At 43.4% G+C, this 72,089-nt stretch overlaps 1 protein-coding gene across 3 annotated transcripts; it reads left to right on the forward strand.

Moving 5' to 3' along the window:
• The first annotated feature begins 4,353 nt into the window (after positions 1–4,353).
• LG06H8orf33 (linkage group 06 C8orf33 homolog) lies at positions 4,354–57,413 on the forward strand. Of its 3 annotated transcripts, XM_073636644.1 has the most exons (8): positions 4,354–4,483; positions 18,229–18,306; positions 27,289–27,379; positions 32,471–32,608; positions 40,127–40,758; positions 44,860–44,950; positions 52,792–52,938; positions 56,215–57,413. In XM_073636644.1, the coding sequence occupies exons 2-8, from the start codon at positions 18,298–18,300 to the stop codon at positions 56,397–56,399; spliced, it is 1,293 nt and encodes a 430-aa protein (XP_073492745.1). In that variant the 5' UTR covers positions 4,354–4,483; positions 18,229–18,297; the 3' UTR covers positions 56,400–57,413. The 3 variants fall into 3 exon arrangements, with proteins under 3 accessions (XP_073492745.1, XP_073492743.1, XP_073492744.1); XM_073636642.1 differs by lacking the exon at positions 18,229–18,306 and having other exon boundaries at positions 4,380–4,483; XM_073636643.1 differs by lacking the exons at positions 4,354–4,483; positions 18,229–18,306 and adding an exon at positions 24,677–24,874.
• Positions 57,414–72,089: the final 14,676 nt, after the last annotated feature.

The following is a 72,089-nucleotide window of genomic DNA, read 5'->3' on the forward strand; positions in this document are numbered from 1 at the left end:
TGCAGCCTACGTGATGCATATGTGCAGTCAGTGATAAAAGGGTGGGCTTTAACGCTTACACGCCGCACATGTGCATTCCTGGGTGACTGATGTTTCTATGCTTATAGCGCACTCCCAGCACAAGACCAAGCTGTCAAAGACAGCTCTCGGTTTTGGTAGCTCTATATAGGATTGTACAGGCAGGCAGTAGGGGACCATATATGACCAGCTGTGCAGCCAAAAGATGATGCTGGTAAGCAAAAAGTAGGGAGGCAAATGGGAACAATCACAATGTATTATACAGTTTTTGGTCCTGGACTATCAACTATCCCTGTTTAAAGAGGAAGTAAACCCTGATGGGTGTTACTTCCTTCCTTTGCTACAAACGAAGCCCGCACCGTCCCTGCTGCAGGCCGCATCCATGTTCGCGCCTCTTCTTTCTGGCGCCGCAGAGTCCGACTCTGTGACTGGCCGGAGTCGGGTAATGTCACTCCCGAGTATGCACGCGGGAGCTGCCAGTCAAGCACTCGCTCATGAAGAAATGGCACAGGTGTCTGTGACAGACTCATCCGGGACAGAGGCTTTTGGAGGAGACTGAATGCTAGCCTCTTGCCTACCGACTATGGGCCCTGGCATTTGAGAGAGCTACAAGCATTTAGGAAGATATTCTGTTATGGAATGCAAAAGGACATTATTAAGGAGGCCATGAGGGTCTCTCCCAGCTTGGGACTGGACAGATGTATGTGAAAGGAATGCTGATTAATAAGATCTGGAAAGCCCGGGTCTTTCACCCAATAGTTTATTATGCTCATTAACACACCTTTGTCTCCTAGCAAACTATTGTGGGATGGGTTTATACATATGTGTATTGTAAGTTAAGTGAGGAGATGGCAAGTCTACCCTGAAAGGTCATATCTCCAGTCACCAAGTCTGGGTAAATGATTAGATAACTAGCTCATGTTAATTAGGTTTCTGGTTACAGTTATATTATTGGAGTAATATGAGCAGGAGGGGGGAACCTCCTCTTCAACTGTATATAAGACTGTATTCTTGTTCTAACAGTCCATGTTCAGCAACCAAACGAGTATTGTCTTGTTTTCTGGTTGTTAGAGGTTGGAATATCTGATATCTATATTCAGACTGGGAGGAAGCGGTATATGAGGAAAGCACTCAAGCGGAGTGTGGGACGTTTCGTTACAGGGACGTTTCTTCACAGCACATGCGCCGATGACATAATCAGTGCAAAACACAGTAAGTATCTCCTAAACAGTGCACGTTTAGGAGATGTTTACAGTACCTATGGGTAAGCCTTATTCTAGGCTTACCTATAGGTACAACTTCCACAGAGGGGTTTACAACCTCTTTAAGACCAACTCTCTGAATAAGTACCCATCCACCTTTCCAACCTTCGGTATCTGCTACCCCTCTAAGCCGTACCCTCACTTCTGCTCAACCAAGGAATAAAATTCATAATACTAACAATATGCAAAGCCATCCACAACTCTGCCCTGGGCTACCTCATCAAACTTGTCTCAAAATATCACCCAAACCATCTTCTTTGGTTCTCCCAAACCTCCTCATCTCTAGCTCTCACTCCCCAAAATAAAAAAGTATAAACTGTTTCCACAATTTGTGTTAGGTTTACTTTGTGTAAATTTGCAAATATATGTAAAGCTGCACTGCCACGTCAAGGCCCCTCTCTACTCTAACAACGTTTCTAAATTGTGACATACTATTCATAGCAAGAAATAAACTGAGAATCCAAACTAGTTAAAAGAAATTGATATAAAAAAGAGGTTTTGGTTGCATAGATTTGCAATCATATGTGAAGTCGCACAGAGCTCCCAACTTGGAACATTATTTCAGCCAATGTTTTTTTGCTGGTTCAACACACATCTAGTGCCAGATGACAAAAATAATACAAATACTGGCCTCCAACCTCCCCTCACGGCCAGTCCAACACACACCTAAACAAAAATACTGGCCTCCAACCTCTCCTAACAGCCAGTCCAACACATGGACTTACTTCCCTAGCCTCTAATTTCACCCAGTCTATGCTCATTAAAAATGGGTGGCTTCGCAGATTTTCACAAACCTCCCAACTTTTTGAGATGGGAATGAGGGACACCTATCAGCAAAAGTATGTAGGCATAGGACACACCCCCTGCCACGCAAAAGTAGAGAGTTTTACAACAAAAAAAAACAAGATTGGTTAAAACCACAATTGCTTTTTTTACCACTACTATTCCTTTATATTGGCTTTTGGAATTTACAAATGCAGCAATTTAGAAATCAGATGAAAGTTTTTTTTTTTTTCACTTTAAAACGACAGTTTATTGAGATACGACCAGATAAAACAAATGGGTATAACACAGCATGAAAATCACAATTCACATTGGCCATAGTAAACTTCATTAATAGTTTCATATATGCATACATCTTCAATGGTTAAGCAGAGTAAAACCTATACTGGAACAGTTTTCCCTAAAGTACATCACGTAGTGCAAGTTTAGAAATCAGATGAAAGGTTTAGTGCTGGAAAACACTTTTTGATAGATAACAAGTGCATTTCGTATACATCTATATAGATCAGACCAAAATGAGGGACAAATGAGGAGGAATGAGGGACAGAGGGACATTGCTCGAAATCTGGGACAGTTGGGAGCTATGTTGTTACCATACACTATGTGACGTACTCCTTCCACTGCTTTCTACAATGCATGTCTATCCAGGACCATGTGTGCTCTGGGGGTCCTTGATCCCACCCCTACCAGTCATTGTCCCTTGTACATACCTCCCAACTTTTTGAGATGGGAACGAGGGACACCTATTAGCAAACGTATGTAGGCATAGGTCACATCCCTGCCAGGCCCCCTTAACCACTTCAATACAGGGCACTTATACACCTTCCTGCCCAGAACAATTTTCAGCTTTCAGCGCTGTCACACTTTGAATGACAATTGCGCAGTCATACTACACTGTACCCAAACTAAATTTTTTATAATTTTGTTCCCACAAATAGAGCTTTCTTTTGGTGGTACTTGATCACCTCTGGGATTTTTATTTTCTACTAAAGCTAAACAAATAAAAAAAAGACAACATTTTGAAAAAAAAGGTTTTTTTTGTTTCTGTTACAAAACGTTGTAAATAAGTAAGTTTTCTCCTTCACTGATGGGCACTGATAAGGCGGCACTGATGGGCACCAATGAGGTGGCACTGATGATGGGCAATAATGCTTCACTGATGGGGCACTCATAGGCGGCACTGATGGGCACTGATAGGTGGCACTGATATGCAGCACTGATGGGTACACATAGGTGGCACTGATGGGCACTGATAGGTGGCACTGATATGCAGCACTGATGGGTACACATAGGTGGCACTGAAAGGCGGCACGAATGGGCACTGATAGGTGGCACAGATGGGCACTGATAGGTGGTACGGATGGGCGCTGATAGGTGGCATGGATGGGCACTGATAGGTGGCACTGATGTACTCTAATGGATGGTACCGATGGATGCCGATCAGTGCCAAACAGTAATGCCTGCCAATCAGTGATGCCAAATGTGGGCACTGATTGGCATCCCTGGTGGCCATGGGTGGCATACTTGGTGGTGACTAGTGGTGGGAATCCTTGGTGGCGTCCCTGGTGGTCCAGTGTGGGCATCCTCGGGGGGGCTGCGCTGATAATCAATTATCACAGACCCCCCTGTCAGAAGAGCAGCCGATTGGCTCTCCTCTACTCGCATCTGACAGACGCGAGTGAGGAAAAGCCGATCAACGGCTCTTCCTGTTTACATCGTGATCAGCCGTGATTGGACACGAGTGAGCACGTGGTAAAGAGTCTCCGTCAGAGACTCTTTATCTAGATCGGAGTTGCGGTGTGTCAGATTGACACACCGCAACAACGCTCGCCGTGATGAGCGCCCCCCGCTTGTTATCCTGAAAGACATCATATGACGTCTGGTCAGGATAACACAACCACTTTGCCGACGTCATTTTGCTATATGGTGGGCGGCAAGTGGTTAAAGGAGAATTATACAAAACAAACTGTGTTTTTTTTAGCACTACTATTCCTTTATATTGGCTTTTTAAATTTACAAATGCAGCAATTTAGAATTTGGATGAAAGGTTTAGCACTTAGATGTCATTCTTGCGTGGGCAAGAAAAGCAGAAGTACTTTTTTTTGCAGCACAATAGATGTTTAACGAAAAAAAAAAAAATCATAATAATAAAAGAAAAATCCAGATGAAGAGATGAAAGCTAGAAAAGGCAGGAGAGGACATTAGGTTTTAAAAAAGAAAACAGGAGATTCCATATAATAAATAGCATCATTACACTGCTTGCTGGGTGGGAACTTTTGTGTGGCAGAACCAAATCGTGCTGTCTCAGTTTTACACGGGGAAGTATGCTTGGTGCACCTAGAAGGGGAATGAATTCATCAGAGCACAGCAGGAAGCATACAGGAAGCTGCAGAAGGTGTAGTGTGTGTTTTGCAGAAATTGTAAGTTTCTTGTGACTGATTGCTGCCTCCAGATCTGATTTCCTGTATTATCTGTCTGTATTGTAGTTTTAGGTGTCTACTCCTAGAACTAGAGAGTGATAACTCATCATTACAGGAAGACCTGTGTATCCTCCTCGTGTTTTCCTCCATTCATGTGTTGGATAGACGTATAGCTCCTGCTATTAGTGTAGTCGGTGCGCCTACCAGCATCCCTTAGTACATGCTGACACTTGTAGTCCTACAAGGACTGTAGAAACACACACATATAGCTCATAGTGATCTGTCTTTTGCAGGGAATGGCCATCTTTTGGAAACAAAGCCTGGTTTCCCCTTCAAGTGTATAAATACGCTAACGCTGAGTTTAGACGTGCAGTTGGGAGGGGGGGTCAAAAATGCGCAGTTGAGTGTGTGTTTTTAGCGCCCCCAACCTCCCCCTCTTAAAGGAGAAGTCCAGCCTAAGCTACATTGGCTGCGGACAGGGCTATGTACATGCTTCAGTCGCAATGCTTTACTTTGCAGCCGTGGCATAAACCTATCATTATATTGTGATTCAAGTGAATAGCGAAGTGTTACGTCCATTTGCAATACACACGGTTGTGGTGTGTTTGTTTGGCAAACATAAGGTTAAGACGGGCATCACATCACCTCCTCACTGTCAGTGGATTGCTCTTCATTCATCTCTATGTCTTGGCTACAAATCTCTGAAGGAGAAGAGTGGCATGTGAGAAGACATGTCTCACAGAGCTCCCGTCCTAGATCCTGCTTTGATACTGCTCCCAGCCTGTGAAACCGTAGGATTTCGGTCCACAAACCTGCCGTACTCACCTCTGATACACCAAGTTATGCCGCTGGACAGTTTGGATGCCATGCAGACCCACAAACAGACGGAGACCGGGGGACCGTCTGAATTCCAATATGGCGCCACGGCCTCCCTCTCCCAGCGCTCACATGGAGCTGACAAGCTGAAGGATATGGATAAGCCTCCTAAAACTCCCAAAACAAACGGGAAAGTCCCCCCCCCCAGGGACGTTATACTATGCCCATAAACTGTCTGGGACCATGGGGCAGAGGGGGGGGGGGGACATGGAGGCCACCCCTGCTATATTCCATGAAGCACTGACGAGAGAGCAGCTCTCACTGATCCGCTTCTCCCTGAGGTTGAAGAGGAAAATGGGGGGGGGGGCATTGAGGATGCAGCGGCGACAAACTGCATACATTTTTAAAAGCCTTTACAGGTTACCACTTTAGTTTTACAGAGGAGTTCTACTGCTAAAATTACTGCCCTCGATCTGACATTCACGGTGATACCTCACATGCATGGTGCAATTGCTGTTTACATATGACAGGAGACTGACACTTGCGTTCGCCTTTGCGCGTGGGCACGAAGGGACAGGGATGATTCATTTATTTTTTGTGTTTTTTTTTTTTGCTTTTTTACTTTATATTTACACTGTTCCTTTCGATTTTTATTGTTATCACAGAGAATGTAAATATCCCCTATGATAGCAATAGGTAGTGACAGGTACTCTTTTTAAAAAAAAAATACAAATTGGGGTCTATTAGACTCTAGATCTCTTCTCTGCCCTCAGAGCATCTGACCACACCAAGATCGGTGTGATAAGATGCTTTCCCAATTTCCCAATGGCGCTTTTTATATACAGCGAAACCAAAGTCATGAAATGCTCGTAGCTTCCGGTTTCTTAGTCCATATAGATGATTGGAGCCATTCTGATCTTCGATCAGCTCTATAGTTAGCTGGCGGAACCACCGGCTGTATGATCAGGTTCCCCGGTGGGACAGGAGAGCCCGAGAAAGCCAAGGAAGTCGACAGGAGAGGGGGGGGGCATTCCCTCCCACTGCTTGTAAAAGCAGTCTATCGGCTAATTGGCCACTAGGATTGCTTTTACGCGTGAAAGCTGACCGCTGGCTGAAAAGAACGATACCAAGATGATATCTAAACCTGCAGGTATCATTCTGGTATAACCACTCAAAGTCCAGCAACATTGCAGTACGTTGCTGGTCCTTGTTGGGCATATATTGTAATTTTTTTTTTTGCACGGTTCACACTCTCAAGTTCACAGGATTGGGGTATTAGTGCTCAAATCCCAAAAATAGAAAGAGAGATGCTCCATAGCGTAATACAGGAAGACGACAGGGAGGAGCGGCGTACTGACGTCACCACTATACCACGCTGATCCCGGAAGACACGGGCAGCATCTGAGAGCTGGCCGGCTTGTATTGTTTTTAAGACGATTTCACACTGTAAGTGTATTTTTTATTCCTTGTTGTAATAAAGCATAACTGTATTACGCTATGGAGCATCTCTCTTTCTATTTTTGGGATTTGAGCACTAATACCCCAATCCTGTGAACTTGAGAGTGTGAACCGTGCAGAGACCCAGTGGCTGGGGGACACAGCCACCCGCTTACACGATCTCTGTGACAGGAGATCTAATCATCTGGTAAGGGGCGTTTTTGTCAGAGGTGGAGGAACTTCTTATATCACCACGCTCCCCAGGGAGATATGTTTGTGCATGCCTCACTCTGCATCAAGATTGGTGTTTTCTTCTCTCACCAAAAAGTTACTTCTCTTATAAGGACTGTTATTTGAGAGTTTGGAATTTTGCAACATTATATGGTCCTCGATTCTGAGTTGTCACTGCTTTTTGCATTCACCATGAATCGTGCAGTTTGTGGAGTTTAGTCTACATTGTTTTAATAATATTCATCTTATTTGTTTTTTTGTACACATTTGTCATATATTTTGAGTGTTGTTTATCACCAGGAATGTGCTTGGCATGATTATACTCACCTGTTACAATCACGTTCACATATTAAGCAGCGCAGCCTATTCCATTTAGCTATTTGAAGTGGGGGTTGTCTCTCATTTATGGTTGCAGCAGCACAATTTTACTATTTGTTTTTCACAGACACAGAGTTTGAAGATATATTAGAGGGATAGCGCAGTATAATTTTTTTTGATCTGAGATACACATACCCAAGTGTTCTCGGCGCCGCCATCAAGCCCAGTCCCGCCCTTGGACCTGTGTTATGTCCATCATAGGGCTGGACTGGGTGTGACTGTGAGCGGCGCCGGAAAAAGCCGAGAACACTCGGGTATGTGTATCTCGGCTCCGACGGCTTGCTCCGATCACACAAAATCGGCGGGGATCGGCCTATAACACGCACCCACGATTTTCCCCTGAGATATAGATTATATATGACAGTCAGCAAACGTGCACTTCACGGATGCCAGGTTTATTTGCAGGAGGCTTGCAAAATAAAAACAAACAGTAACTTAAATACTTGCCGTCTGGCGCTAACTAAACAAATAGTCTCCTCTCAACACAGTGCAGGGCTGGTCCCCGTCACCCACAAAAACACCCAGAGCTCCTCTCACTCAGGTTCCTTCCTGAGTCTCAAAACCAGAGCGACCTGCTGTGCTCTCTTCCTGGATATTTAAAGTCCAGCTGACTGTGGACTCCAGTGGACCCGAACATCCGGACCGAAACCCAGCCTGCCACAGAGGCTGGAAAAACCGGGCCGAATTCCGGTTCAGTTCCTTGCAATGGAAGGAATGCGAGGTGAAATGTACCTATTATCGTGTATCTCGCCTCGCATACCATCACATATCCTCCCCCTCTGCTCAAGTCCCTGTGGCTGAGCACTTGACCCAACCATACAGTGCACGCGAGAGAGGGCATCTGCGTTATTTTGAAATTTCCCCGGCCTGTGCTCCCCCGTAAACCGAAAGGGCTGTAGAGCCAGGAACCACCTTGTCACACGGCCATTTTTATCCCTGTTGTCACACATCCACTTTAGGGGAGCATGGTTGGTGACCAGTTTAAACAGCCTCCCCAGTAGGTAATACCTTAGGGAGTCTAACGCCCATTTGATGGCAAGACACTCCTTTTCTACGATGGCATAGTTCTTTTCGTGCTTGTTCAGCTTCTGGCTCAGGTATACAACTGGGTGCTCCTCACCATCCCTGTTCTGTGACAGTACAGCCTCCAGGCCCACCTCAGAAGCGTCCGTCTGTATGACAAACTCCTTGCTGAAGTCCGGGGCCACTAGTACTGGTAACCCACAAAGGGTCTGCTTTAAATTCTGAAAGGCCTCCTCGGCTTTGGGATTCCACTTGACCATGACCGACCCTCTACCCTTTGTCAGGTCGGTCAGAGGGGCGGCCATGGTGGCAAAGTTGGATATGAAATGTCTGTAATGCCCAGGAAGGCCCTCACTTGTTTTTTATTGATCGGTCTTGGCCATTTTTGAATTGTCTCAACCTTATTGGTCTGCGGTTTGACCACTCCCCGGCCAATAATGTACCCAAGGTGTTTGGCCTCCTTCAGGCCTATGGCACATTTTTTTGGGTTAGCCGTAAGACCTGCTTCCCTAAGGGAATCTATCACCGCTTGTACACGGAGCAGGTGCGATTCCCAATCTGGGCTGTGGATGACCATATCGTCCAAATATGCAGCTGCATACGGGCGATGTGGTCTCAAGGCTTTGTCCATCATTCGCTGGAATGATGCAGGGGCTCCGTGCAGACCAAAAGGCATCCGCTTATACTGAAACAAGCCCTCAGGAGTGGAAAAAGCAGTCTTCTCCTTGGCCGATTCAGTTAGCGGTATTTGCCAATAGCCTTTCGTTAGGTCTAGGGTCGTTATGTAGCGAGCCTGTCCTAAGCTGTCAACGAGTTCGTCGACCCGGGGCATCGGGTACGCATCGAACTTGGACACACTATTGAGTTTCCTGAAGCCGTTACAAAACCTGATAGTACCATCAGGTTTTGGACCAGCACTATGGGGCTCGACCACTCACTGTGGGACTCTTCTATCACGTCCAACTCTAACATACTTTTTATTTCCTTTGCGACTGCCTCTGGGATTCTATATGGTTTTACATTTACGCAAACCCCTGGTTACGTCATTATGTCATGTTGGATCATGTTGGTCAGTCCGGGTAAGGGGGAGAAAAAGTCTCTCTTTATTCACAAACGCCCTAACGTCACTTTGTTGTGCCACAGACAGGGTATCTGTTATGGGGACATCAGGTGTTACCGGTACCTGGTCTGTTAGAGGTGTGAGCATGGCCAGTAAAGTCTCTCTGTCCTTTCAGGGCTTTAGGAGATTCACATGGTAAATTTGGTGTGGTTTCCTTTTCCCTGGCTGGTAGACTTTGTAGCTTACCCCCCCCCCCACCCTTTCAACAACCTCAAAGGGACCCTGCCACTTGGCTAGGAACTTACTTTCCACCGTGGGAACCAGTACTAACACTCTGTCCCTGGGGCTGAAAGTACAGACCTTGGCACCCCGGTCATAGACCCTCCTCTGGGCCTCCTGGGCTCGCTCCATATGTTCTCGCCCAAGGGGCAGGACAGCTGCGATTCGATCCTGCATCAAGGAGACATGCTCTATGATGCTTCTATATGGGGTGGCCTCCCCTCCCCACGTTTCTTTGGCGATATCTAGCAGCCCCCTGGGATGTCTACCATACAAAAGCTCAAAGGGGGAATAGCCTGTGGATGCCTGTGGAACCTCACGTATGGCAAACATGAGATATGGTAGCAAAAAATCCCAGTTTCTTCCATCTTTGTCGACCTCCTTTTTCAGCATACTTTTCAAAGTTTTATTAAATCTTTCAACCAGACCATCCGTTTGGGGGTGGTAGACAGAGGTACGGAGATGGGAGACTTTGTATAGTCTACACCGTTCCTTGGTAACCCTAGACATAAATGGGGTGCCCTGATCGGTTAAGATCGCTTTTGGGATCCCCGCTCGACTAAACACCTGAACCAATTCCTTGGCGATGGCCTTAGCGGAGGTGTTGCTCAAGGGTATGTCCTCAGGATAGCGTGTTGCATAGTCTAGGATCACCAGAATATGCTGGTGATTTCACAACCAGCCCCACCAGGTCCATGCCAATCCTCTCAAAGGGGACCTCGATTATTGGTAGAGGGACAAGAGGGCTGCGAAGATGGGGCGACGGTGCTGACATTTGGCACTCCTTGACATCTGCATGCAACCCGGGCAAGGAAAAACCTCCGGGCAATTCTCTCCCTGTTTTTTTCGATACTGAGATGTCCCCCCCCATTACATGACCATGGGCCAAGTTTAGCACCACCCTACGGAAGGGTTTGGGAACCAGTAGCTGTTCTACCTTTTCCTCTCCATGTTTTATCACTCGATACAATAAATTGTTTTTAACGGCCATGTAGTGGAAAGACACCACCCATCAGGATCCACCGGTTCCCCGACCAACATCTTAACGTTTTCCCTGGCTCTCATGAGGGTGATCTCTCACAGTTGCTCGGTACAGAAATCCTCTCTCCTGACCTTTAATTCGGGTACGACATTTTGGATACTCTCATTGTCAGGGTCAGAGGGGGTCTCCTGTTTGTTACCCTCAGGCTGAGAGCTAGCTTCTAAGTCCTCTGGCTCCCCAGCCCTGACAGGGAAAGGAAGAGGATCTCCGGCTTCATCGTTCCCACCAACATCATCCCCTTCCCTTTGACAAAAAGGGTCTGGTGAGAGTTCCCGTGCTTCCCCAGCAGGGGGAGCTCTATCTACCAGCCTCCCCTTGCTCTCGCATAGATTCCAAAAATGGGGAAAATCTCTTCCCACTAAAACTTCATGAAGCAGTGAAGGTACCACCCCCACTGAATGTGTTACACTGCCCCAGGGGGTATCAACCTCAACCACCGCTGTGTGGTAGTCCCGAGTGTCCCCATGGATGCAAATTACCCCAATAGTACTAGTGTGTAGTTTTGTGGGGTTCACACAGTCATTCCTGACAAGGGCCACCACACTACCAGAGTCTAGCAAGGCTGTGAGTGGCTTTCCATCCACTGAAGTAACACACATCTGTTTTTCAATGCGACTGACATGATGCAGTACATGCGACCTGTGCAAACAGAGAAATGCATCTTTTCATAAAAGCATAATCACATTGCATAGGTTCATCATCTATAGGACAGTTTGCAGCAATATGCCCTAATGCATGGCAACGAAAACACTGTATGTTGCCTACCACCAGTCCTCTTAACGGCCCCAAAGACCTTCCTGGCTTCTTTGGCCAGTCTCGAGGTCTAGGACCCACAGTCTCATCATCTGTAACAGTCTTATCAAATCTCCCCAAGCTCTTGAACCCCAGAACAGTCTTACCAGAACCGCTGGGAAATCTTGCACCCCTAGACACACCGGAGTGGGGCGTAGATGGGTTCACCAATTCCTCAGTAGCACTGTACCTCTCCACTAGGTCCACCAGTTGGGCCGCAGTTTTGGGGTCCCCCTGTCTGACCCACTTCCTCAGGGCAGCAGGGAGCGCACGCAGGTACCGGTCCATTACCACACGCTCCACGATCTGAGGGCTTGTCAAGGTCTCTGGCTGCATCCACTTCCTGGTGAGGTGGACCATGTCAAACATTTGTGAACGGGGTGGCTAGTTGCTGCAGTAGGACCACTGATGCACGCGCTGGGCCCGGCCCCGGATTGCCATGGTGACATTCAAGCGTGTCAGTATCTCTGTCTTTAGAGTCTCATAGTACTGGGCCTTATCTGGTTCTAGATCAAAATAGGCCTTTTGGGGTTCACCTGTTAGAAATAGGGCCAACAGACCCGCCCACTGCTCTTTTGGCCATCCCTCGCGGACTCTCTCGAAAGTCGCAATGTATGCCTCAACATCATCCACAGGTGTCATCTTTTGCAAGTGGTAGGAGCCCGTACCATCTTTGGTTCCGCTGACACAGGAGGTGCGGACCCCTTTTTCAGTTCCACCAGAGCCTCTGCGAACTGCCGGTTCATCTCCTGCTAGGACGCTTGTGCTGCAGTGGCCTCTGCGACTTGGCGGAGCATCTCCTGCTGAGTCGCCTGTTGTGCTGCAGCAGTCTCTGCGACTTGGTGGTTGGTTTCCCGCTGAGCTGCATTGGCCTGTAGCAGGGCCTTTATCATTTCCTCCATCTTCAGAAAAGTGCCCGCTGAATCCACGACGTGTGGGGAAATTGGCTCATGGGGATCACCTTTTCTGAACAACAGTCGGCAAACGGGCACTTTCTTAAAAATCTGGTGGATGCCAGGTTTATTTGCAGGAGGTTTGCAAAATAAAAACAAACAGTAAATGGCGCTAACTAAACAAATAGTCTCCTCTCTCTATACAGTGCGGGTGCTGGTCCCCGTCACCCACAAAAACAAACGGAAAAGCAAACCTTTTAGTCCAACACCCAGAGCTCCTCTCACTCAGGTTCCCTCCTGAGTCTCAAAACCAGAGCGACCTGCTGTGCTCTCTTCCTGGATATTTAAAGTCCAGCTGACTGTGGACTCCAGTGGACCCAAACATCCAGACCAAGACCCAGCCTGCCACAGAGGCTGAAAAAACCGGGCCGGATTCCGGTTCAGTCCCTTGCAGTGGAACGAATGCGAGGTGTACCTATTATCGGGTATCTCACCTCGTGCATATATATATATATATATATATATATATATATATATATATATATATATATATATATTACACTTTTATTTGTAACTGTCATGGTTTGGTTCCAGGTTCGGGTCTCTCAAAATGCGATGGCATCTTTGGAGACCCTGTGAAAGTGTGCCTAGTCTGTGCGGTGCTGTACCCTAAGCTAATACTCCACTAGAACCTTGGGGGACCCCAACATTAAGAGGTGTTGGAGAGGAGGAAGTAGAGTTGTAAGTGCCACAGCCATGGATACCAAGCAAATTTAGTTTTTTGAGGAGGAGGGGGTGATCAACTGTATCAAAGGCAGTGGAGAGGTCCAATTGAAAGAGTACGGAATAATGACCATTGGTTTTAGCTATTAGCAAGTCGTTTGTGAGTTTTAGGAGAGCAGTTTCTGTGGAGTGCTGTGGACAAAATCCAGACTGAAGAGTATCAAGAAGGTTATTCTTAATGAGATGGTTGCTCAGTCGGTTGTAGACTAAACGTTCGAGGAGCTTGGAGGCAAAAGGGAGTAAGGAGATGGGGCTTAGGTTGTTAAGATTGGTGGGGTCCAGTGAGGCCTTTTTTGGTATGGGAGTGACTAATGCATGTTTCAGAGGGTTGGGGAAGATGCCAGTAGAGAGGGAGAGATTGAAAATATGAGTTAAAGAGTGTAGGATAGAGTGAGAGGGTGACCGTAGTATTTGAGAAGGAATGGGGTCCAGCGGGCAGGAGGATAGGTGAGCGTTAGAAAATTTTTTTTTTTACATCCTCTGTAGTAGCTGGGTTAACCACTTGCTTACTGGGCACTTAAACCCCCCTCCTGCCCAGACCAATTTTCAGCTTTCAGCACTGACGCACTTTGAATGAATTGCGCGGTCATACAACACTGTACCCAAATGAAATTTGTATCATTTTTTTCCCACAATTTGAGCTTTCTTTTGGTGGTATTTAATCACAGCTGGGATTTTTATTTTTTGCTAAACAAACAAAAAAAGATGGAAAATTTTGGAAAAAAAAAAAATCATGTTTCATAGTTTGTTTGCAAACAGGTAGTTTTTCTCCTTCATTGATTGGCACTGATGGGCACAGATAAGGCGGCACTGATGGGCACAAATAAGGCGGCACTGATGGGCACAGATAAGGCGGCACTGATGGGCACAAATAAGGCGGCACTGATGGGCACAGATAAGGCGGCACTGATGGGCACAAATAAGGCGGCACTGATGGGCACAGATAAGGCAGCACTGATGGGCACAGATAAGGCAGCACTGATGGGCACAGATAAGGCAGCACTGATGGGCACAGATAAGGCGGCACTGATGGGCACAGATAAGGCGGCACTGATGGGCACAGATAAGGCGGCACTGATGGGCACAAATAAGGCGGCACTGATGGGCACAAATAAGGCGGCACTGATGGGCACAAATAAGGCGGCACTGATGGGCACAGATAAGGCAGCACTGATGGGGACAGATAAGGCGGCACTGATGACCACCGATGGGCACGGATGGGTGGCATGGATGGGCACTGATAGGTAGCACTGAAGGGTGGCACTGATAGGTGGCACTTATGTGCAGCACTGTTGTTGAGGCACTGATTGTGGGCACTGATGGGTGGCGCTGGTGGGCACTGGTAGGCGGTACTGCTGCCTATTGCTAGGTGGCACTGGCAGAGGGCGCAGGTGGGCACTGAGGATCTGGTGGCAGCTCTCCGTGATCGGGACTGATGTCCCTCTCACGGCCACCGGTGATCGTCTTTTTTTTCCTCCTCACACTGTCAGCGCGAGGAGAAAAAAATAACCGATTACCGGCTCTGTTGATATCACATGATCAGCTGTCATTGGCTGACAGCTGATCACGTGCTAAGGGGTCGGGATCGACCCCTTACTCCGATCTGTGATCAGGCGAGTCTCATAGACTCGCTGATCACAGAGTGCACCGAGCGCCATGCAAGGAACGCACAGGCCGCTCGTGCACGGGACGACGTCAATGGACGTCGTCCCGGCAAAGCAGGTCCGCGCTGTAGCCGTCATTCGGCTATAGCGCGTATCTCTAGTGGTTAAACAAGAGTTTTGATCGGGGCCTGATTCTGTACGTAGTGAGGGGGCCCAAGGTATCCAGGGTGGATGACAGTGAACTGTTGTAGATAGAAGTGGCCAGGTTAGAAAGTTTCTACAGGTAATTGTTTGGTAGTTGGAAGGCATGAAGGAGGAAGACAAGGAGAGAGTGAAACTAATAAGGTGGTGATCAGAGAGAGGAAAAGGAATGTTGGAGAGGTTGCGTGGAGTGCATAGGTAGGAGAATATGTGGTCAAGGCAGTTGCCAACAGAGTGAGTAGAAGCGTTTGCCCATTGTTTCAGGTCAAGAGGAGGTTAGGTTCAGAAATTTAGAAGTAGCGAGACTGTTAGGATTAACAGGGATGTTGAAGTTGCCAAGAATGATTGTTGGGATTTCAGAAGAGAGAAAGTAGGGTAGCCAGGCAGAGAAGTCCTCAAGGAAGCTTGATACCGGTCCAGGAGGCCGATAGATCACAGCAATTCTTAACGAAACTGGAGAAATTAGACGAATACAGTGAGCTTCAAATGAGGAGAGGGACAGAGAAGGGGGTGGATAAAGAACCTGAAAAGTGCTTTAAGGGGATAGAAGGATTCCAACACCACCTCCTTTCCGTCTACTAGGCCTGGGAGAGTGAGGCCACCATTAGAGAGGTCACAGGAGAAGGAAAGTCAGATTCTTGAAGCCATGTCTCTGTAATTGCAAGCAGGTTGAAGGAGTTTGTGATAAATAGGTCATGGACGGTGGTAAGTTTGTTGCAAACCGAGCGGGCATTCCAAAGGGCACGGCAAAAGGGGAGGCTGTTTCTAGGCAGAAGAGGAATAGAAATTAGATTGTGTAGATTGCAGCTGCTGGCAGAGGATAGGGGGTGCTGGGTATGTTGGCTAAAGATAAATGATGGTGGTCCAGGATTTAGAGAAATATCTCCAGACATTAGGAGAAGCAGAAGGGTGAGAGAGGTGATATGGGAATGTGACTTATGTGGGGGGGAAACTTCTCAGTGTCCTGGAGGATTTATTGGTATATGGGTTCAAAATTAGCTGGAGCTGATGAGTGCAGTAATACATTGAAGACAGGAATGAGGGTGATATATATAAGCTGTGGGGTGGAGACGATGGGCGAAGGAGAGACAGTTTAAGGAGAGAAGATGCAACTGTGAGAAGGAAAAGTAGGGAGTGCATGATGCAGAATGGTGAGATTGAGAAGCAGACTGGATAAGAGATGTCCTATGGGGAATCGGGACACCTGTAGTCTGTTTAGTGTGTTGCAATAATTTGTAGATTTTCGCGTTGTGCATTCGCTGAAGTGCTGAGCCGAAGTGTAATACAATCCAATATGAATACTTTATCCAAAATGATAGTTACCCATGCAATCCCTGCCTGGGCATTCCCTAGAGAAGGCCTACATTTATACTGAGTTGGGTGGGGGTATTATTGCCAATTAATCAGCCTGGATTGCATAGGAAGAACACATGGCTGACAGAACGAACTTCTCACACCAAAGACAGACTACAAGATACAGCAAGAGAGCAGGGGATCATGGCTATAAAGATAAAAAATGCTCATAATTTTAGGTATGGACAATAAGAAAACAAAAACAAACATCACAGTGATATGGACAGAGGTATAGAATTTGAAGGCAGAATAGATTACCATTTAAGCATATTTAAAACAATGAAGCTGTTGCTGGAAAGCATAGCTGGCCCCGATGGACAGTGTGATGGGTGTGCATTAAGAATATGACATATGTTATGCACTGGTGTAGATAAAGTGACGATAAGTATATTGATTGTAAAATGAAACTTGCTGAAAAAAGGAATCGATGCCCTGTTTGTAATTTGTTTTTCTTTAATAAACTTCTTTGAGAGGAAAAAAAAAATCTCTGAAGGAAAGCGATTTCTAACAGAGCACAACCCCAAGCTGTAGCACTATCATCAGCGACTCTAGTGTTTGAAGCCCAACTCCGTGGAAAGTAAGGCCTGATTCACACCTATGCAGGTTGCAGTTTGCGTATTCCAGGTGCATTTTGCGTTTTTCAATACACATTTTTGATCCATTGAAGTCTATGGAACCAAAAACCAGAAAAAACTGGTCCTTTCCATAAAATGCACAGATGTGATCTACATCTATAGGAAACCATGTTAAATGGACTGTAGTGTGTTTCTGCAAAACTGAAAATGCACTAAAAATGCATAGGTGTAAACCAGGCCTAAAGATCTACCTTTGTGGTAGGGCTGCCCCTTCATTGCAAAGGTTAAATGCTTGTTTAGAGTGTCGGAAAAAGCAGCGGGTGCTCTTCTCTGCTCCCCTATCCTCTGGCAGTGGAATGTTCTCTGCATCCTCATATCCTTTGCAGGGCTATGGGCTCTGCATTGTGTTTGAGGACAAGGCCGTGCTTAAGGGGGGGGGCGGGTTGCGGTTGGATGGGGCAGAAGAGAGGTAGCTGCCCTTGGTGCCACTTTTTGTTGGGGGGGGGGTGTAGGGCGTCAAGAGGCAGCAGCCCATAGAGTACATTCAACTGAGCTGGGAGCCTGCCCTCACCCCTTCCATTCTTTACTACCTGGGGATTGCCATACCTGAGCATAGAACAGTGATGTCTCCAGTGGACTTGGCCACCCAACGTAGTTTTCTTTTCTTGTTGGTTTTTTTTTTGCACCTGTCAGGCAGAAGCTGCGCTGTAGTTCTAGTATCATAGATCCCAGCTGCAGAAGACAATTGAGCCAACAGCAGAGGGAAGGAGGTGCAATTTGTCATCTTCACCCTGGACAGTGGATGACCATCTCCCGGCACTGCTTGATGACATCAGAGGACCTGTGACACCCGGGGCATAGGGGAGCAGAGACTATGGACACCAGTCTAGTAGCGCAAATGGATCCTGCAGGAGCTAATATAGTTGAACTTTTGGGAAAAAAATTAATTTGCAAGCTGTTAGCCACTGGCATTAGTAGTATAAAGCGGTTGTTAACCTCTGCTACAAAATCGCAATGTAACATCAGCCTATGTCTTCCATACTTCCTCACAATTGGTTTCCATTACCCAGTCCTCTTTTTGTCTATAAACTCTTCCTTGTCTATGTGATTACCATACTCCTTCTTCTAAGAGGTGTCCCTCCCATTTCCTTTCAAAAAGGTGGGGGTATGCACATGTTGTTGCTACAGAGCTATATACAAATATTTTTGCTCCGGTTGAGATTTGATCATGAATAAAATTTAGTGATATGTTTTATTTTTCCTTTTTTGTTTTAATAGTTTTTTCCATCATTCAGCAATGCCCTGAGTAACTCTCTGGTGATCATCAAGAAGTAGTATCGGACAGACATGGAGGAGGTGAGTCTAAAGCTGGCTATACACAGGGCAATTGACCGACAATATCAAGCAGCAAAAATGGCTCCAGCCAAATTTTTATTTTATTTTTTAAACACTTTTTATGGACAAGTGTGCAAAACATTGGACATATTCAACAATTGTGCTCAACATGGGCACCATAGTATACATATTAAAATTATACAATCAGATAACGGTTGTTGAAAAGTACAGATACAGCTGCGCATGGATCACAAAACTAAAGGAAACATAAAACAAGTATGAATTGAACCTCTGGGTACCCAAAAATCATGTTTAAAAACCACTTCAGCCCCGGAAGATTTGGCTGCTCAATGACCATGCCATTTTTTGCGATACGGCACTGCATCGCTTTAACTGACAATTATGCGTCGCTTTAACTGACAAAATTGGCGTCCTTTTTTTCCCCACAAATATTATTATTATTGTATTGTTATTATTATATTATTATTTTTGGCGCTATAAACAAAAGAAGAGCGACAATTTTGAAAAAAACACAATATCTTTTACTTTTTGCTATAATAAATATCCCACATTTTTTATCAATTTTTTTTTTTTGTTTTTAAAAAAACAATTTTTTTCTCTGTTTAGGCCGATATGTATTCTTCTACATATTTGTGGTAAAAAAAAATCGCAATAAGCGTATATTGATTGGTTTGCGCAAAAGTTATAGCGTCTACAAAATAGGAGATAGATTTATGGCATTTTTATTATTATTATATATTTTTTTTTTTTTTTTTTACTAGTAATGGCGGCGATCTGCAATTTTTATCGGGACTGAGATATTGCGGCTGACAGATTGGACACTTTTGACACATTTTTGGGACCTTTGACAATTATACAGCGATCAGTGCTATAAAAATGCACTGATTACTGTATAAATGTCACTGGCAGGGAAGGGGTTAACACTAGGGAATGATCAAGGGGTTAACTGTGTTCTCTAGGTGTGTTCTAACTGTAGGAGGGATGGGACTGTCTAGGAGGAGAGAGAGATCGTTGTTCATACTTAGTATGAGCACACGATCTGTGTCTACTCCCCTGAAAGAACCGGGATCTGTGTGTTTACACACACAGATCCCAGTTTTCGCTCTGTCACAAGCGGTCGCGGGAGCCAGACGGTCATCCCACCCGCCAGGCACACACATTGGCTGCGGGCGTGCGCCCCCCTAGTGGCCAAAAGGCAAAATGAGGTAAGGTAACGTCGTTTCGCCCAGCCGTGCCATTCTGCCGCAGTAAAACTGCGGCGGCTGGTCGGCAAACGGTTAAGAAGACTAAATTCCTTCAAACCAATAGACAACGTATATGTACTTAAGTACCAGATATATTAAGAGTGGAGGAACATCATACATCGCATACTTTATTATATTTCGTAGGGCAACCTCTATGTTCGTACACTAGTTTCTCAAAGGGCAGAATCTAATTCACCAGCTGAATCCATGTTCAGACAGATGGAGGACCGGGCTGAATCCATTTGAGCGCAATAGCTTTCCTGGCCAAAAACAATGTTTCTTTTATCAAAACACGCTGATACCTCTGCCACTGTTCCTCATCTAGAATACCCAGAAGGCATACTCTAGGAGTACATGGTACCAGCACTGGCAGAACAGAGGAGAAGAGGTCCGTCACCCATGTCCAGTATCGAGCTATAGCAGGGCATACCCAAATATCATGTATAAAATCAGCATTTGCGTTATTACATTGAGCACAATTGGAGGTGGGTATGGGATGCAGCCCCAGTGTCCTTGAACCCTGCAATACGTTTGGATTCTCTCCATACTAATCGTGCTAGGTTCAGTATTGGCAGCTGCTTCTTTTTAAAACTTGTTTTGTGGCCTCCAATGCAATCAGCAAATTATTAAGTTGAAGGACATGGGCCAGATGTGACTCTACCACTGTGGGCGATACAGGCAACAACTAATCGGATAGATGATGCAACTGACCTGCCAAGAAATAATAATATAAGTTCGGAAGTGCCATACCCGCTTCCAATTTGGGATGTTGCAAAATAGAAAACTTTAGCTTCCGTCTAATCTGAGCCTATATAAATAAGCTAAACCAAGCATCCAAAGTTTTAAAATAGGTCTTAGGACCTGGTACAGGCATATGTGAACATATAAACATTTTGGCAATAGGACTATTTTTATAAGGTTGATTCTGCCTGCCACTGATAGAGGCAGTTTAGCTCATGTGCTAAGTTTAGTTTTTACTACTTGCATTAGAAGGTCCATATTGGCCTTCAGTACCACTGAAGAGGATAATGTTATGTGTATTCCCAAATACTTGAAGGAGGAAACAATCTTAAGGGGAGTTACAACTTCGCTTTCAGGAAATAGCTGGGGTTGAAGGGGCATCAGAGCAGACTTTTGCCAGTTTTGCTGAAAAAGTACCAAAGGTGTCAATTATGTGCATTGCGGTATTCAATGACCCTGAGGCATCCTGTAAGTATAAAATAAGATCATTTGAAAGATATATAGACCTATCGTATCGGTTCTATCACCCAGGGAGATGCCTTTCACCAAAGGAGACTACCTGAACCCTAAAGCCAAGGTCTCTATAGCCACTGCAAAAAGAAGCAACGACAGAGGACAGCCCTGGCAGGTACCTCTGTGGAGTGGGATGGGTGTTAATAACAGTCCATTAACCAATAGTTGTGAGGTGGGATTGGTATATAAAATTGAGACCCATGTATGAAATTTCTCACCAAATCCAAAAGATTGGAGGGCAGGAAGGGCCACTCGAGTCGAAAGCCTTTGCTGTGTCTAGAGAGGCCAGTACACACGAATCAGGGAAAAATTGTCAGAGTTGAACAATCAGTTGGGTTCTACGAATTGTTATGGAAGTAGATGTCCCAGGCATAAAGCCACTTTGGTCCAGAGTGGATAATACTAAGGATTGCACAGTTAAGTCTTTTTGGCTAAAATTTTTGCAAGTATTTTGTAATCGATGTTTAAAAGAGAGATTGGGCGATAAAAGGTACAGTCAAATGGGTCTTTGTCGGGTTTTGGTATAAGTACCACTGTGGCGGCATACATGGATGGTGGCAGTCTCCCCCCCCCCGGAAATGCCTGAGAATATATCTGTACAAGAATGTGTGCTATCACGTCAATATATTTACCATATAACTCAAGTGGCAAGCCGTCTGGGCCAGAGGCCTTTCCAGCCGCCAATGAGGCAAAAGCTTCTCTAACATCGTCAGTGATGTCGGCATCTAAAGCTAGCACCTGCTTCTGCTTCAGGAGAGGGAACTGCGGTTCAGATAAATACAGATCAATATCTTGCTTAGTATGTGTAAGGGTGGTAGCATACATATTAACATAAAATGCGTGGAAACATTCAAGGATTTCTTTTGCCGTGTGAGCTTCTGTACCGTCAGCTTTGACTATTTTAGACACTAGTGAGCTGTTAGTTTGTTGCTTAGCCATATGAGCAAGCAGTTGACTGGACTAATTCACAAACTCAAAATACTTTTGCTGAGCGTAAAATGCATTTCTTTTGGCGCTAGCAGCCATATGAATCGAGTAAATGCGGGAAACATGTTCCAATGTATGCGGTTAAAGGCAATAAGAGAATCCAGGTACGCTGCCTCCGCATCTCTATAGGACTGCACAAGGTCCTCCTCTTTACGTAAGGATTTCTTGATATAAGAGATGGTGGATTTTAAAGCTCCCCTCAGATATGCCTTCAGGGTATCCCACAACAGCAGGCCTCTGGTCCCCCCGTGTGCCTCCAGGAAAACATGAAATTGGTCTGGAATTCTGTCATTTGTTCCCTATCTGTGACAGCCAAAAGGGTTGCACTCTCCATGATTTACGCACCCCCACTGACCCAACATCAATATGAAGCAGTTAGGGGGACTGATTTGAAACTCCCCTAGGAAGATTTTTAACATCAGATATTTTGGGAATGAGTCTATCATCACTAATCGCAAGGTCAATTCAGGATAAAGTGCACCTGCTGGGTATAGACCAAGTAATGGAGAATTCCAGATTGCGCCATAAGTCCCTCCACCCAAATTCCATGATAAGAGCATTAAAGGCCGTCAATCCCGGAGAGGGGGCCACAAGTGGGTCACCATGTCTGTCCATGGCGTGATCTAAAAGAAGGTTGAAGTCCTCAATGCACAGAACATACGCTTCAGGGTATGAGGCAGCAAACACCATCGCCCCCTTAATTATTTGTAAATTTGCCGGGGGGGGGGGGGGGGTTGTAATATATATATACCAAGTATGACAAATGGCAGGGCATGTATTTGAGCAGGGATGAATGCATATCTCCCACCTCGGATTAGCTTTTACTCAAATGTATTCCCAAGGAACCACCCTATGTATCAGCACCGATACCCCTCTGGAATAAGAGGTATGATAAGAGTTTATCCCGACCAATGCACCCAGGGCTTGCTGAAGCGCTCTAGGTGGTCTGACACAATGTGCATCTCTTGCAGACAAATAAGATGCGCATTAGCCTTGAGAATAGTGGAAAATACCTGAGATCATTTATGTGGTGTACCCAAGCCCCTCACATTCCATGAAAGGGCTTTACAATTACTAGCCATGGATCAAGCCATTATGTAAGATGCAGGACCCAGGGCTTATACCTAGTATAAAGTCAAACCAAGCAGCTATAAGACATTTTCCATGTGAGATAAACCATAAAACAAGTTGGCATATAGTCCAAAATTTCTGGACCATTGCAGAACTATATACAGATGGTACAAGAAAATTGACCAAAAACATTAACAGGGCATTGCCTGCACATAGCAGCTGCTTATGCCTAGGCAATTTGTGGTTATTACCGCCCTGAAAGCTCCCATGTAAATTGTCCATCATAACCTTATAGTCAAGTTTAGGATAATGAAGTGTCCAGCTAGAAAGGAGGAAAAAGTAAAACCTCAAAGGGTGAGAGAAAGACCTATCCCCTTATAAAACATTAAGCCCAGTGTGCATAGTGTGAGCTCTCTCCATACGCAGACTTTTTTAAAGCCTGTGTTAGAGATATTAGATATATGACTGCCAATCAAAGGGCAGCAAGGATCAGGGATCAAATAGCAAGTTTTCCAAATTTGTATAGGCGAAGGCGTATGTGTAAGTTAAAATACAATAATTTCTGCACGTTATCCCTGGGAAGATTGATAAATCCAGAGAAATAACTAATTTTGTAATTTGTGCCTAGCACTGCATTAAGGTTATCCGCACAAAGGTGAGTAGCTTAGTGAATCTGCATACCTGCTGCCATCCATAGGCTGCGAATGTCCTCCAACACATGTGGCAATAAAGTGGATAAAGTTCCGTCCCAGGTAGACATCCAGAAAGCCCTTTTAACAGATATGAAGTAGCTGCCATCTGTCAGTAGGTGGCAGTAAAGGATCAAATGGCAAGTAACATGCAGCTCTTGAAAAATGTACAGAAGCAGTCAGGCATAGCTAGACAGTGCAAAAACTCTATGCAGAACATTCAAATCAGGGAATGAAACAGATCCGGTAGCGAACATCGAGACAGCAGAGGCACTTATAAACGAGAAAAGCAGAGGCCCAATGCACATCTGTAAATTGTATAGCAAGCAGTAGAAAGGTCAGTGATAACACCAGAGTAATTCCGTCTGGCACAGATCAGTAAGAGCTACTCTTAGCAGCAAGCCAGTCTTGGGCAGCATCTGCTGTGGTGAAAAAGTGTACTCTGCTGCCATCGATCACCCTTAACCGTGCTTGGTAGGCCACTGAATATACAATCACCGTCTCCCTCATCCTCCTCTTAACCTCAGTGAAGGTGGCCCTCTGCTTTTATAGTTCCACTGAGAAGTCGGAATATTGACACAGCCACGTTCTCAAAATGAATTTGGCCCTGTATGGCTTTTCTCAAAACTAAGTCCTGATCCTTGCATTTTAGCATTCTGGCAAGTAGTGGCCTCGGGGCAGCACCAGGGAAGGGAGGTTGTGCTGGGACTCTAACGCTATGTGCTCTTTCCACTGCAAAAGCAGATGAGAAGTTGGCATCAGGAAAGGTGTGCTTAAACCATTTCTCCACGAAATCCCCAGGATTCTGACCTTCCGCTTTTTTCGGGGAGCCCCACAATCCTAAGGTTACTCGGCCGCAGGCGGTTTTCAAGATCATCCGCTCTCTGGCACCAGAAAGAGATCTGTTTTTCTGCTGCTAATACCTTTTGTAGAAATAGGTGAGAAGTCATCCTCCAGAGAAGAGATTCTCCTCCTAGTTTCAGTCACTCTCTCTCTCATGCTCTGCATGCCCTGTCTCAGCAGACCTATATCAACTTAAATCTCATCCATCTTGCAGGTAAGAGAGGTGCCACACACTGAGATGGCACTCAGGAGCTGTGTGTGGACCTGTACCAGCGTGAGCTTGTCCGTTTTCTCTGCTGTGGAGCTGTGTTTAGGAGACTCTGCCGCTCTTCGTGTGTGGAGGGCTGCAGGCGTCATCTTGGTTCTCGGCCCGGGCAAACTCTGAGCCGATCCTCGGATGCTGAGGAGTGATCCTTTCTCATGGAGAAGGCTGGACATTCAGGCAACCCAGGGAGCTGTGTGGTGAAGCTGGAGCAGCTAGTAAGTAGCAGGATTCTAAAGGCGGTTGGCAGAGTTCTCTCTAAACACATCCGGCCATCTTGGCTGTAGACACCCCCCCCCCCCCCAGCCAAAACCTTTTTTACAATAGCGTTGGTAAGAGTCAGACCTTCTGTTAAGTTTTTATTCCTGTTCCTGTTCTCATCTGGGACTTCTCGAGTTGCTTTTTGTACCAGTGACACCAGGACAGGAAATGGGAAGTTGCAGGTGTTTCTGTAACAGCAAATTTGGAGAGGGCAGTAAAAACCCCTCTCCACTCCACTGTGCTAAACAATTGGTTTTTTTTTTGTTGCTTTCACTGTCCGCATCAGAGAGAGATCCCATCACTTTCTGTCCTCGTAACACCATGTCACAAGAAGAGGAGTTGAGAATCTTCCCAACTGGGACACCAATGGTAAACAAACCTTACGTACAGTCTCAGCTTTCCTCCTCTGTACAAAATAGTTTTGACTCGCGTTCAGTGGGAATTGTCAGTGGCAGGTCACATTGATTATTGGCTTTGATCTGAAGGGGATATTGAATACAGATCATTTTAGGATTAATGACTATTAGTTTAAACAAGTTGCTAGCAGTTTTAAAGGAAACCTATAATAAGGGAATAATGGAAGCTACCATTGCTGACTATCTCTTTATAGAAATACTAGTTGCCTGGCTGTCAGGCTGAGATCTGGGCTTCAATGCTTTCTGGGTCAATGACCACGTATAGAAATAAGGACGCCTGACACTTTTTTGACACTCATGGTAGTGATGTATGAGCTGGTAGGAGAAAACCATAGTGGCTGGCAAAAGGGAGTGATGGATAGCAAGTACAGGGGCCTTTTCCTACACAGGCTGCTTTTAAAGGTAAGTAAATCATCTCTTCAGGGAAACCCATCCCTCCTCAATCTAAAAATGTAACATTTTTGTAAGCTGGCCATACTTGGATCTAAATTCGGCAACTTCAGCAGAGATCAGCTGAATTCAATCCATCTATAGGCATTCCCACTTGACAGTAGTCAATCTAACGATTGGCTTTTGTTCCCTCTGAAATGTTGGAAAACATTTGTTGATCAGCCGCTGATTAGTGTATTAGTGTGGTTCCATTGTCAAAATACAATGGCAATGCGGGGAGGATTCCTCTATCCACCTCGCTTTGCAGATGGGGGAATCTGTTGCACATGATTAATCTATGGGCAGCTTTAAGCTAGATGGAGCGAAATTTGTCTGGTTCAGCAACCCATCTATGACCATTCCCACTTGACAGAAGTCGATCTAATCAACTTCTGTCAAATCAGACTGTTGTAAAAATGTAATTCGATTAGTGGCTGCAGTGCTGATCACTGTATTCTGATAGTAAAGGAATCCCCGGTGTCAGAATACAGTAGCACAGCAGAGAGGATTTTTCCATCCATCCCTTGCTTGTGTGGATGGGGGAATGCATTCATTTTTTTTTTTCAATCAGCTTGGTGGCTGTTTTAAAAAAAAAAAAAAAAAAGGCAACCCGTCTATGCCCAGGCTTACTTTCTCTATCAACTCATCAACCACAGCTACTACCTATTTTTATTACTTGCCCTTTCTTTTTACATTGTAAGCTTTCACGAGCAGGGCCCTCCTAACCCTCTTGCCATGTGTTGTAACTGTACTGTCTCTCTTATACAGTAAAGCGTTGTGCAAACTGTTGGCACTATATACATGCTGTGTAATAATTGTTTCTTTTACAGATGGGCTTTTGTAAAAGTTAACCTGTGGTTATGGGGTCACTGTAATATTTGGAGCCAGGAGTTCTGCTATGAGAAGTCCCTAGTTATATTTGTAGTTTCACATCTTTTAGGCTACTTCTTGGCTAATATAGTTGATTAAGATCTGAAATTATGACGTGGGCTACAGCACGTGTTCTTTCCAGTGCCTTAAAGTGATATTAAAGTTTTTATTTTTTATTTTTTTTTTGGGCTAAAATAAAAAAGAGGTTGTACTTGCGTGCTCTGTGCAACAATGCTGCACAGAAAGATCCCTTATCCCCTCTTTGGCAGTCTCCCACCAGTGCTCTCTGCTTGCCTCTATATCTGGTACCTCCTCAGCAAGCTGGTTGCGAAGGAAGCACTGGTGTGTGCTTGTTCCCAAGCTGGGGTGTGTGGACTCCTCATTGGAGTTTGACAGACAGCAGCAAGAGCTTATGCCTTCTATTGCTCTGTGTCTCCTGTGAGACAAGAAAGTGAGAGTAGTGGTGCTGCAGCTGAGACAGCACTAGACAGGAATCAGGTAAGTGTTTAGGGATGGAGTGGGGACAGGGGAGAAGGGCTGGGGGAAAAATTCAGAAAATGCATTAGGGTTAAATAGAAATTTAGACTTTAGAGCCACTTTAATAATGAACCAGAGTTGGTGCAGTTTGTATATAAGAATTTGCTATTTTTTTCTAGGCTCCCCAAGGAACGTTTCAAGATGAGCTGGACTGGTGTATCCAACAGCTAGAAACCGGCCTCCTGCGGCGCAATCCAACCCCACAGCAAGGTGAGAGTGTGAGATAATGCATAGGAAGCATATTGTTCTCTAATTGTCATAATTACCGTATTTATTGGTGTATAACACGCACAGGCGTATAACATACACCTTTCAAGAGGGAAGTTTCAGGAAAATTTTTATTTTTTATTTTTAATAAACCTCTTTGAAGCAAAATAATGGTCAGTGCCCATCAATGCAGCCTGATTTGTGCCCATCTGCAGCCTGATTTGTGCCCATCTGCAGCCTGATTTGTGCCCATCTGCAGCCTGATTTGTGCCCATCTGCAGCCTGATTTGTGCCCATCTGCAGCCTGATTTGTGCCCATCTGCAGCGTCAGTGCAGCCTGATCTGTGCCCATCTGCAGCGTCAATGCAGCCTGATCTGTGCCCATCTGCAGCCCATCTCCCATCGATGTAGCTACCTGATTAATGCCCATTTGCAGCCTTACCATCTCATCAATGCAGTGCAGGAAATCACTGAGCCTTCATCTCCTGTGTACTCGGCTCTCAGTCGGCAGTCACATACACAGTCCCGCCTCCACCATTGGCATTGGACCAGCTCCTGTGATAGACAGAACACTGGTCCAATGTCGGTGGTGGAGGCGGGACTGTGTGTGTGACGTGAGAGCTGAGTAAACAGCATACGAGCGCCCCCGGAATTCACCGAGCTGTCATTTCCTATCTGCGTATAACATGCACTCGTGATTTGCCCACTATTTTCAGGGGGAAAAAAGTGCATGTTATATGCCAATAAATATGGTACATAGTTGGTAATGTTGAATAACATCTGTCTATTCAGTTCAACCTGTGTGGGTGTGTTTGTTCATGTCAAAAAACATTTCCCATAGCCCTGTGTATTGTGTTCGCTATGATGCCCATCTAAGTTTTTTTTGAAACGGTCTATGCTTCCCATTGACACCACCAATTGTGGTAGGGAGTTACACATCCTTAAATCTAACAGTGAAAAACCCTCTTCGCAGTTTAAGGTTAAACCGCTTCTCCTCCAGATTCATTGAGTGGCCCCGTGTTTTACATTCCGAGACTGAATAGTTTTCGCCCTATGCTAACAACACCATTGAGGTATTTGTATATCGCTATCATATCTCCTCCCAAGCCTCTCTTCTATAGGGAAAATTAGTTTTTAATGTTTGTAGTCTTTCCTCATAACTGAGGTCCTCCACTCCCCTTATTAGCTTTGTTGCCCTTCTCTGGACTCTCTAGCACATCCTTACTGAGGACTGGTGACCAGAACTGAATGAAATGCTCAAGATGTGGCCAAACCAGAGTTTTGTAAAGTGGTAGGATTATAGTTTTATCTCCTGAGTAATTACCGTTGTTTTATATATATATATATATATATATATATATATATATATATATATATATATATATATAATATGCTAATATTCTGCTTGCAGCAGCTTGGCATTGCATGCTATTGCTGATTTTGGGATCTACTAGACCCCCAGATCTTTTTCCATCCCGGATTTCCCCAAAGGACCTCCCCCTAGTGAGTAACTTGCGTTCATATTCTAACCCCTTAGTGCATTACTTTGCATTTTTGAACAATAAACCTAATTTGCCATGTAGTTGCCCACCCATTTATTTTATTGAGCTCTTCTTGTAAAGATTCAATATTCTGCAGTGAAGTTATTGTCCTACTTTTTTTTGTATCATCAGCAAACACTGAGATTGAGCTATTTATACCAACCTCTGTGGCATTTATGAATAAATGAAACAGAATTGGTTACAGGACAGAGCCTTGGGGTACCCCACTTACCAGTCCAGACCATTCTGAGTGTACGCTGTTTATCACCACCCTTTAGAAGCGCCCCTGTAACCAGTATTCTATCCAGGTTCAAACCTTGTAGTCTATGCCTACAGACCTCAATTCGTACATGAAGGGTTTATGTGGAACTGTATCGAATGCTTTTGCAAAATCCAGATATTCCACATCCACAGGCCTACCTTTATCCAGATGGCAGCTCACTTCCTTGTAGAATGTTAACAGATTGGTTTGGCAAGAATGACCTTTCATAAATCCATGCTGATAACTACTGATACTGTTTTTATCAGCAAATTCTTGAATATAGTCCCTCATCACCCCCTCCAAAAGTTTATAAACTATTGATGTTAGACTGGCCTGTAGTTTCCTGGAATCTATCTCTGCCCTTTTTTAAATATCGGTACCATGTTGGCCTTTCGCCAATTAGCTGGTACCATTCCCATCATTAAGCTGTCCATAAAAAAACAGCCTGGCTATAATCTGAGTTTTGAGGATTCTCAGGTGTAAGCCATCTGGTCCTGGTGATTTTGTTTGCATTAGGGTTTTTAAGTCTTTTTCAAACACCGGCTTCTGTTAGCCACAAGGGTGTGTCTGTGATGCGGTACTAATGATACAGTCTTTATTATTAAACCCCTCCTTTTCCTGTGTAAAAACTGAGGAGAAGAAAGCATTTAGTACTGTTGCCTTCTACTTATCATTTGTAACCAACTTCTCTTCATCCTTTATAGGGCCAATATGCTCTGACCTCGCTTTTTCACTGTTAATATATTTAAAACATTTTGGGGGATTTTTTGTTTACTCTCCTCCGCTATGTGTCCCTCGTGGCCTATTTTAGCTGCCCTGATTACGCTCTTAAATATCCTATTGTGTTTCTTGTAGTATTGGAATGCTTACAATGACCCCTCTGCCTTATTTTTTATTATGCCAATTCTTCTCATTAATATGTGTTTTTAGGATATAATTTACCCACCCAGGTTTACCCTTAGCTCTTTTTTATATTTGAGGATATAAAGTGTGGCGCTAAGCATGAATAGAACAAAAATAAGCAAAAAGTTAAAAAAAATGTGAAAAAAGAGACTATCTAGAAAGACTAGTCTCTCACTTGTAAGGACTTTTAACAATAAATGTGTATTTTGCAACTGTAAAAAAGTGAAAAAAGATTTTATATCATGCGACTTAAAGTCGCACACAAAAAACAAATCTATAGTGTTGCAAGTGATTTGTAATATATTGCAAGCAGGGGTGCAAAACAGTATAAGGTGTGATACACTGCAAAGTGTCAGCATATAAAAATGACTGGTGAAAATTGACTTGCAGTAAAGCATACAAATAAAACCATTGAAGGATCGTATATAAATTTACAATGTTGTAGCAACTGAGACAAGTTGAACAGTAAAATATGAGTCCCAAAAATGGTACTAATAAAACAGCATGCAATGAAAGGGCAACTTCTGTATAAGTCAAACAGTTTCTGGGATAGATGTATTCAATGGTGGATGTACACCCAGGAGTGCCTTCACCATCAAAGGGAAAAGGGGAGAAAGAGGTACTCTTACCAGGAGCGATGGACCCAGCTCACCGTACGGTGGTGGGTCAATAAGGCATGGAAGCGACGACCTGAAGCCGAGCTCTTAAGATGGGCTGCAAATAACCTCTCCGGTAGGCAGATGAACATCAAGGACGCCAATTAGGGAGATGAATAGAAGATTGCAACGCCAAACAGGTATCAGCTTACTGGGAGCTTATCCTCCGGGTAATATGTGTGGTGTTAAAGGCCTGCAAACAATGAGAAGAGGCTGGAGAGAGCGGAGAAGTCGGAAGAAGACCCCCGGAGCTGGAAGAAGACCCCTGGAGCTGCCTATTAAATTAGTTTAAAAACCTGTCTGGTGTGTTTTTTTTATTGACACTTTTTTTCCTAGGTGAATGGGTAGGGGTACGATGTACCCCATACTCATTCACATAGGGTGGGGGGCCGGGATCTGGGGGCCCCCTTATTAAACGGGGCTCCCGGATTCCGATAAGCCCCCCGACAACCAACGGTCAGGGTTGTCGGGAAGAGGCCCTTGTCCTCATCAGCATAAGGACAAGGTGCTTTGGGGGGGGGGGCTGCAGGGCACCCCCCTGCCCCAAAGAACCCACCTCCATGTTGAGAGCATGCGGCCTGGTATGGCTCAGGAGGGGGCGCTCGCTCGTCCCCACCCCCATTACCTGACCGGCTGGTCTGCATGCTCGGAAAAGGGTCTGGTATGGATCTGGGGGGGACCCCTGCACCGTTTTTTCGGCGTAGGGGGATTCCCCTTAAAATCCATACCAGACCCAAGGGCCTGGTTTGCTCTTGGAGGGGGAACCCATGCTGTTTTTTTATTTAAAATTTACCGTGGAGTTCCCCCTCAAGATTCATATCAAACACAGTGCTTGGTATTGGCGGGGATCCAAGTAGGATCCCCGTTCATTGAAAGTCGGACACATGCCGGCTTCAAGTTGCAGGGCAAAGTCGGATCCAAAGTAGGACGGCTGTTGTGTCGCACCAATGTGAACCCAGCCTCAGTCAACATCACAGAGACGCTCTCCTGCATTCCTGTAAAAGACTTGCTTGGCTGACATCCCTTCTGGCTCCAGATCCTGCTTTCTGTTTTTCTACACATCTCCTGCTCCCTGATGTTTGACTTGTCTGACTATCCGTTCCGGTTCCTGAACTCTGGCTGTGTTTTTGTTCTATTTACTTTTATTATTAAATAAGTGTGATTTAACTGTACTTCTGTCTCGGTCTGATTTTCATGGTTTGTGACAGGAGGCCACTGTGCTCATTGGGACCTTCAATGCTGCAGAAATTTTTCTGTACCCTTCCCCAGATTTGTGCCTTGATACAGTCCTGTCTCGGAGGTCTACAGACAATTCTTTGGACTTCATGGCTTGGTTTGTGCTCTGACATGCACTGTTAACTGTGGGGCCTTATATAGACAGGTGTGTGTCTTTCCAAATCATGTCCAATCAACTGAATTTATCACGGGCGGACTCCAATCAGGTTGTAGAAACATTTCAAGAAAGATCAGTGGAAACAGGATGCGCCATGGCAAATGCTGTGAATACTTATGTACATGTGTTTTTTTTTTTTTTTTTTTTTATTTTTAATAAATTTGCAAAGATTTCGAACAAAACTTTCACGTTGTCATTACAGGGTATTGTTTGTAGAATTTTGAGGGAAATAATGAATTTTGGAATAAAGCTGTAACATAATAAAATGTTGGAAAATTTTCAGACAAGCTGACGTATGCTTTTTCCTGCAAAAAATGGTTTGTAATTTGTTTTTAATAGAACAAGATACTCAAAAGATACTGCGGGTCCTGCGTTCTCGGAAAGCTCCCTTTGTGAAGAAAAGGCAGGTCATGAATCAAGTCTTTGGAAACTACCGTCAAAAAATGACAGAGGAGAGAAAACAAAAAGAAAAAGCAGGTTTGCATTTTTTTAATAGCCGAGAATGGAGAATCATTCCTCCCATATAGGGATTCGAGATAAGCTTGAGTGTCCTCCGAACTCCTCTCTAACCTGAACTCTGAAATATAACCTTTTGGTATTCCATTGAGCTGCGGGCTGGGTTACTCCCCACCCCCAAATCACATGAGGATTGACCCAGCCCATGGCTTGGGGTCCAAAAAGTTGGGAATTCAGAGTTTTGGTTAAATATGAGAATGCCCAAGCTCATCTACTGGAGAGATCCAGACGAGCGGCCATATTGTCTTGTCTGTGGCTGCAGGGAGAATACTGAGAAAGATCACACTGATCCATTGATCTTTACTTTCGCAGCATACGTCCATTGGCAGATGGTAAATCATTATTATTCATGCTCTGAGTCAACATTACACTTTTCAAGCAAAGAATACTTTAATATTAAAATAAAATGGTTAAAAACTGAAGGGAACATTGTGACAAAAAACATGTTTTCTGTAAATTGTAGCGATGTCAATGTTTTTGTAGTGGTGAACGTCAGCATAAACAAATGTTTATTCAGTGCCCTTTGTGTGCCCTTCTAGATCTTTCCAATAATCCTGCATATCATAATTTTGGCATTCTACCTTTCTGCAGGAGCTTTTACAATGAAGACCTGTCTCTTTTGCTCTCTCTTCTAGTGCAGGGTGACTGGTCTTGTATCCGCTCCAACCCCCCCATGTAGTTTTCTGCCATAAGCCTATAAATGGACCTCCAGCTACCCATAGTTTTCTCTTTGCACAGACTATGTATAGGAGAGTGATGATGTCACCCCTACTTTTATAAAGTAATATGTGAGTGCGCTAAAGTATTTGGGGCACACAAAGTAGATTCATATCCTTTGTGTCTGTTGAGGAATAGGGTTTGACCCTGGAGTTCAGATTTAAATAAATGCAAATAAAAAGAAATGTCAGCTATGAATAAGTTTGTAAGGATATCTGACCTAGAGGCAGCCATTGTTTACCATTACATCAGCAGGATCTGCTTTTTGTGTTACAGTACTACACATTGGTTATACTTGACTGTTGCTTCTCACACTGCAAATCTATGAGTCAGGTGACTAGTTGAAAACAATGCACTCCCTATGTGAAATAAGACATATATGTGCTCAAATCCCAGTAGCTTCTACATGTATATTGCCCATCAGATGCTAAAGGGGTGTGACTACATGTTAACACTACAAATTCTGGATGAACCCTCTGCACAGTGCTATACACCCTTTCTAGTAGACTTGGTTTAAAAGAAAAAAGGAAAACAGGGATTTTTGGTTTACAAGACCTGAGCCTTGTAGCCCTCCTACAACTTGTCTATTTGCCCCAACATTGGCAGTATATCCACTGGAGTACAGTGGAACCTTGGATTACGAGCATAATCCTTTCCAGGAGAATGCTTGTAATCCAAAGCACTCGCATATCAAAGCGAGTTTCCCCATAGAAGTCAATGGAAACTAAGATAATTCGTTCCGCATTCTTCTATTACATGCAATACCGCATGTGGCCAGAGGTGGGGGGGGGCGCGGGAGAGCCTTGTAAATACTCAGAGTCAGCTCGGCTGAACTCGGTAAGCCTCGGAAACACTCGGGAACGGAGTATTTCCGAGTGATTCCAAGTATTTCCGAACCGTTCCGAGTGTCCCCAGTACGCCCCCGCACCTCTGGCCAAATGCGTTACCGCACACCCCATTAGCTTGAATTCTGCTCGTTTTGCGAGACGACAACACTCGCAAACCGAGTCAGAATTTAAAAAAAAAAAAGTTGCTCGTCTTGCAAAACGCTCGTTAACTGTGTTACTCGTAAACCAAGGTTCCACTGTATTTGAATTTGGCAGAGCAGAGTAGGGACTGGTTAGAAAGGGATTACTTGGATGCAGTTGGCCAGCTTAAATATGTATTAACCAAAAATCCCTAGTGATTGAAATACAGAACTCCATCTAGTGAGCAATCTAAAAATTTAATATATTAATTGCAATAAGAAAAATCTAAAATAGCAATTGTAAAATAATGTAAAAACTGCAGAGAAAATGATTTTGAGGTAAGCACTTCAGTATTCATTCTATGTGCTCAATGAAAATACACAATAGGTGTCATATGAAAGCAGTATTCCATGTTCAGTTTTTCGTCTTTTAGTAAACCAGTTAGAAAGGAGTTGGAGTCTTCTTGGCTATGGTTACTGACAATTGTACCAATTCCCTAATCAATTCTCTAATCTGTATCACATGTTATTTGTTACAATGATCTTTATTTTTAGGAATGCGATTGCTCTATTTTCAATTCCCACTGCCGAAAAAAATCGTTATGGCAGAGAACAATCCTTTAAATCTTAGTGAATTGAGTTTGTGCTTTGTGAAGTCTGTTGGCACACTTGGATACACTTGGATCCCCGTTGATTCAAATGCTTAAAGGCTTATTTCATATTTTCAACCAGGTTTAATTTTAAGGGTGTATCATGAAACCTGGTCAAATTCCCCAACAAATAATCCACCTCCTGTTTTATGAAGGCTTTACTGTGCTACCAAAAAGAAAGAAAACCAAAAGTAAATTGCTCTAGGCAGCTGCCATTTCAACTAGTAAAAAGTAGGTGCGCATGGTTAAGGTATGAACAATACAAAAATTCCCCAGCACTCAGTCCAGTAACTTTGCACAGAAGACCTAATAAACTATTCAGAGGCATAACTAGAACCTTCAGAGAACCTGGTGCAAGAAACCATGAAACGATCAGTGCTGCCTATCAGTGCCCATCAGTACTGCCTATCAGTACTGCCTATCAGTGCCTCCTCAGTAGGACTCTGATCTGAGAGCATCTCTCCCATACAGCCCAGAGCCTGCACTGACAGTTCCCCCTCCCTCGAATGAATGGGAGAGGAGAGAGCCGATCTGCTCCTTCTCCTCCCGCCCCTCTCCTCCTGTGTGTGCACTGCGGGAATTGTGAAAGACAGGTGCTGAAGGATTAAATTCAGCTGTTTAGCTTCAAACTTCCTGCAGTGCACATGGAAGGAGTAGGAGCAGATTTTCTCTCCTCACCCATCCGTGCAAGGGAGGGGGAACTGTCAGTGCAGGCTCTGGGCTGTATGAGAGAGACGCTCTCAGCTCAGACCCCTGCAGCAAGCAACCCCACTGCCCCCCCCGACAGTGGCGGAACGGCAGGGCCACCCTGGTAGTTCCGCTACTGAAACTATTATGAACTATAGTGAGAGATAAAAAGTATTTGATCCCCTGCTGATTTTGTAGTTTGCCCACTGACAAAGAAATGATCAGTCTATAGTTTTAATGGTAGGTTTATTTTAACAGTGAGAGACAGAAAAACGACAAAAAATCCAGAAAATTGATTTGCATTTTAATGAGTGAAATAAGTATTTGATCCTTTCGCAAAACATGACTTAGTACTTGGTGGCAAAACCATTGTTGGCAATCGCAGAGGTCAGTAATTTCTTGTAGTTGGCCACCAGGTTTGCACACATCTCAGGAGGGATTTTGTCCCACTGCTCTTTGCAGATCCTCTCCAAGTCATTAAGGTTTTCGAGGCTGATGTTTGCTTACTCAAACCTGCAGCTCCCTCCGCATATTTTCTATGGGATTAAGGTCTGGAGACTGGCTAGGCCACTCCAGGACCTTAATGTGCTTCTTCTTGAGCCACTCCTTTGTTGCTTTGGCCGTTTGTTTTGTGTCATTGTCATGCTGGAATACCCATTTACGACCCTTTTTCAATGCCTTGGCTGAGGGAAGGAGGTTCTCACCCAAAATTTGATGGTACATGGTCCCGCCCATCGTCCCTTTTAATGCGGTGAAGTTGTCCTGTCCCCTTAGCAAAAAACACCCCCAAAGCATAATGTTTCCACCTCCCATGTTTGATGGTGGGGATGGTGTTCTTGGGGTCATAGGCAGCATTCCTCCTCCTCCTCCAAACACGGCGAGTTGAGTTGATGCCAGAGAGCTCGATTTTGGTCTTATCTGACCACAACACTTTCACCCAGTTCTCCTCTGAATCATTCAGATGTTCATTAGCAGACTTCAGATGGCCCTGTACATGTGCTTTCTTGAGCAGGGGGACCTTGCGGGTGCTGCAGGATTTCAGTCCTTTATGACGTAGTGTGTTCCCTATTGTTTTCTTGGTGACTATAGTCCCAGCTGCCCTGAGTTACTCGACAAGATTCTCCCGTGTAGTTCTGGGATGATTCCTCACCATTCTCATGATCGTTGACACTCCACGAGGTGAGATCTTGCACGGAACCCCAGACCGAGGGAGATTGACAGTTATTTTGTGCTCGTTCCATTTGCGAATAATTTGCAATGGTCTTGTATTCCATTCCAGCCTTGTGTATGTCTACAATTTTGTCCCTGACATCCTTGAACAACTCTTTGGTCTTGGCCATGGTGGAGAGATTGGAATAAATCTTAAAGCTTCTGTGGACAAGTGTCTTTTATACAGGTAACAAGCTGAGATTAGGAGCACTCCTAATCTCAGTTTACCTGTATAGAAGACATCTGAGAGCCAGAAATCTTGCTGATTGATAGGGGATCAAATACTTAAAATATTTCACGCATTCAAATCAATTTATAACGAAAATGTGTTTTTTCTGGATATTTGTGCTGTTATTCTGTCTTTCACTGTTAAAATAAACCTACTATTAAAACTATAGACTGTTCATTTCTTTGTCAGTGGGCAAATGTACAAAATCAGCAGGGGATCAAATACTTTTTTCCCTCACTGGTATGTACACGCTATCACTAAAATCTTAAATAAGCTTTACCATTTACTAACAAAAGCAATTTTAAGTCTTTCAAAATCCTTTGATAAAATAACTGGTGATCCTGCCATGAAAGTCATGTTCAGGCATTTCCTGTTATGAGTGACAATGCTCTGTTCCTGTACCCATTTGTTCTTTTGCATTGTCACCCTGTCACATGGGCTTCCAATGGACCATAAATTACTATTTTAACACATACACACCCACACAACACTACACAGGCATAGCCCACTATTGGTAAACCGCCCTGAGAAATGCCGAGCAGTCATCTCTGCAGTAAGCGTAAGCAAGACGTGGCTGCAAAGAGACTGCAGCAGATCAGCAGCACTGAAATGCAACAAAGGGTGAAAAAAGTGTTGTGCTTTGGAAAACCTATTGTCCTAAAGTTTTATTTTATTTTAAGGGTTTACCTACTTGAACCTAAATGTTAAAACCTTTTAATTAGGCCTTTTGTGCTGACTAGTTGGACTGAGTTTAAGGGAATTTTTTGTGTTGTTCAGATTTATTAGTATAAACTTACAAAGATGTGAAATACACATAGTTTGATTTTTATCTTTTTTAATTTTTTAATATATATTGTACTGTTTTCTTAAGAAATGTATTTCTTTCTTTGTAGAAATACACTGACAGCTGCAGCCTGCAAGGTTGGTTTGCTAACATGACAATGTGATAACATGATTAGGAACCACTAATTTTTATTAGAGAATTGCACAGAGCATCCCCAATCCTCCTCTTCTGGGGTCCCCTGTCGGCACTCCTGGCCCCTCCTCTTCAGTAAATGGCCCCCTTTCCAAAGAAAGCTGATTTCTTTTTAATCTTAGTTTATTTCAATAAAAAGAAAAGCATAATACAAAAGGAAATATAACAGAAAGAGAAAGTTTGCTACATTGTACTCTTACAACACGTGATTACATGTATTGTGCAAAAAAAACCAATGTTGTATATCTATACCATATATGAGCAGCTGTATATAGTTTGATATAAAGTCTCTGGTTAAACAACGAAATATCACATTGTAAAAAAAGGTCTTTAGACATATGGGAAGTATGTTATATGCGTGGGATCCAACGTATGTTTACTCATATGGTTTTGCGTATTGGTATTATCTGAGGGATCTCCCCCTACATGATATGCTGTCGGGACCTTTTTTTGCTCACTTATACAAAGTATTGATGTCGTTAAACTAATCTGGGTATATGGCCTTTGTTCATATGCTGAAGAAACTGGTTCAAAACAGAAAGAGGAATAGGTAGAGAGAGGGACGAGAAAGACGCTGTGAAAAGAGGTAAAGGATGATGAAGAAAGTGGGGAGCACCCCAGCATGGCTAGCCAGTAGATGGTGGTGGGGCATCCCTGACTCATACAGAAAAGTCGTCGGAGTAACGAAACATTGCCCACGCGGTCCAGGTGATGGAAAATTGTTCCTCCTTCCCCATTTCCTGCGCCAACAGGCGCTCCAGATCTCTTATCTGATCCATCTCGACAGCCCAGTCGCCCAAGGAGGGCACCTCTGTTGTTCTCCAGTGGTGGGTAATCACTGTCCTGACTGCGGCCAAAAAGTGGCGCAATATATCTTTTTTAATCGCCTTGAGGGGGCCTGGGAGCATAGATAGTAGGGCTTTCTCTGGAGTAGGTTTAATTGAGGTCGCCATCAGCCTGCTGTATAGATCAAAGACCTTTTGCCAAAGTTTCCTTATTGGAGGACATTCCCACCAAATGTGGAGCATTGTCCCTCTAGAGGACATGCACCGCCAGCAGGTATCTGACAAGGATGAATTAAACCGTTGGATAGTCGCTGGGCATCTGTACCACCTCGTTAGTAGCTTTAAATCCTTTTTCTTGGGACTTGGTCGCTAAAGAAATCCTATGCGTCAGGACGAAGCTTTTTTGCCAATCAGCAGGGGAGATGGAGTGTTGTAGATCTGTTTCCCATTTCTGCGTGTATGTTGGAAGGTCTAGAAAGCTGATTTCTATGGGGGCACTCATGTGGGCTCGCTCCCGAGCTGCCCTGTCTGCGTCTATTGACACTCCCGCCCCCCACTCCCTTGTCACAGAGCTTAATTGACAGCAGCAGAAACTGCTGTCATTCTGCTCAGTGAGGAGGGACAGAGCTGGGAGAGATGCTGCTCTCATGCACATCGCTGGATTAAGATCGGGCTCAGGTAAATATAAGGGGGGGGGGGGGGGGCTGGGAGGATTGGAGGATTCTGCCTTTACCACTTTAAGGGGGACTATAGTTTTTTCACACCCCCTGACTCATACATTCTAACTCAGAACAATTATACAGAACAGATAAGTCAGACAATACAGGAAGTCTTTTTCTGCCTTTTTGTTCTAGGTTAGTGACTCGAGTATGAAAAGGGTCAGCATGACAGCCAGGTAATAAGTAATTGCAGAATCAGAGTCAACAATAGAAGCCTCCATATTTTTCTCAGGTAAAATTTCCCTGCACACAGGTGCTTGTTGCTAGTTCTCAGGTGGTACATAAATCTCAGCATTTTGGTACTGTGCCCAAGAAGCTAATAGATTACAGTTGTCAGATGGTTAAGAATGTTTGGTGGTCATGTATTTCTGACTCTAAGCAAGTTTTTTTTTTTTTTTTTTTTAGCAGTATTTTACAATGAACCCTGTTTCATTTGGTTCCCTCTTACTGATTTATGTCTATGGTGGTGTTTTTTTATTTAACCTTGTGGGTTATCTTGTCAGTCTTTGACTGTTGTTTTATGTTTCCTTCGTGCCAAAGCATCTCCTCCTCCAGTTCAGATTCAAGAAGTGACCCATCCAGATTCTCGCAGTGTGGCCTACAGGAAGTGCCCAAGGGACGGTCAGAGCAGCAGCACACATTGGTTCTCACCATCTGACAATAGTTTTAGCTTCAATTTCTGCCCAGAACAAACTGATGACCATGAAGGAGCTGGGCCAGGAAATACAGAGGACAGCCAAGCCATGTGTAGACAAACTGAAGTCAACAGTAAAGGCAACATGTTGGGCACTGAGGAAGGGTCTGGCTTCACCTTCAGTTTCCAGATCCCAGAGAATACAGCATCTTCATCTCCGAACTGTGAAGGTCATGCCTCTACTGCAGACACTTCAACTGACCAGCCCAGCACTAATCATTCATTGTCGGCGGTCAGAAATGTAGCAGAGTCACAAGAAGCATCGTTGCAAAGTGTGTCTAGTTTTGGAGATGCTTCGGGGTTATCGGCCAATCAGAACTTAACACTGGAAGCTGCTTTGCAAAGTTTAACTGACTCTTCAAAGAAAAAGAAGAAGAAAAAGGCTCAGAAAAAGAATAATTGTGCCCAGGCAGAAAAGAAGGTGGAGGAACACAAAGCAGACACAGAGAAATCACCTCCAGCTAGGGAAGATGGTCAGGTAAGATGATTCACAGACGTTGTTATTTAAAAAGGTCCTTGCATATTTATTAAGGAATTGAAATATAGCTAACAAAAAAATGACCCCAGTTATATATTGGTGTAAGAAGCCTTGCTCGCCCATTCGTTCTTTGAAAATGCTGAGCTGATGAGACCAGTGCTCACAGGGTTCATGGTATGCTGGCATCTTCCCTCCTGCTGGTGGGTGTATGCCTAAGCATCATAAACTTTCAGAAGCATGAACGGTAACAAAAACAGTAGTGCGTAAGCTGCCCTATGCTTTTTTTTGTTTTTATTTGTATACCTACAGTGCCTTTAAAGTATTCATAGCCCTTGACATTTTCCACATTTTGTCATGTTAAAACCAAAAATGTATGTATTTTATTGTGATTTTATGTGAAAAACCAACACAAAGTGTTGTGAAGTGGAAGGAAAATGATAAATGGTTTTCAAATTTTTTTACAAACACCTGAAAAGTGTAGCGTGCTTTTGTATTCAGCCCCCTTTACTCTGATACCCCTAACTAAAATCTAGTGGAACCAATTGCCTTCAGAAGTCACCTAATTAGTAAATAGAGTCCACGTGTGTGTGTGTGTGTGTGTGTGTAACATAGTGGTAGCATCATGTTGTGGGGATGTTTTTCTTCTGGGACAGGGAAGCTGATCAGACTTGATGGGAAGATGGATGGAGCCAAGTACAGGGCAATCTTAGAAGAAAACCTGTTAGAGTTGGCAAAAGACTTGAGCCTGGGGCGGAGGTTCACCTTCCAGCAGGACAACAACCCTAAACATACAGCCAGAGCTACAATGGAATGGTTTAGATCAAAGCATATTCATGTTAGAATGGCCCAGTCAAAGTCCAGACCTAAATCCATTTGAGAATCTGTGACAAGACTTTGCTGTTCACAGATGCTCTCCATCCAATCTGACAGAGCTTGAGCTATTTTGCAAAGAAGAATTAGCAAAAATGTAATTCTCTAGATGTGCAAAGCTGGTAGAGACATCCAAAAAGACTTGCAGCTGTTATTGCAGCGAAAGGTGGTTCTACAAAGTATTGACTCATGGGGCTGAATACAAATGCACGCCAAACTTTTCACGTATTTATTTGTAAAAAATGTTGAAAACCCTTTATTTTCCTTCCACTTCGCAGTTATGTGCAACTTTGTGTTGGTCTATTACATAAAATTCCAATAAAATATATTTACGTTGGGGGCGTGGCCTGAAGCTGCATGTGGTGAGATGTGGCTGAGCTCCGCGGGCGGGATACTTTTTACTCGATCCTGACCCCGTTTACTCAAGCTATCCGCCCGGTAACCTACCTCCAAAGTCCTGATGTTCTGTGGCGACATGTCACTTCCCCGCAGACCGACAGACGCAGCTGCAAAACTGAGAGACAGAGTGGGGGAATCGGAGCATCGTTTGGGCCGTGTGGAGGACGCCCTCCCCCCTGCAAGAGTCATCAGATCAGGCGAGCCACCTCATTACCCAACTTCAGCAGAAGCAGGATGATCTCGAGAACCACATGAGGCGAAACAACCTGCGTTTCATAGGCCTCGCTGAAGACATGGAGGGTAATAACCCTGCAACATTTCTTGAGGATCTGCTTGTCCCAACGAGGCCTTTTCACAATCCTTTATGGTGGAGCGTGTACATCGGATGCCTACCAAAAAGCCACCTCAAGGAGCGCCACCGCGGGTCTTCATTGCCAAATTCCTCAGGTGTAAAGACCGTGACGCTATGCTCCGCTTGGCCAGAGAGAAGAGCAACATACCTCTACATAACCATCAGATCCTGGCATTTCCAGATTCCTCTGCAGAAGTCCAGAGGCAACTCAGCCAATTTACAGACCAATTTACTGCCTCTGCCTGGCAACTTTCCCACTTGAATCAGAAGATCCTGCCTGTTACCCCACCTTGACTTTTATTTTGGCTGTATGTTTTGCAGAGGGCAATGCACTCCTGTTGTGAGCACTTATTCTAGCACATGTACTGTTTCCTTGCCCTGCTAGTGCACCTCTCCTTTTACTAATGCTGGGCAGCTTGCAAACCGGGATAGAAATATAACCAATTCTGGAACTGCATCATGCTACATTACCGCCTGTGAACTTGGAGTCAGCTTTCCATCTCCCCTATTGATCACGGGCGGGGTACCACCGGAGTCCAGTTGCATGCAGTGCTTTTCAGAGAATCCCCCCCCCCAGAGGACTGTATAAGGAATCTCTTTTAATTTCTCTGTTTTAAGTCTGTTGCCCCAGATGGTGGCTCATTCATTTTGGGAGCCATACTGGTGTTTACCACAAAATCTCAGTTTTGTTTTTTTTTTTCTTGGAACTAAAGCTTGCACAAGTTGGGAAATGTGTAGAGCTGGGAGGGTTAGGGTGTTCCTATTTCTTTTTCTGGTGAGTCATTTCTGTGATTATACTTTGTCAGACCATAAGTATTTTGCGATCTACTCATATGTTGGTTATATGGTATGCTCTTATGTGTGTTCTATTATTACTGTTGGATGCAAGGGTTTCTATGACCATTAGGCCTTTTACTTTGTTTTATGGTTTTTTCCACGGCTAGTTTGAAATTTCTAACATGGAATGTCTGATGCTTACGAGACAAACTGAAACACACTGCAGCTCTGTCCTTTCTTAAAGACCAGTGGGCGGATATAATAGTCTTAGTGGAGACTTATGTACAGGGATCCTTGCAGTGGGCACTGCGGCGCCCCTGGATTGGATGGGATTTCCATGCCACTCATACTGTAGATTCCAGGGGCGTCTCAGTGCTTGTAGCCAAGTCAGCGTCCTTTGAACTCCAGACGGTGGTGTTGGACCCCCACGGTAGCTATGTTTTCCTACACGCTAAGATAGCAAGTAACCTATTATTATTAATTTTGGCTTGGTATGTTCCTCCACCATATAACTCCACCATTCTTAGTGAGGGATTCTCTTTTATGGCCAAACATCCCTCTCTATCGACTATATGGTTGGGGGATTTTAATATGGTGGCTAATCCTTGTCTGGATCGAATGGGCCTGGGATCGCAGACACCTCTGCTGGATTGGGACACCAAGTTCAGTCGTCTGATGGCGAGCTTTAATCTGGTGGATACCTGGCGGCACCTACATCCTAATCGACAGGCCTATTCTTGTTTCTCTAACTCCCGCTCTACCATGTCCTGGATAGATTTTATTTGGTTCTCATGTATCTTAATCCCCAAGATGCAAACTGCTAGGTTTGTCTCCCGACTACTATCGGATCATTCCCCCTATTGGGTTGAGCTGACACCCCACAACAACACCCCCCCCCCCATATTAAACTGGAGATTAAACCCTTTCTGGGTAACTGATCTCCCTGATACTGACAGACTGGCCATGGAATGGAAATTCTTTTTTGACAATAATGATGATACGTCCTCACCACTGACAGTCTGGGAAGCGTTTAAAAAACATGCCCAAATGTTTCTCACCGAATACATTTCCAGGTTTAGAAGAAATTCTAAATCCGTCTATGTTCAAGCTACTGCTCAGCTGACTGAGCTGGAAGAACAATACGTGTCATCGCCATCACCTGCTACACTGGCACAATTGAAACTCCAAACTAGGGTGGTTGATCAGTTGTGCCAGGAGCGAGCTAGGCACAAGTTACTTTTTAGTGAACAAAAGATCTTTGAACAGGGTGAACGTCCGGGTAAACTGCTGGTCTAGATTCCTCCTGTATTGAATTGTAACTGGACTGCCTGCGCTAATGTTGTAAAGCGCTGTGCAAACTGTTGGTGCTTTAAAAATCCTGTATAGTAATGTCAAAAGTATTAGGGATGGGAATAGGTAGTTTAATATGCAGCACTTTCACTGTTGAGTGAAGGTCTTAGCTTGAAATGCATAGATTCCTAACACTCAAAGGCAGTGCCAGCCAGAACTCTCATATTTCTCAGTGAGTAAAAGTTTAATTGTGGTTGGTTGCTATGAGCAACAACATCATCGTGACTAGCTAGTCGTTCATTAATGCTGTAATAATATTACCTTGAGATTCATGATGTAAAATTACAACCAGATTAAATGCAAATGTGTACATATTTATTTTACAAAGTAACCTGTTACCTCTCATGTCACAGTTGGGAGCCAGTGACTTGCAAAGGGAGTTGGACTGGTGTGTGGAACAGCTGGAAATAGGACTACAGAGACAGAAGTCAACATCTAAACAAGGTAAGAATATCCCTTTTTGTACTGATTAAGGCAGCCTTGATATATACTCTGTGTGTCACAATAAGTTGATGGAGGATATACTTTGAAATCTAACTTAAGCCAAAATATTTTTTCTAGTTTTGGATAGAGTGGTGAAGAGTTTAAATCTTTTTCACATTTTTATCGCCATCGATAACTCCCATTGGGCAGAGCCCAAGACTTTTTTTAAAAGCTGGTGGTTGGCATACACAGCATGCCTGTAGCTGCAGCTCTGTATTTCGGACTAAATTCTGACAAGGATCCTACATGTAAATCGTCTTTTCCTCTGAGGCTACACGATGGAGACTAACATAGTACTAATGGCAGCATAATTTTGTTGCAGCTGCTCTGCAGCATGCAATCACCAGACGACAAAGATCTGCATGGTTTGTATAGGTAAGGGGGTCATCTCCCAGGGAAAAAGTTTGATGTTAAAAGGGGGCATTCAGGTGCTAACTGGGATCTCTGTTTTTTAGTCCAGCACGCCCAACTAACAGGAGCTCATCGTGGGAAATGAGCCAAAGATCCTATCCAAAACATGGAAGGTCGTCTTCCAAGTTACAGAGATTCCACTGTTAAATGAGCACTCCCAGATCCTGTTCAAGAGAATTGCTACTACAGTTCTACTGCCTTCTTTTTACTCCCTCAGAAGGATTACTGCTGGACAAGAGTCTGAAAATACTGTGTTTGAAAATACTGTTTGATGCAGGTAACCAAGGGACAACAGGGCTGAAAGCATGGAGGATGATCTGTCTTATGATTGTTATGAGGTCCCTGGCAGAGTTCTCTTCCTACTTAGGTGGGCCACATGGAGATCCCTCCATAACCAAGCAACCTTGTTAGAAAACCAAGCCTCATCCCCTTTGTTACAATCCCCTCCCCCCTCCACCTCGCAAATTTCAGTGGAAGGAGAACTTTCTGATGGTGAGGAAGAGAAGATGTAGACCGATTTATGTTATATTCAGACTTTAACTTCACCCTCAGAGCTCTATATTTTGTGGTCAAGCAAGCTATTCATTTGGAAGAGCCAGAAGATGCCCCCAACAATCCCTGAATTGCTATTCCTATGTGGAAAAATTGCACAGTATTTTTTCTAATGGAGGAAGTACGAGGAGTTTCTAAAAAGTTCAGTGAAAGGTCCGGCAACATGGGCCAGGTGCACGCACATGCATATGGCTATCCAGAAACACGTAAAAAAAATGCCACATACAGAGGAGTACATGTGACCGTCAGGGTAAACCCGCTGCAGGCAGTCGAAAGTAGTCAGTGTAAGAGGTAAGTTCACAGTGTAATGGAGCTTTGGATTTGGGTAAGCGGAAGATCTGTTCCCGGTTTGTGCCGCACAAGCTGACAGACGAACAGAAAGCAAAACGCATAGAAACCTCTGGAGATTACCATGTGTGACCAGGATCCATCCTTTCTGTAAACCATCGTCACAGGGGATGAGACCTGATGCTATCAGTTCAATCTGGAATCCAAGCAGCAGTTGGTGGAATGGTGTTCACCGTCATTCCCGCGACACAAAAAGAGTCACCTGCAAATCTCCAAGGTCAAGACAATGTTAAGTGCAAAAGTGAACATACATATACATCTATGTGCTGCAATAAACTACTGATAGATCAGAAATAACTGATGGTGCATATATCCACAGTGCAAAGTGCTATATTAAACACACAAAATGAGTGCCCAATCAGAAGAAAAACAATGACATTCCTCATATAAGTGTTTGAGGTTCAACCAGTGTAAATCCAAAACTGCATAAAGTGCTCAAAATAGTGTCCATAATCAGTGAAGCTCATCCATCATGTTCTTCAAAAGTGTAGCACCATAAAACATGCCTTAGTGCCCTCCAGTGATCCCCATAAGCATAAGCGCTCACCTTCCAGCGTGTGACACAGTGTTTAAACTATGTCAAAAAGCGCTTTGGAGCCATCCTGTGCTCAAATGGAATCAGCTGTGTGGACCTCCAATGCTCCCAATCATGATTTTATGTAAGAAAAAAGAGACTCCATAGCGCAATACAGTTTAACAATAAAGAATATTTATTAAAATGTAAATGGGACTCACCCCTTGCAGGGGTACTCACATGCTACAGGTGCGTCAGTGCACCCTTCTATATAAGCATAGATCAGCCGATCGTAACGGTATGGCGTGCGGTGCGGTGTGTGATCGTAACGGTATGGCACCGCACGCCATACCGTTACGATCGGCTGATCTATGCTTATATAGAAGGGTGCACTGACGCACCTGTAGCATGTGAGTACCCCTGCAAGGGGTGAGTCCCATTTACATTTTAATAAATATTCTTTATTGTTAAACTGTATTGCGCTATGGAGTCTCTTTTTTCTTACATAAAATCATGATTGGGAGCATTGGAGGTCCACACAGCTGATTCCATTTGAGCACAGGAGTGGCTCCAAAGCGCTTTTTGACATAGTTTAAACACTGTGTCACACGCTGGAAGGTGAGCGCTTATGCTTATGGGGATCACTGGAGGGCACTAAGGCATGTTTTATGGTGCTACACTTTTGAAGAACATGATGGATGAGCTTCACTGATTATGGACACTATTTTGAGCACTTTATGCAGTTTTGGATTTACACTGGTTGAACCTCAAACACTTATATGAGGAATGTCATTGTTTTTCTTCTGATTGGGCACTCATTTTGTGTGTTTAATATAGCACTTTGCACTGTGGATATATGCACCATCAGTTATTTCTGATCTATCAGTAGTTTATTGCAGCACATAGATGTATATGTATGTTCACTTTTGCACTTAGCACTTACTATTGTATGTTTATATATATTTTTCGATATTATTAGTTTTTAGTAATATTATTTATCATCTAGCGCAGACACATCTTTGTTTTTATGTCTCACTTACACGATTATGGAACGTGATTTAGTGTTTGCTGCTGATGTTGGCCTATGATTGATTTTATTTTTATAAGGCATTTACCCGTATGTGGCTCGCAAGGTTTTTTATTTATTTTGGTCAAGACAATGTTGATCACTTTTGACAACGATGGCATCATCCATAAGGAATTTGTTCCTGCGGTTCAAACCGTGAGCATTCTATGAGGAAGTTCTTTTTTGGCCAGAGTTGCACAGGACTGGAAGTGGATGTTGCTGCACAAGAACACGCTTGCGCACTGTGCGATCCGTGTGCACCAATTCTTGGCTCAGCGCCGCATACCTGTTCTCGATCATCCACCGTACTCCCCTGATCTGGTGCCTGCAGACTTCTTTCTGTTTCCCTGCTTGAAGGGAATCATAAAAGGCGCACATTTTGCAGACGTGGCGACAATCCAAGAATGTGTGACAGAGGTTCTGGAATTGATTTAATAAAGAGGTCTTTGACAGTTTCCAGAAGCTGTATGAACATTTCTAAAAGTGTGTTTTGAAGAATATTGATTATTTTGAAGGCCAATAAAGGTAATTTGTTTGCATCTTCTATTTTGTTTGTGTTCGAATACCATTCACCAAACTTTTTAGACACACCTAGTACATTTTATTATAAAGGAAGAACAGAAGAAGACAAACAAGAAGCCAGTGCTCCAGAACCACCAGATAAAGCCCTCCTTGTTGAAAGAGACTCAGATGTGGCCACCTTTGATGGGAACCCAGTAGTGAATGCAGCAGTAGTGAGGTTAACCAGCAGTGTTAGTCTAATGATGGAGGACTCTATGGGGTTAATGTACTAAAACTGGAGAGTGCAAAATCGGGTGGTGGTAGGTTCCAGGATGTAAAGTAAGTAAACTAAATTAATCATCTGCCCTTACTCAAGATGGCCACAACCAGAAATGCTAGGGGGGGCATTTTTCAAAGTGATTTCTCAACAAAATAAAGCATTGAGACATGGATGATGGGCGAGTTTGCTTTGAATATAAAAAATGAACAAAAATGCATTTTTGGTTTGTGGTGCTCGGAAGAAGTGTAGTTCCACTTTGACCTTGCTGCATGATGCACTGGGCTGAAAAGGTATATAGTTTAATGCCTAGAAAAAGGGACTTTTTTGGTTTACGTACATCTCCCCCCGAATCTATGTATACTTTGCTAACCAACAAACCAGATTAACAAAAATAAAGTGTGATAGAGGAACTCCTAAGGAGGTCACCCATATAGAAAAAAAGATAATAAACCACATTCATTAACCACATTAAGTGTACATAGAAGCCTGTCCTACTTGCCAAGCTTCCTTATTGAGTTTGTATAGCACTCATTAGAACTAATTGTTGGTAATATGATATGCATCACAATTGTCATCTAATGTAGCTTGCCAATATCTTGGGAAAATCTCATCTATAACATGCATATATTTATAATACATTGATTAGGGTAATACCATTGATCTGTATTCGCTTCATGTAACCTGTTCCCAGTTCTGTTATCTTCTGCAGCATATCCCCAGCCAAAAATGTAGCATGTCCACACTTTCTGACCATCATTTCCTCTATTAGATCTCTGACAGTCCTCTCAAGAATTACATATATTGAACATTACATGCAGCCATTTGATGATGTGATTTGATGTCAGAGGCTGCATTTGAGGCAGCTCATAAGTTGACAACCACTGGTTTAATGGCTCAAGTTTATTTAGAATTCCTTTGCTTTGTTTTACTATACTTTTTTTCTCTATTGTTTTGCATCGTATCATACTAATCACAAAAAAACTCCAAGTAAAACATATTCGTTTACATGTTTTTTTTTCTAGGTGAGCATAATTGTTTGTTTTTTTTTAAATCCCAAACTTCTCTTTTAATGGAATTTCAATATTTTAGCAAAATCAATTTGATCAGTGACGGTGAGACAGGTTTTTCAGTAGTTTTTAAAGGTGAAATTATCTTTAAATTGCTTCTGATGGGTAGAGAAACGCCATTCGACTATAATTTTTTGTGCTAGAAGACAAACTCTTATCAGCCTGATTATTTTACAATGTAATAAAAAACTGTAAGAACAGTAAAATGTAAAGCGACAGTATTAAAAAAAAAAAATCTAATCCACAAGAATAGGGAGAAAATCATATAAAAAGAACACAAAATTAAATATACTCCAAAAACCACACCCTCTACATCAGGCATGTCCAGAGTCTGGCCCGCAGGCCAATTGCGGCCCATGAACCGGTTTAATATGGCCCCACTGGTAATTTGGAGATTTTTATATACTGTGTGTATGTATGTATGTATGTATGTGTATATATATATATATATATATATATATATATATATAATCTCTTTTGTGGCCCCCAACGATTCATAAGTCCTGTCTCCAGGGCTGGCCATGGACGACTGTTCTGTCTATCAGGAGGCAGAACTTTGTACTAAAGAGGCTGCCGAGTAAGGCTCCGAGGCTGCAAATGGGCTTGGATCAGGCTGCACTGATGGCACTGGTGAGGCTGCAATCAGGGCAATGGTGAGGCTGCATTCATGGCACTTGTGAGGCTGCAATCATGGCAATGGTGAGGAGGACCCTTATTTTGCTTCACAGTTCTTTATTTAAAATTTAAGTTTTTTTTCCTGAAACTTCCCTCTTAAAGTGAAGGTGCATGCCATACGCAGATAAATACCGTATATCCAAATAACATGCCCAAGCTCATGCTTAGACTCTTCACCACACGCAGCCACAAAAGCAAGAGAATTCTTGTTGGGCAGTGTATTAGTTAATTTGCATTTCATTTTAATGGTTCAAAGAATGTCAGGCAAAATGGTCAGCCCTCATGCATGTTCACTTCATCAAATCTGGCCCTCTTTGAAAAAAGTTTGGACACCCCTGCCCTGCATAAAGAAAATATTGGTATTTGTTTTCCCACAAATTTTACCAAACCAGCTCAATGAGTGAAATTAGGAGTATCTGCTTTGGCAAAATTTATCAAAATTGATTTTAATTGAATTGCTCCACTCATCCCTATGGGTCCATACACACTAGGAGCAAAAAAAAAAAATGCCAGAACCTTTGGAAGAAAAAGCAGCATAACCGATGCTTTATAGTAGCACAAGAGTTTAGGGGAGCTTATGGGCATTTGCTTTTATAAGTGTGTTTTTCTAAAACATCCCCCCCTGCTCATTCTTCGTTATAATTAATGTAAACTTGAAAATGTCAAACGCTCCTAAATGCCACGTTAGGCACGTTTATAAGCATTTTACCCTTTTTCTGCCTGAAAACTTTTCCCACATGCACTTGTGATATATTTTTTTTTTTTTATGCCTTTTAAACGCCCTAATGTGCGGGGACACTTAGGGTAACATTGAGCTACTTCTACAAACAAGAGAAAAAATGCAAATCTCCAGTAGAAGCATTAAAACTAGAGCTCCACCCAATGCAGGAAGTTCTGCTTTAAGGACTCGTCCCCCGCTCCTCTTGAAGAATTGGCACTTTTGAGGAGTCTGTACCCGATTTTGACAGATTTCTGCTCCGACCGCCTAGGTCAGTGTTTCTCAACCTTTTTCCAGTCGGGGCGCCCTTCAAACGTATTTTCAGTCCTGAGGTACCCCTGTCCAAGGCTTGGTTTACGTTACTGTGTGCAAAATCGCGCTGGTTCCTGACACACAGACAAATGCTCTGCTTTTTAGGGGTGCCATTAATTCTTAATGGTACGCTACACATTGGCAAACATGGGGTGCTTTTGGTGCAGGGCAATTTTAAGAAAAGGGTCAGGGACTTCTTTCACTGCATTTCTGGGGGTAGGGAAGCCCATTGAAATTAATGGACTGCCCTACACCCAGCACGCATCCACACAGATGTGAACCAAGGGCTTGTTCACATATCAGGTTGGAGGGGTGGTAAAACCACATGGTTGAGCTGTTTTTACCACCCCCAACTGCTCCCGCTTTAGCTGCAGAGGCAGCAGCTGTGGCTGCAGTTGGAGGTATACCCAGGGTGAATGGGGCTGCACTGCAACCACCCTGCAACTGTGTGCATTGCACAGTTGTGGTGTGGGGATTCTGCATTTACGGGCTTAAAACAGGTTGTGAGGAGGAAACATATTGCCCCTTTTCCACTGTCCATACGCCTCTGAAAAGCGATCTGAGCATGGATTGCTTTTCAGAGGAGCAGCAATCCTTGCTGCTATCACAAACAAGCCCCAAAAAAGCTGTTCTGATGGCACAGGAATAGGGGGGGGGGGATTAAAAGTTTATATATATATATATATATATATATATATATATATATATAATCTACACATGTACACACGGATACAGACACATATGTACACACACATGCACACACGGATACAGACACATATGTACATACACAGACACGTGTATACACAGAAACATGTACACACGCATGTACGTAGACACATGTACACACAGAGACATGTATAAAGCCCTTTTAAAGAGTTCTAGTACAGTACCTTTCCTCACATAGCCAGGTACTGCACTGTAGGGGGAAGCAGAGAGCACAGCTCACTCTCTCCCCCTTTTACTTTGCTGAGGCTGACGGAGCTTCTCACAGTGCCCACGTACAGTTCAGCAGGCTATCAGGTAGATCGAGCTCATCTGACACCCCTTCACTCCCATGATCCTGCGGCACACCTGGGGACCTCTGGCGGCACCCCAGAATGCCGCGGCACACCGCTGGCACACTGGCCTAGGTGATCGGAAGCGAACGTTCTCCTCCCTCCCCTGCAGTCTTCTGGGACACGTGACAGGTCTCACACTGCTTGCCCAGTCTTCTGTGGCTGAAATTTTTTAGTTTTTTTCATAGGAGACTGGAACTAACTTGTCATGGTCTTCTTGTGCCTCAAAAGTACAGCTGCATCTGCCTGTCTTTGTCTTTTGTTATGAAGAATCGTTTTTGATCCTGCGTTTCTCTTGTATAGTGGAAGAAGCAATGCGTGCTATCAAAACACTGCGTAGCGAGAAAGTGGCATTGGTTAAGAAACGGCAAGTGATGCGCACAATGTTTGGCGATTATCGACAAAAGATGGAAGAAGAGAAACAGAAGCAGCTAAAACTGATGCAGGCAGGTGAGTAACCCACTGAGGTGACTTATGAAAACTGGAGAGGGTGTATAGAGCAGAAGTCTGATTGGTTTACTTTTATGCTCTGACAGCACTGTTGATTGTATGTATTTGATTAAAACTTTTAATGCACCACACTTGAGTAAAAAAATTTTGAACTTGTTCCATCTTGTGTTGAGAGTAGAAAACCTCTATGAAACAATGACTAACCTGTGAAAATGCAGGTTGCCTGGCCTTCATATTGATACTTATGTTTTATTAATTTTTGATTATTGACCTGAAACAAGTAGGCAGAGTAGAAGTTCTGGCTTTCCTGATGTACATATAGTACATGTTCCAGGTCATCGACTAAGCCAGGCAGCAAGTATTTTCAGAAGGTCAGCATTGGCAGCCTAAATAAGTCTCTCATTAGAGATAAAAAAAAAAAGATTATCACTGATAAATAACCTGGTGAATCAAACTACAGATTGGCATGTAAGGATAGCCAGTCTCTATGGATGGAAGAATCTTCCCTGACAGATATTGTGTTCTGAAAGCCAGCACCGCAGCTGTCAGAATAGCAGAACTGGACGCAGCCACTGTTCAGCTAAAATTTTTCATCTGACTCCTTCAATTCCTAGATCTAAGCATATTGGACAGGAGAGTTCCAACAGGACTACCCCATTCAAATTTCAGGCGGTTCATCAGGAACCAGCCAAAATTTGCTTTGTTTATGAGCTGCTTATGTAAGAGTCTTTGATAGCAAGACCAATTTAATTCTGTCTTTTGCCTTGACAGTATAAATGGATTTTAAATTACACTTCTAACCGGGCAAAATAAAAAAAATGTAACAACTTTGCGTCTAGAGCCATTTTTATGTTTTTCACACACACACACACACACACACATTAAAATCAGTATTGTTTGCTAGACAATTACTCCAAACATTATAGAGGGGTTAGCCCATCTCACCACTGTAGGGCTGGGTTCACACTGGAGAACGCAGCGGCTCACAGCAGGAGTCCGTTCTGTCTCCATTCACCGTTTCAGGTCTGATTTCAGCCAGAATTTTTGGCTGAATTCGGACCTGAAACAGACCAAAAGACGCACAGGGCTCCTGTGCATTTCGCACCGGAGCCGCTGCGAAGATGTGTGAACCGGCTCCATAGAGAGCCGGTCACAATCTCCTGCTATGCAAATTGGTTGCGGGCGAACCCAGCCTAAAAGTTACATAGTTGGTCAGGTTGAAAAAAGACACATGTCCATCTAGTTCAACAAAAAACAAAAAAATCGTACAATCCCAAATACACAATCCTTCACCCACAGTTGATCCAGAGGAAGGCGAAAAACCCCAGAAAAGCATGCTCCAACTTGCTACAGCAGAGTTAAAAATTCCTTCCTGATTTAGTACCCAGTTATATTATGTACATTTAGGAAAGAATCCAGGCCTTTTTTTAAAGCTATCTACTGAGCTGGCCAGAACCACCTCTGGAGGGCGTCTATTCCACATTATCACAGCTCTTACAGTGAAGAAACCTTTTCCATATTTGGAGATGAAATCTTTTTTCCTCTAGACGTAAAGAGTGCCCCCTTGTCCTCTGTGATGATCTTAAAGTGAATAACTCAACACCAAGTTCACTATATGGACCACTTATGTGTTTGTACATGTTGATCATATCCCCCCTTAATCTCCTTCTCAAGAGAGAATTCAGTTCCTCTAATCTTTCCTCATAGCTGAACTCCTCCATGCCTCTTATCAGTTTGGTTGCCCTTCTCTGCATTTTCTCCAGTTCCCCGATATCCTTTTTGAGAACTGCTGCCCAAAACTGAACTGCATATTCCAGAGGTGGTCTTAATAATGATTTGTACAGGGGCTTAATGATAGCTCGCTCTCTGGAGTCCATACCTCTCAATACAAAAAAGGACTTTGCTCGCTTTAGAAACCGCAGCTTGGCATTGTATGCTATTATTGAGCTTATGATCTATCAAAACCCCCAGATCCTTCTCCACCATTGATTCCCCCAGTTGTACTCCCCCTAGTATGTATGATGCATGCATATTCTTAGCCCCCAAGTGCATAATGTTACATTTATCAACATTAAACCTCATTTGCCACTTAGTTGCCAAATTAGACAGTGCAATGCAAAAGTGATTGGTTGGCTGTAGAACCACCTGTGTCACTTTCACTGAACAGCCAATTGTCGGCTAAAATAAAATGACAATAAGCTCATGGCTGCAGCTGTGCTTCCATATTAGAGGACTTTAATGTGAAAAGATGGGGGCACACTGAGGATTCTGAAGAAATGGGAGGGGTGAAATTGAGGAGTCTGATGTGAAAAGGGGAGGAGGGGACTGAGGACTTTAATGTAAGGGGGGCTTCAAGACTTTAATGTAAAGGGAGGGGAGCTCAGGACTTGAAAGCTTTGTAAAAGTGGAGATCGACTGAAGGGGGGAAGCTGAGGACTCTGATGTGAAGGTAGAGGGACTGAAGAGGAGGGGGTGAGGGGGACTAGGGATTCTGATGTGATAGGAGGGTTTTTGCTGTGACGGAAGATCCCATTTTGTGGTGCTTTTGAGATTTTGCATACTTTCAAAAGGTGCCCGGACTGAAAAAAGTTGAGAAACCCTGCACTAGACTAAAGCCAGCCACAGACTGATCGAAGTTCAGCAGGAATCCAACAAATTTCGATCTATCTATGGGCAAGTTAGTTGAACTGAATTTGATTAATCAACTTTAGTATAACCAGCCTGTCCAAGTTCTTTTTTGTTTGATCACTGCCAGCAGCAATGGCCGCCAGCAGTTATAATTGTATTCTGATGGTGGGGAAACCTCCCACTGTCAGAATACAATAGCTCTGTCGGAGGGATTCCCCTATCAACAGTGACTGTATTGGAGAGGGAGTCAAGCATTTTTCTTTAATCCGTGGTTGAAGGAAAGAAAATTGCATAATGTATGGCCTGCCCAAAGCTAGCCATACACACATCAAATTTTGTCTGATTCCTACTGAATCTGCCACAATTTTGGCCAAGAGTGGTCCTATCGGTGCCACCCGGCTTAACAATAGTCGATTCAAAAACTTTCTGAGCCTTTTGGAAAATTCTCAACTGAACAGTGACTCCATCCCATCAGATGCAGTCATTATTTGGTTAATCAGGCAGCCATGGATGCTGGGGCTGCTGCATACAATGACCAGTGGTTGAGACTCCTCCATCCACGTTAATAGATACTTGACTAATCTAAAAGATTTTTTACATCTACTTGGACTTCCAGTTTAGTTTCTCTTCTTGTCTTGTAATTTGCAGCTGCTAAATCTGCACGGGTAACTGAAGTGTCAGAAACATCGAGACGGAAGAGCAGCAAAGTTTTCCGGAAGAGCGCACACCAGTCCAATAGAGACACTGGGCAGGACCTTCCACAGGCAGCTCCTAACCAAGAAGGATTCATTTTCCAGTCATCCCAGGAGCCATTCTTTTTCAATTTCTTGTAGTAAATGACCTCATGGGGACATACTGTTGCTGTTATCGGTCCCTGGATGGCCTACACCAGTGTGCTCCTCATCTCTTTCTTTTATTTAAAGAAGAGCTAAAGAAACACCTTTTTTAATGCAAACTCAAAGCTGTAAGGGAAAACTTATGCTTGTATAGTATGTCAGTTGAGTGACAGCTCTGCATCATCTTGGGCTGCTGACATTACATCCAAGATGGCAGTAGCAAATGGCATTCTTAGAAGGCTTTAAGTGGTCACAAACATGCATAAAATTAAATTAAATGTACATATAATCTTATAGACCATGTGGCTGTAAGTCCTCGGTCCTGCTGCTATGCCTGCATAATCTCAGGAAACTGTTGTGTAGGTATGCATGGACATTTCAAACCCTGCAATTTCATACGGTGAGACTACAGTTCTCCCTTAATTTACTGCTGAAGAATGAGTTTCAGCCAAAAGCACTTGTATAGCCAACGACATCAAGTGCCTTTTCATTTTTAAACTCTTTTCTTTAATATTTGTGCTAGTGAATGAGAAAATGGCAGACATGGTTTGTTAGCAAAGTTTAGAAGAATTAAAGCTCAACTCTGGGGAATTTTTTTTTCCATGCAGTGAGGCTGTGTCCATACTGCATGGGTTAACTGCTCGTCTTCTTCACATTGAGAGGAGAGCGGAGATATACTTACCTGATTCCCCGATCCTCCCAGGGCAAGACTGGTCCGGTACCCCCATGCTCCAGTGGTCTTGAATAGTGGATTGTTCCTGATGTCATCATGCACAGGACAGGCTCCATAGACCAGGAACAGTCCACCGCTTGACCATGGAGCTCACCTCTAGACAAAATGGGCAGTTGACCTGTGCAGTGCAGGCACAACCCGACAGCATGGGCACATTTTTTTTTTTTTTTTTTTGCTTGGGGTTAAACTTTACATATATTATTTTGGCATTTAAAAGTAAAGCCATTATTTGGAGCACAATGTCCATGAAATTACTAAATAAACTTGAGAATGTGTTACATTGTTGGCTTCAATATGAGTGTGTTTTTTTTTTTTTTGCATTTTACTACATCAGGGTTCTCCAAACTGCGGCCTGGGTGCCAGATGCGGCCCTTTGCTTGCTTCTCTCTGGCCCTTGGGACATACTATTCCTGCAACTGACATCAATGATAAGGCAACATTCCTCCCACTGATACCATCAATGGGGCATGCTTCTCCAATTGACATCATCAATAGGGCACTATTCCTCCTAGGAAGACCAATGATTGGGGCACCATTCCTCCCACTGACACAATTGATGGGACACTCTTCCTCTCATTGATATCAACCACGGGGCACTATTCCTCCTGCTAAAACCAATGATGGGACAGTGTTTACGCCCACTGATGCCAGGCCATTTTCTACTCAGCCTCCTAAAGCCTGGACAACAATAAACTGGACCTTTGTTTAATACGTTTGGAGACGCCTGGATTACATGATCATTGCCGAAGGGGGATGATCAGAACTTGGTTTGACTGATTTGCTAAAGCAGTGTGTATCAAAAGTAATGCCAGTAATGGATGCATGGCACTTTACAGAGCGAGTTCCTGTTGGTGACAACTGTGCAATGTGTGTACAAATGTCCACTCAGAAAAATGACTTTATGAGATTTCTGTATGTTTACATATTAAGTAAAACTTTTTACTGTGTGCAATGTAGTATGCTTTTATTATTTGCTACTGATGCATTAACCTTCTCACATCCAGAAAAACAGAATGGGGTCATCTGCTGTACGTAATACACACAGTGGAAACAAAGCTGTCAATCAAAAAACTAAGGCTCCATAAGCCCCGCCTTCCTCCTGCAAAAGGGGATGGGATAAGCAGAGAAGGAGCAGTCTGTGGTAGATTGTGGGGATGGTAGAAGGACTACAGCAGAGGAGACATACAGACCAAGACTTGATGGGACATACCAATAACTTGGAATAGTGACAGTCACTGGACAAACAGATATCACTCACAATAAAGCAAATTTTAACCTGCAATCAACACCAGCCTACGTGATCCTGACCTGGGTTACATTTTTTTAAAGAAATCTATACTTTTTTGGTAAATTAAAATTCATCATAAAACATTTTTTGTACATTTGCAGTAAAAAGAAAGGAGAAAACTGTTATATTTTTGTAGCTTTGGACAGTGGACTTTTATTCAAATTTTAATTTGTTTACATAACTGAAAACGCTTCTTACTTTCCTGATTGTTCCATTGAAAAGGTGATCCTTCTGATTTTTTTTTTTTTGTGGTGCTAGAAGAAAGTGACAGAGCAATCCATTTCCATAGAGTTTCCCCAGGAACAAAAGAAGACTATGGATGAAGTGTGGATCTTGTCCCTCTGCCTCTCTTTCTTTGCCCTTTTCCTTTTTATTTTGACCTTAAAATCAAAAGAACAAGAGCCCGAAAGCATCAGCAAGAAATCTGCCCCCAGTACTTCTTCTTATGTCAGCTCCGGTGGACAGAGCCTACAGATCAAAGAAGACGATGTGGACAAGATGATGGAGAGGCTAAATAAATTGCTGTATGAAGACGAACCTAAGAAGAAAGAAGTCCCTCAAGAAAGGAAGAAGCCCGTTGCTCAGGAGAGAGCCCCAGAGTCTCCTCTACACATTAAAGACTCGGAAAATGCTCCCGAAACTCAAGAACCAGTGGGCAGAGGGCCAGTGCATTCCCAGCCTGCCTACCAGCCGAGCCATCACAGGGTTCAGGTATGGGACAAGGCCAGGAGGAACTGTCCAGTCAGCATGCGCACTGAAACTTAGACCAGATTTAGCAGCTCATGAATTATATGTGGATATTAATAACACTTGAGCTACAAAATCATTGTCCAAATGTGGGGTTTGATTCAATGGTTTCTCTCAACGTTTCCTCGGGCATCAGTTTCTAATGCATTTTTAGATGTCTTAGGATTTGCTTAAAGCGGTATTAAACCCAAAAGTAGACCTTTATTATATTGCAGCTTACTAATTCTTAGATGTGATGGTTACATTAGTTTTCTTTTTTTAGGCTTTTTCTCCTTTATTTTCACCTGGTGATCTGGCCAATAAGTCTGTGGTTTTTCAACAGAAAAAGCTCTCCTGCAAATGTAGCAGTTAGGAGGCTGAGACAAACCATTTCACACTGCCCCAGGTGCTTACAATGATCCGCTTTGGGGAGGGGGAAAAAAGGCTAAAAAAAAAAAAAAAAAAAATACGAATGCAGCCACCACATCTAATGATTGGAAAGCTGCAATATGTTACATTTTTGATTATGGGTTTAGTACAGCGTTAAATTCTATCAACATTTTAGAAAAAAAAATAATGCATTGCCACTTACCAGTTCTTAGATGCATTCATTTTCTTTATGCAGGCCATTTTCTGTAAGTACAAAAAACTTGTCATTCCTAACTGAAAGCTTGTGTCCTCAAACATTGTTATTTTACTCTTCCCAGTTCTCCCATGTGAACTACAGAACACCTACCTACTATAATGTGAAGATAAGGAGAATGGGAGGGTTTCTGTAGTCCTAATTACACTTTCTGCCCTAAGGTGACAACTCTGCACCTCCCTACGCTGGAAGAATTTTGTTTGAAAATGTTTGTTTTTGGAACATTCCTTTGATTTTCTAACAGCCCCAGAAGATTTACCACCCCTTTATGACCAGTCCATTTTTTGCGATACGGCACTGCATTACTTTAACAATTGCGCGGTCGTGCGACGTTGTACACAAATAAAATCAATGTCCTTTTTTTCACACAAATAAAGCTTTTTCTTGGTGGTATTTGATCACCTCTGCAGTTTTTATGTTTTGTGCTTTAAACAAAAAAAAAAACCCAACAATTTTGAAGAAAAAAAAAACACTATTTTATAATTTCTGCTATAAAACACATCCAATAAAAAAATAAAAAAAAATCAAATGTCTTCATTTGGGCCAATATGTGTTCTGCTACATATTTTTGGTAAAAAAAAATCCCAATAAGAGTATATTGATTGGTTTGAGAAAAAGTTATAGCATCAAACCTATGGGATATTTTTATGGAATATTTTTTCACTAGTAATGGCGATTAGCGACTTATAGCAGGACTGCGACATTGCGGCGGACAAATCTGACACTTTTTTTGGGGACCAGTGACACTAATACAGTGATCAGTGCTAAAAAAATATGCACGGTCACTGTGCTAATGACACTGGCAGGGAAGGGGTTAAAATCAGGGGAGATAAGGGTTATATGTGTCCCTAGGGAGTTCTTTCTAACTGTGTGGGGGAGAAGACAGAGATCCATGTTCCTGCTTAGCATAAACACAAGATCTCTGTCTTCCCCTGTCACAGAACAGCAATCTGCCTTGTTTGTTCTGGCTCTCTCGGGAACAGTCGGCGGGTTTCCGGCGAACATTGGGTCCATCAAACCCGCTGATTGGCTCCCACTGTGATTGGACAGCTGGTGCGCATGCATGCCCCAGACCCAGAAGAGCGAAATGACGTACCTGTACATATACGTGGGGCAGTTGGCAAGTGGTTAAATTGACAATTGTTTTGACCATGGTGAAGAGCAGGATGTAAATTTTTGTTGAGGCTGGGTTCACACTAGCTGGGGCCACGGCTCACAGCAGAGGGTCCGGTGTGTCCCTGTTCTCTGTTTCAGGTGCAAATCGGGTCAGAATTTTTGGCTGAATTCGGACCTGAAGCGGTGCGAAAGATGCACAGGACCCTTTTCCAATGCGGACCACGACCGCCCCAGGGCTGTGTGAACCGGCTCCATTGAGAGCCGGTCACAGTCTCCTGTCATGCGAATTGGATGCGCATCCAATTCACATAAGCGAGAACCTAGCCTGAATGAACAAAACTTCTACTAAATGTGTTTTTTGTGTGGGAAAAATTATTATTTTAATGTTCATATTAGGGATCGACCGATTATTGGTGCGACTGATATTCACTTTTTTTTTAAGAATTGGTATCAGTCACAAACTTACCAATATTGCTCCAAGGGGTTGTACCGGGGTGATGCCTGCAGCTTTCTTGTAATAACAACCGATACATCTAAGCAATAGACACCCCCCCCCCCTCCACCACTCCACCACTGGGAGGCCAGCGCATTTGCTGGCTGGCCGGAGAGCGAACAAAGCCGGATCTTTGTTCGGGTCTCGGATCTAGTAACCCGGAAGCGATGTCATGACATCACTTCCAGATTACTGACATCCTAAAGGCGCCAGTTTTAAAAAATAGAAAGTATTTAAAAATGCTGATGGGTTTGGGGTCTCATAGACCCCAGATCCCTCCATAAAGAGTACCTGTCACATGCTTATTACTGTCACAAGAGATGTTTACATTCCTTGTGACTGCAATAAAAGTGATAAAAAAATGTAAAGGACAGTGTAAAAATAAAAACTTTTAAATCTACAGAATATCGACACCTGATAAAAAAAAATCGGTATCTGCCCTGAAAATTCGATATCGGTTGACCCCTAGTTCATATTCTAGGCACAAAAGAAACCTGTTTAATATGTCTACGATTCAATTTAATTAGCAGGTGATGGCAAGATCAAATGATCTGACAAACGTTCTTTCAGAATTTCCATGCGAGTAAAATTCTACTGGTGTATAGCTCGCTTTAGATACAGTACATTGAGTGAGTGTTGTTACACAAGAAGAGTGTTACTGGCAGGGCTGGGATAAAGGGTGGGCAGGAGGGGGGCTTGCCCTGGGCGCAATGGTCTACTTTAAGGATGGGGGCACCTTCCTTCTGTTCCAAGGCTGACAGGAGTAGTGACTGAGGCAGAGATTTTAACAAGTGACTGACTGCTGGGTGTAGCACCCCCTAAGCTTGCACATCAGGAAGAGGGGAGGGGGGGCAGGTTAGCATCTTTGCACTTGGTGTTGGATGACCTTGTCCCAGAACTGGTTACTGGGAGGATCAACAGGTGAAAATGAAAGAAAGAAGGCAGAAAAAAAAAATTCAGCAACCACATCGAAGGACTTCAATATGTCACATTCTTTGCTTTTAGGTTTAGATACACTTTTTAAAGGATAGTAGTTTGGAAAATTTGTGCAAAAATTTCAGATTTAAAGACCAAATCTGACAAAAACTGAAGTATCGCTTTTGGGTGAAAACAAGCTGGTTGAATCACTTGTTGGCTCTATTACTTGAGAGCCCTCCCAGGCAGTTTTGTAATGTATTATAGCGCAAAAAATAGGTGTCCCACCCTCTGAATCCCTATAAGGTCTGGGAAGCAGTTGGGTGATTCAGCCAAACTAGGTCCACCAATACCTGAGATATCGTAGGTCCAGTGATCTTCACACAGCTGCTGTTGGAGAAAATTGTTGCTAGTCATGTATACATTCGTATAATTTGTTAAATAGGAATATTTATTGTGTGATCTTCAGATGGCTTCCTAATTATGCTCTTTGGCTCTTTCCTGCTGATCCCCTTCTCACAGTGGTTTTCATGCAGTGCATCATCAAATTATACAGATTACATTTGAACAAACCCAAAAGGTGACCACAATAGTGGGGCTTATTCATAAACCATGTGAGGGACTAAGAGCAAAGCGTGTTACTCATAGCCACCAATCAGAACCTATCTTCTAGTGGTCTGACTTCTGCAAACACAAATTCTATTGGTTGCTAAGGACTTCTATAATTTGCATTAAATACTTTGCTCAGTGCACTGTTTATTGTACAAGGTTGAAAATGCATCTTTTATTACAAAGCTGTTTCTTTATGTTTTATTTGTTAGATTTTCGTGCAGTGTCACCGTGTTTACAAATTGTACACGATGATGGGGTTTTTTTTGGGAACCTATCAGGAGTGAAAGGAACTCTGTCACTCTGCCCATTCAGAGCATCCACCCGCCCACATTATATTAACCTTCCCCCACAGCACCATTCCTCCACAAACCTCCAGTGTAGGAGCTTATACAAAGTTGATGTCCCCATCTCTTACATGTGACAGGAGGAGGAATGGAGGGGGAATGGAGAAGGTCACATGCACATCCATACCCAGGAACATTGGGTATTTTTGTAGTAGCTCTGAAGGATCGGGGGGGAACACTGTAGGGGAAGAGGAAATATAAAGTGGTTGGGGGGATGGACTATCAGACTTTGAATGATTAGCGTTTCCAATATAGTAGTTTTTCTGTGCAAATGGTTCTAATTGTCTGCATTTCCATAAAGGGAAAAGCCTGGTACCAGGTCTCCTTATCATACAATCCCAATTATTGCAGCTCAGAGTCTTATAGAGTCATATATACAGTCGTGTTGCCAATCAAAAACTTTTTCAACTTGTCCATTCATTTTTTTCTGCTTTTATAATTACTTCTGCAACTAGTATGATGTGTATATAGCTTATCCTTTTAAACCGACCTCGTAAAAGAGCCTTTACCTCTTAAGCTGGCCATACATTGTTCAGATTTTGGCAGGAAATGGACAAAAGGCAGGTAGTGTATGGCCCTGCCAGCAAAAGTCAATTGTTCAGTCAACTTTTGTTGAAGAAGCCTATCAGAAATTTTTCTGCCAAATAGTGCTTTCATCCAATTTTGCTGGCTCTCCAAATGCATTAGCCTGGCAAATTGTCCATCCACACTAGCAACAGGAACCTATTGGATTTTATTTATTCAGCCCACTTGCTTAACAAAAGAAATCTATAATGTGTATGGCCAGCTGCAAAGTCATGGTAAAATCAACAAACAGGTTTATACTTACTGCAGAGTGGCCCAGAACCTCCTCTTCTCCGGGCCCTCGACTGCGCTCCTGGTTCCTCCTCCGCTCAGTGTGCCACCATAGGAAGCCACTTTGCATCATGGCAGACCTGTGGGCTCAATCCCAAGCCGCACTGCCTGTGTTCATAGACACAGACCGCATGGCTCAGCCCCGCCACCCCACTCATCACAGGATTTGACTGACAGCAGCGGGAACCAATGGCTCCCACTGCTTCAGCAAAGCCTGTGAGATGGGGAAGCGAGAGGAGAGGACCACTGCAGATGGGCACAGAGCTGGATCAAGTGAGGACTCGGGTAAGTATAAGGGGGGTGAGAGGGCATTACTGTTTTCTAAACAATTTTTACCTTAACACCTTCCTGCCCGGCCTATAGCAGAATGATGGTCAGGTAGTGGTTTTAGCATCCTGACTGGACGTCATATGACGCTTGGACACAGCCCATCGCCAATCGGGGTAAAGAGTTGATGACATAAGCTCTTTACCATGTGATCAGCTGTGTCCAATCACAGCTGATCACATGTAAACAAGTGGCAGTTGTTTTCCTTTCCTCAGCGCTGTCAGTATCTGAGGAAAGGAAAGCCGATAACTGTTACAGGGGACATTGAAACTGATAATCAGGGCAGCATATTGGTGCGGTCTCATTGGCGTACATCAGTGAAAAAGAAAAATTACTTATTTGGAAAATTGTATAACAGAGACAATGAAAATGTTGAAAATTTTTTGGTCTTTTTCGTTAGTTTAGCAAAAACAAAAGTGATGATTAAATACCACCAAAAGAAAGCTCTATCTGTTAAAAAAAAAATGTAATATTGGTACAGTGTCGCGTGACCAGGCAATTGTCATTTAAAGTGCAGCAGTGCTGAAAATTGGCCTGGGCAGAAGGGGGGGGGGGGGGGGGGAGTGCCCGGTACTGAACAGAATTAGAATTACTTCCGCCTCCGCTCGTTGTGCTTACATTTGAGCTAAACCCCAACCCTAACCTCTAAACTAATCCCTAACATCAAATGTATCCTTGCATTAAAATTCCTGCCCTATAGCTGTGTCAGGAGCAGACATTTAAAAAAACATTTTTATCAGATCATTCAATGCTTGGAGGCCAAAGACAGAAACCACCATAGGAACATTGTGGTGGAGAATAATGCCAGTCAAGTATTTAGTATACTTCTAATGGATTCAGCCCACCAGTGCTCACTCGAAATAACAGTTTTGTATGGCAGTGGTATATGATTTCCTACTGTTGTGGGCTACTTCATTTGGCACAGTCATTGCAGTTTACTTTCCCTTACTTGAAAAAGCCTACAGATGTACAATTGGTGTTAGGCACACTGGGCCTGTGCCTATAGGTGGCGGAGACAGAGGCAGCTTTTCCCTGTCTAGTCACACATTTTCCCCATCACCATCATCCGTAGGCATGAGTCATCCCAAAAATATTGATATACACATTACAATATTTTAAGTTAGGTTAGGGCCAGTAAAATAAACTGTGTCTTCCATTTGGAGGGACTGCCTCTCTGTTGCAACAAAATCACGTTGTCCCTCTTTCCTATCCAGTTGTTCCTTTTTTTCCATCCAATTATAGGCTGTTCTATAAATGCACAATTTTAAATCCACTCTTGTGCTTTTTTTTTATACTTCCCTTCCTAGATAGTGAGTAATTAAACTGCAAGTTTGAAAATGACTTGCTAAGCTATTGCTAGACTTGCCAGGCTTCAAAAGTTTGTTGCACAATTGCAGCAAGTCTGCATTGCATGACTCCAGATCAACTTTCTTTGCAAACATTCTGCAAGTCTGATGCAAGTTCTGGACCATTGCAACTTTGCTCTTGCTAGAGACTTGCTACGCAAATTTGCTACAAATTGGAAGTGTCACCTAGAACTTGTGCTTTCAAGTGCTCTGCAAGTGTACAATTTGCCAGTGAAAATATTCAGCAAGTTAACAGACTTACAATTCAACATTGTCACAAATGTTTGGCAAGTTATCCTTGCTATCTTGGTTTTTCTGGCCAATCACTTGAGGTACTGGGTCCTCTTCCTCTGGTATTTTTTGCTGGTGCTGAGATGTCCTCAATGGTGTAGGGAGCTACATCATTACACTGTAAATTTTGGGTGGTGCCTGCTTGACACCCCCTAAGGGTTGGATCCATGATGCCCTGCACTCAGTAGTAGCACTCACAGTATGTCTTTAGTCTCCTAGGTGGAATGACGCTGGGCGTTCCACCCAAAATTACTGCAGGGAACAGCATTGGAGAGGATTTCTTTAAAGGCTGTTTTTTTACTTTCACTACTGCTGGGGAAGCTTTTAAAAACAAGCCTGTGGTTCAGTTTTAGCTAACAAAGGTGTCATACTATGCTAATCCTTTCAGCCAAACTTTAAATTGCTGCATTTGCTATTATGAAAAGCTAGTTTTAAGGAAAGTGAATAGACAATGTTATCAGGGATGGGCGAGAGAAAGGGCATGTCCCTTGCCTACTCAGTTTGTGCTAAAATTGGAATTGTGTTGAGAGAAAAGCAGAATTTTATAATGGTCACTGATCAGACCATGTTGGGGTCTAGTCTAATAACAGCTAATGAGCCTTGAATTGCATGCTATCCATATGGATGAGCAGAGATTGGATTTAGTTACTGAAAGGCCTTCAGTGGAATGCTGGACTATGTTGCTCTGTGATCCAGCAGTATCCTATTCTTGGATAATCAGAGGGGTTGAGCTCACACCTCCTGAATGTCAAGAGTGGACTGCAGACTGCCAACAACATATTCTGTAATTTACAGTGGTATTAACTCACATTGATTGCATAATGCATCCTATTAGAGGAACTATGTAAAGTATATACGAGACTTGTAACCTTTTTAGCTGCCGTCCTAGGGTGTCCCTTCTAGTTAACAGACTTTTTAAGGCCTAGATTGTAATGTAAATGCTGACCTTTTAAAAGGGTCCTGTTTTTAGAGTCTGGAAATATTTCAGCCTAGTACATACTGGTCGTCTTATTTTTTTTTCTGAATGAAAAAAAACCTGACCGCTCAGGAGGAGGCGCTGTACTAACTATCTGACCTAAGTAATGCTATCTCCCCTTCTGATCTATTGTGTTCCCCCCACCAGGACACTCTGGTCAGTGCTCTCAGCTATTCGCTGACATTTTTCGGTCATGCCCCTTCGACAGAAGCCGGCCAAATAGCCGCCTTCTGTTGGACCGACTGCAGTACACACGGGCCGAATGTGGGCCGGTTTCTATTGAACCAGCCAATGCTGCCCAACATTCAGCCTGTGTGTACTAGGCTTTAGATTTAAGATAGCTGGAGCAGATGTGGATCTGTTAACCAAAAGTTCACTTTTGCTTCAGTTGTCATAAACTAACTATTCGTGCTACTCGTAATTGTAATCCATTAGGGTTGCAACCAATAATTAGGGGATTCCTGGAACTTGGGCACTTTTTGGATGTAATGCAATAATATTTTACCATTTAGCCCTAAACCAGGGGCGGACTGACCATTGAGCCACTCGGGCACTGCTCGAGGGCCCTGGGCCACTAGGGGGCCCCTTCAGGGTTGCCAGCCTCAGTAAAACCAGGGACAGTATGTATAAATCTGTTTTTTTTTTTTACATCTGTCTGTGTATACTGTGTGTACATGTATGTGTATACTGTGTGATTCTATACTGTGTGTGTGTGTATACTGTGTGGCCCCATAATCTCTGATTGCCTGGGGGCCCCATAATCTCCTATTGCCCGGGGGCCCCATGAGTTATCAGTCCGCCCCTGCCCTAAACATATTATTTTTTTAGTGTATGTAAACCCTAAAAACTAACTTTTATCTTCTATAATTTATCCTAGTAAATAAACTACTTAAAATGTTTTGTTATATCTGTACGATGCAAAAATGTACCCAGACTACAGAATGATTAGTCTTTATGTTGTGCATAATAGCATAGGGATGTGTTTGACTGGTTTAGCAAAGAAAACCGGACAGGGCTGACACCACAAAGTCCAGAAAAATATTGTGTGTTGTCAGCCCACAAGTCTTAAGCTGGCCATACATCAGCCCTCAAAATTTCCACTCGCCTGCTTGCATTTGGCCAGTGGAAATTAGCTGAGCGCGAGTGTGGAGCCGCATCAGGGGGGCCTGATTGAATGGGAGGCGATTTCTCCTCTCAGCGATCGGCTAGGAATCTGGGGAGAGAAGAGCCAGCTGGATCATACAGAGAGGGGAACACTGCTGTCAAACAAAGTCCAGCCTCCTGGACTGGCTCCTATGATAGACACCACACTGGTCCAATGCTGGGAAATTGAAGTAGTGTGGCATCTATCAAAGGAGCCGGTACAGGAGGCAGTACTTTGTTTGACAGAAGTTGGCGTTTCAGATCCACAGAAAAAGATCCCCTCTGTACATGTTCCGGCTGGCTCTCCTCTTCCTCTCCTCTCCCTTCCCCACAGTTTCCCTGGCCAATCGCTGGGAGGAGAATCAGCTCCCATGAGGCTGCACTGATCGGCACTGATGAGGCTGCACTGATTGTTGGTAATTTATTTTTGTAACTTAACTCTGCATAAAACATTTAACAGTGTAATTTCATGAGATAATTTATGAGGGCCTGTTTAAGGGCGGAATTAGGGACGGGGTAGGGGTTGGGTGGGGCAACTGGTGGCGAGTAACTCTTAGTGTTGTAAACCGATATTTCTCTGCGCTGTGGTGGAATGGAATGGCCACTGGCACAGATAAGCAATATACCTGACTTAAAAACTAGGTTCACAAAATGTGTAGCGCCAAAAGATCGCATGAAAAACAGCGATGATAAAGTGAAAAAAATAAAGTAAAATCCAAAATCACATAAACTGAGGCTAGATGAAAGGAAATGTCCTTTCAGCAGAACCAAGAAAAAGGTTCATACACAGAGTCCCATGAACAGGTACAACTTGTGACAACAAGTCCAGTGTGATGGTGTGCAATAAAATCAATTAAAAAAAAAAAATCTTGAAGTGAAGAAAAGTGATCCAATGATGTACTCTAAGATCTGCCACCACACCCCAGTAAAATGGACACTCACCAGAAAAGGATGGCTGCTGTTACAGCAGCAAACGCACATTCAGTAAGTATCAGTCATCCAATATGTATGGGTTGTCCAGCGACACTCCTCATCAGGATACAGCAACTACTGAGGCATCAGATTCTGCAAAAAAACTTCTCAAACTCATCCAAAGAGCACAGAGCCACTGATGCTTCATAGCCAGCTTGCTTCATAGTGTTGACAATCCCATCACCATATCCCATCATGTTCACATGCGCAGTATGGTTGGAAGCAACGACACCACCATCTTACAGAAAAGCATTAGCATCTGGCCCAAGTAGCTCGCCATGATCGTATAGTGATTGATTGTCAACACTATGAAGAAGCAAGCTGGCTCTGCATCAGTGGCTCTTTGTTCTTTGGATGAGTTTGAGAAGTTTGTTGCAGAATCTGATGCCTCAGTAGTTTGCTGCTGTAACAGCAGCTATCCTTTTCTGGTGAGCGTCCATTTTACTGGGGTGTGGTGGCAGATCTTAGAGCACCTTATTGGATCACGTTTCTTCACTTCAAGATTTATTTATCGATGTTATTGCACACCATCACACTGGACTTGTCACAAGTTTAACTTTTTCATGGGACTCTGTGTATGAACCTTTTTCTTGGTTCTGCTGAAAGGACATTTCTTTTCATCTAGCCTTTGTTTATGTGATTTTGGATTTTACTTATTTTTTTCACTTTATATCACTTTGTTTTTCATGCAATGTTTTGGTGCTACACATTTTGTGAACTCTTAAAGTGTTACTAAAATCAGTCTGTATATACAGTAAAGCGTGCTTGTTATACTCACTGTGGAACCTAAGGGGTTAATCATCTGCATTGTGTAAAAAGGCTGCTTGATCCTGTCTTCTCTGATCCTCCCCATCTTCCACTGACTCCAAAACAGGTTCGGATAAGACAGAGTTACTGGAGTCAGGCTGCACATGCTCAGTTTGATGTGCATTGCTAGAGCATATATTTTTTTTTTCTCTTGGGAAGGGTGCAAGTAAACAGCACATGGCCAATTAGCACTGTCCAGACAGAGGGTCAGGGTCCTGCAGTCTCATAGGACAGCCAGTGTAGTATGGAAACTTCTCCTACAAGCTTTAAGCAGACACTGATAGAAGTCACAAGACTGCTATATACTGCTGATGAGAAAATGTATTTAGCAGTTTATATTTACTAAAATGATTGCATTTCCATGTTCCGCGTCTGTAGGCGGAGTCTTATTATAATTAGGGGATGGGGCATTCATTTGTAGGCGTGGTGAAGCGGGGTGGAATGTACAAGGAAAAGGCGCAAAAAAACTGGAAAATATCTAGCAACATCACAGTAAGCAGCATACAATTCTAAAAAATACATGTACAATGTATAAAGGAAAAATCAGCATGAATAGTCCATTAAAGGTCCATGTAACAAGTCTATATGAAAAGAGATAAAAGTATAGTCCACAAGCAGGGCTGCCTTCCAAGGAACTGAAACCAAGCTCCAGAATCTATAGAAAAAACACAAGGAAGGGAGGCGCCTCTGGGTGTAGTATAAAAGGACGTTTTTTATTTTTAAAAACAATATGCAAACAACTCACATTTTGGCAGTGTAAAAAGAGCATCTAGGAAGCCAGAGGAATAATCCATCATGGGGCAGTTCATCCAGTAGGTCACAGTGGTGCTGGCAGGTCTGCGTGTAGCTCCTGGTATACCGCTAATGCCGGCCGCGGTGGTGATGGAAATCCAGATGAGGCTTGGAACGCAGATGGAGGGCAAGCGCACAGCGCACAGCTGTGACGTCACAGGGCCGCGACGCGTTTCCTGAGCGTACGGGCTACGATATTCTGGTAGCCGTGCTCCTTCATCAAGCTATGGATAAATAGTAAGACTGGCTTATGTAGAAGGAAGGGAGGGAAGGGGGAGGGAGAGAGGAGAGGAGAGGAGGGGCCGGAGTGGACATATTAATTAACGAATGTGGTTTCATCTAAAAACAATGGGCAATTGATCAAAACTGAACTATTATTTTACAGAATTCTTTTTGGAAATATTATAATGGGAAGAAGGCTGTTGTTTGGGGTATATATATAAAAATAAATATGATCAGCAAAATAAAATAAAATGAATTTGATGACTTAGATAAATAAAGAAAATAATACTAAAAATAAATATAAAAATAAAAATAACAATCATAAACAATCATCATTTAAAAACATATTTAAAATGAACGATCATTATTTAAAAAAGGGTGAGCAATCATTATTTGGAAAAGTAAGTGCTTGTTAATTATTTATTTAGAGAATAATTGTTGGGTTAGGGCAATTATTTAGAGGCACTCTCAGGATCATGGTGCAGTATAGAAATATGCTAAAGAATAAATTTATAATATCGTGGCGATCTCAATGCTCTCATTTATACCCCCAGGCGAAAGAACATCTAAGGTGTAGATCCAATAGGTCTCGCGGGCGCAAAGTTTCTTGAATCTTTCTGCGGCCGAGAGGGATCTGGGAATCTGTTCGATGACCCAAACTTTAAGGCCCACCGTGGAGCTCTGGTGGGCCATAGCAAAATGCCTTGGGACGCTATGGGGGTCAGTGCCCCCTTCGATTAGTCTTCTGTGCTCGCTGAACCTTTGTCTAAGGGTCCTAATTGTTCGGCCTACATAAATTAGGCCACAATGACAAGTTAGACCATAGATGACAAAGTCGGACGAGCAGTTGAAGAATTCCTTAAGTCCATAGGTCTTGCCCTTGGTGGTAAAAAACTTCTGTCCATGTTGGACAAACATGCAGGTTTTACATAAAGCCTTACGGCATTGGTACATGCCCACCAGGGGGATCAGAGTGGGTCTTGGTGGTATGGCCGGGGTAGATTTTAATTTGCTTGGTGCAATCTTAGTTTTTAGATTCGGAGCCCTACGGTAGATGACTTTTGGGCAAACAGGGAGAGAGGTTTT

The sequence above is a fragment of the Aquarana catesbeiana genome, linkage group LG06 (genome assembly GCF_042186555.1).
Source record: "Aquarana catesbeiana isolate 2022-GZ linkage group LG06, ASM4218655v1, whole genome shotgun sequence".
Taxonomy (NCBI): domain Eukaryota; kingdom Metazoa; phylum Chordata; class Amphibia; order Anura; family Ranidae; genus Aquarana; species Aquarana catesbeiana.

What these genes read in the sequence shown, in the direction of transcription:
- LG06H8orf33 (XM_073636642.1), top strand. Translation starts at nt 4,388, where the DNA reads ATGCTTGGTGCACCTAGAAGGGGAATGAATTCATCAGAGCACAGCAGG. An exon ending in AAAACAAAAAGAAAAAGCAG is followed by an intron (nt 32,609 to 40,126) that starts GTTTGCATTTTT and finishes TTCGTGCCAAAG; the next exon opens with CATCTCCTCCTCCAGTTCAG. An exon ending in GAAGTCAACATCTAAACAAG is followed by an intron (nt 44,951 to 52,791) that starts GTAAGAATATCC and finishes TCTCTTGTATAG; the next exon opens with TGGAAGAAGCAATGCGTGCT.